This window comes from Capsicum annuum, chromosome 5, assembly GCF_002878395.1.
Source record: "Capsicum annuum cultivar UCD-10X-F1 chromosome 5, UCD10Xv1.1, whole genome shotgun sequence".
Classification (NCBI taxonomy): Eukaryota; Viridiplantae; Streptophyta; class Magnoliopsida; order Solanales; family Solanaceae; genus Capsicum; species Capsicum annuum.
The window spans coordinates 215,563,946-215,636,034 of record NC_061115.1 but is presented as its reverse complement, the minus strand read 5'-3'; the positions used below and the strand labels follow the sequence as shown (position 1 = coordinate 215,636,034).

The 72,089-nt window shown below is 33.6% G+C and overlaps 5 protein-coding genes across 5 annotated transcripts in view; 3 read left to right on the top strand and 2 right to left on the bottom strand.

Annotated features, from left to right (window-relative positions):
- The first annotated feature begins 29,307 nt into the window (after positions 1 to 29,307).
- On the top strand, positions 29,308 to 32,334 carry LOC107853679. The gene is made up of 2 exons (XM_016698651.2): positions 29,308 to 29,429; positions 30,407 to 32,334. The coding sequence occupies exons 1-2, from the start codon at positions 29,375 to 29,377 to the stop codon at positions 30,772 to 30,774; spliced, it is 423 nt and encodes a 140-aa protein (XP_016554137.2). The 5' UTR covers positions 29,308 to 29,374; the 3' UTR covers positions 30,775 to 32,334.
- A 121-nt stretch (positions 32,335 to 32,455) lies between these two features.
- Positions 32,456 to 37,523, bottom strand: LOC107853696 (60S ribosomal protein L6). Its single transcript, XM_016698671.2, has 2 exons — positions 36,904 to 37,523; positions 32,456 to 32,826 (listed from the first exon to the last, which is right to left on the bottom strand). Exons 1-2 carry the CDS (start codon positions 37,453 to 37,455, stop codon positions 32,671 to 32,673), a joined length of 708 nt encoding a protein of 235 aa, XP_016554157.1. The 5' UTR covers positions 37,456 to 37,523; the 3' UTR covers positions 32,456 to 32,670.
- Positions 37,524 to 45,384: 7,861 nt separating this feature from the next.
- On the top strand, positions 45,385 to 52,536 carry LOC107853722 (UTP--glucose-1-phosphate uridylyltransferase). Its single transcript, XM_016698703.2, has 21 exons — positions 45,385 to 45,558; positions 46,135 to 46,182; positions 46,452 to 46,543; positions 46,845 to 46,935; positions 47,930 to 47,990; positions 48,070 to 48,147; positions 48,246 to 48,296; positions 48,407 to 48,480; positions 49,070 to 49,142; positions 49,244 to 49,301; positions 49,443 to 49,489; positions 49,580 to 49,645; positions 50,225 to 50,257; positions 50,681 to 50,733; positions 50,834 to 50,909; positions 50,989 to 51,045; positions 51,172 to 51,255; positions 51,347 to 51,448; positions 51,539 to 51,643; positions 51,777 to 51,848; positions 52,283 to 52,536. The coding sequence occupies exons 1-21, from the start codon at positions 45,491 to 45,493 to the stop codon at positions 52,307 to 52,309; spliced, it is 1,416 nt and encodes a 471-aa protein (XP_016554189.1). The 5' UTR covers positions 45,385 to 45,490; the 3' UTR covers positions 52,310 to 52,536.
- A 3,855-nt stretch (positions 52,537 to 56,391) lies between these two features.
- On the top strand, positions 56,392 to 62,980 carry LOC107853724 (glutamate decarboxylase). The gene is made up of 7 exons (XM_016698704.2): positions 56,392 to 56,625; positions 57,354 to 57,558; positions 58,398 to 58,598; positions 59,489 to 59,703; positions 60,987 to 61,240; positions 62,155 to 62,207; positions 62,319 to 62,980. Exons 1-7 carry the CDS (start codon positions 56,540 to 56,542, stop codon positions 62,793 to 62,795), a joined length of 1,491 nt encoding a protein of 496 aa, XP_016554190.1. The 5' UTR covers positions 56,392 to 56,539; the 3' UTR covers positions 62,796 to 62,980.
- A 7,716-nt stretch (positions 62,981 to 70,696) lies between these two features.
- LOC107853668 (zinc finger protein SHOOT GRAVITROPISM 5) overlaps positions 70,697 to 72,089 on the bottom strand; it is a 3,749-nt gene continuing 2,356 nt past the window's right edge. Inside the window, exon 4 of the mRNA XM_016698646.2 lies at positions 70,697 to 71,444. Coding sequence (XP_016554132.2) covers positions 70,841 to 71,444 — 604 coding nt within the window. The 3' untranslated portion in view covers positions 70,697 to 70,840. The remainder of the gene's footprint in view (positions 71,445 to 72,089) is intronic.

The following is a 72,089-nucleotide window of genomic DNA, read 5'->3' as shown; positions in this document are numbered from 1 at the left end:
TGAATGAATTTACGAGCAACAAAGGACTTCATATCGTCACCTCTCGACTAAACTCAGTCAAACAACAATAATCCGACTCAATCAAAGACAAGACAATCAAATTGTATCGACAAAAAGGGAGACTTGATGATTGATTAAGCAAACGAAGTTAACACGAGGAATATCAGAAATACATCCTAAGACTCAACTACTATTAACAACTACTTGATTAATCAAATGCTAGGCTTCACCTAGAAACTACAAGCTTAAAAACTCTCAATTCATCATAAACACCATAAACTAAGGAAGAAAATGGATAAGGAAACTATTTATAGTTATTATCCTTGCTAGATCAACTGACCAATTGACATATTGATCACCTATGACCTTATGTCTTTATTGCTTCATGGCTTTCTTTGGGCTCCAAGTTATCATTTAGCACTTGATGTGGCCCCCTGCTGAGTCGGGCGACCTGCGAAAGCTAATGAGAAATTGGACTGGTACTGTTGACGATCACTTCTAACCCTTTGAGCTACCACCATATACTCCCGAACCCTACGGTCTGGCTTGCCATAATCAAAACACACATCACTACCAGCCTTACACTCACCCTGATGATTCTTACCGTATTTTTTGCAGAGAGGATTAGTACGATCACTGTTCATACTACCCTGGGACTTAGAACCTGGCGTTCTATCCCGATTGTCTTGCCTGAACTTAGGCACTGGCGCACTAGATGAAGATAGAGCTGGGGCTGACATTTTTTTACGGAACTGAGAATGATTACCACCTTCTGACCTTGGCTTAGAAAAGTTAAAACTACATATTCTGGCCATCCTGTTCTCTCTTTCCCTCTCCTTATGCTTCTTCTCATCAATCTGCTGAGCGTAAACTATGAGCCTAGATAGTTCCATCTCCTTAATCAATATGGCAGTCCTACACTCCTTAATCATACTATCAGATACACCAAACACAAACTTACTCATTCTAGACCTATTATCCGCCACCATAGAAGGAGCATACTTTATCAACTGAGTGAACTTAAGCGAGTACTCCTTTACACTCATATTATCCTACTTCAAATTGATAAACTCGTGAACCTTAGCTTCCCTCAACTCTAAGAGAAAAAATCTGTTTAAGAAAGTTGTGGCAAACTACTCCCACTCTACCGGCCCTGCATCAACACCACAGTTTTCTTTCCACTGCTTAAATTAGGTGTGAGCTACATCCTGCAATTGGTACGCATCTAACTCTGAACTCTCACTCGAAGTGACGCCCATGATATCAGTCACCTTTTGTACCATATACAGAAACTCCTGCCGATCCTCCTCTAACTTGAATCTAGAAAACAAAAGGGGATTAATTTTATAAATTAGATAAATATTAATAGACAAAGTAAGTAATAAAGTTTGTCGCGAGCTACTGCAAGCTTTTTGCTCGATCTTAAAATCGAAGAAAAGCATTGGAATAACTGTCTTTTGAAAATGTAAGATAAGATTATGTATAATAGCTATGTTTAATTGAAGGGTGTCGACTGACGTCTCTTCATCAAAAACTTTGCCTGGGATCAAAATTAGACAAAAAACCTTGAGCTACTAAATGCTTTTCATCGATTACTACTAGTATAAAATACTCAGATCAATCTGAAAATCAAAGTAGAGCGTTAGACTAATTGTTTTTTAAAAATATAAGGTAGGGTTGAGTATAATAAATCTTTATTTTTATTTCTATAATCATGATGTTTGAATTAACTTTCACATAGTGGTGAGGTAATGCTTAACTCAACTTAGGCTGAAAATTGAAGCGGAGTGTTGAAATAACTGTCTTTTAGAAATGTAAGATAAAGTTGTGTATATAGATCTTTATTTTATTTCTATAATTATGGTGTTTGGATTAACTTTCACGTAATGGCGAAACTACGTTTAATTGAGATATAAAATACTCAACTTGATCTGAAAATCAAAGTGGAGCGTTGGAATAATTCGTTTAGAAATATAAGGTAAGATTGTATATAATAATTTTTTTTCTTTCTATAATCATGATGTTTGGATTAATTTTCACATAGTGGTGAAGCTACATTTAATTCAAATATAAAGTACTCACTCGGTCTGAAAATCGAAGAGGAGCGTTGAAATAGTTATCTTTTAAAACTGTAAGGTAAGATTGTGTAAAATAAATCTTTATTTTTCTTTCTATAATTATGGTGCTTGGATTAAATTTTATGTAGTGGTGAAGTTACGTTTGATTGAGATATAAAATACTCAGTTCGGTCTGAAATTAAAGCGGAGCATTGAAATAACTGTCTTTTAGAATGTAAGATAAGATTACGTACAACAAATCTTTATTTTCTTTCTATAATTATGATATTTGGATTATCTTTTACTCGGTGAACCGGAAAAGTATGTTTAATTAAAGGGTGTCGATTGACATCTCTTCGTCAAAAAAATTTGTGATTAAAATTAGACAATCAAATTAAAATAAAGTGTATTAGTACTTTATTTTATTCTTAAGATAGCATATTCTACTCTAATGAACATAAATATCTTCTTTATTTTACTAAAGAAAAAGGTTTGAGCTAGTGACTAATGACCATATTTGGTAATTTTGTTATAAAATAAGAAAGAATAAAGAAGAAGAGTAGAGAGAATGGAGAGAGTGATTCTTATTTCTTCTCTTGAGGGATGAGAGATCATCAGATCATAAATACAATGAATAAAATCCCTCTATTTATAGGGAAAATTTACTCCTAGTCTGAGTAAAAGATGGATGCTTCAAATCCTAATAGATATCAAAGTAGATCTTGATAGATTTTGATAGACATTCACTATAATGTAAATACATTTATAACATTCCCCTTTGAATGTCTAATTGGTAGATAATGTGCCTCGTTAAAACCTTACTAGAAAAAATCCAGTAGGAAAAAAATCTAGTGAAGGAAAAATAGTACACATCTCTAATAATACGCATTTCGGTTGCCTCATTAAAAACCTTACAAGGGAAACCCAGTGGGACAAAACCTCATAAGGGAAAAAGAGTACAACGCGTATTAACTCCCCCTAATGAGAACATCCTTGACCTTTGCATCTCGATCTTGTGCAACATCTTCTTGAAAGTTGCAATTGGAGAAGATTTGGTGAATAAATCAATCACATTGTCAGTTGGATGAATCTGTTGCACGTTAATATCATCATTCTTTTGTAGCTCATGTATGTAGTAAAGCTTTGGCAAAATTTGCTTCGTTCGATCTCCATTTATGAATCCTCTCTTAAGATGTGCTATGTATGCTGAATTATCTCTGTATAAAATTGTGGGTAGATTGTCATATTTCACACCATATTTTTCTCGAATGAGATGTATCATGGACCTCAACCATACACATTCTCGGCTTGCTTCATGATAGCTATTATTTCAGCATGATTTGATGAAGTGGCTACGATAGACTGCTTTGTATATCTCCAAGATATGACAGTACCACCACATATGAACACATAGCCTATTTGAGACCGAGCTTTATGCGGGTCAGATAAGTACCCAACATCAACATGACCAATAAGATCGGGACTGCAATCTTTAGAATAAAACAAGCTCATGTGTTTTATCTTATTTTGATGTCTCATAGTAGGAGCAGAAATATACCTTGCTAACAAATTGACTGAAAAGGCTATAGGCCTTGTAGTATTTGCAAGGTACATGAGTGGATCAATTGCACTAAGATATGGTACTTCATAACCAATCTAATTCGATATATTTCAAATTTCAGCGAATAATCTATTGCTTTGAAAACTCTTCAAGAGTTCCAATAATGTTCAAGCAATAAGCTTATATAATATAAGGATTATAAATAAGTTTTCCAGAAACTTCTATATTCTTCAAGCAGTTTGAATCCTTAAAAGTTTTCACATAAGTTTTGTCAAGTGACAATATTCAACATTTCATGAGTGACATCTTCAAGTGTCTGGATTGCAAATCAAATAAGTTTTACGCTTACCAAAATGCATCCTTTCATATCACTTTATAAATGTTTCTACGTCAGCATGCTTAAATAAACGTAGAATTCAAATCCTCGTAATCTTTCACAATATTGCACCAATATTGTGTCAAAGATATTGATGATATATCATTTCGTATCGGGTCACAATGTGACATAACATTTTGAGATCTCATCACTTCATTATTTTCAGATACATGAACCTCTCTTAAGGTTTCATGAAGTGTTATGTCGTAGGCTCTTCAAGAGCTCATTACCTTCTTATTATGATTATTTGCTCCTTATTTTTCAAGGACCGTTTCATTTGGAACCGATCAGTCTACCATGCTTCACGCATGCATAGACTTTGTCCTTTAGGAATACAAAATAAGAGCACTTGCGCTTAATATGAGATGCTTTCAGCATTTGACTTGAATTATCTTTTGGATGAGGATATGGTGATAATTCCTAACATATTTCATAGAGCTTATAATCTCCCCCTTATGTTAGAAAAACTAACATACATCCTCTACTTCTTTGAGAAATCCATCGTTGTGTATTATGGTATATTTAGTAATCGTATACCGCACATCAAAATTATTAGATGGAATAATTGGTTTCCGACCTTGAACCAATTGAGAGGGAAGAAATAATCATAATTTATTGGTCTAATGCATACAAATGATATTGCAATATATCATATTTCAGACCAATAAATTAAGTTTTGTTCTCATTAACAATGGTTTAGATATTTATCGAAGACATTCAATGCTAAACCATTATCATCAAGATGAATTATCTTAATTACACAATCTGAAAATTATGCTCAATTTATATTGAACAAGTAACTTTATGAATGTCAAACGTAGGTTGACCATGAATGTACATGTGATCATCTTATTAATGCATCTTTTCAACATATCACATGATAGGTGAACGGGCCCTTATTCACTTTTTGTAATTTTTAGATTTGAAGGGATCCAATCCCAATATTAGTTGGTCCAACCAACTTGTCATGAGAACAAACGACATAAAAAATTCTTGAAGAATCTTCTAGTTCTTCAATACATGCACATCTTCAAGATGTCACAATCATTCATATTAATTTATGAACTTTTATTCTAGTAAACTCCAAGTTTACCATGACATGTACTTTTTCTTTAGTAAATTTCATATTTACTATTACATGAATAAATTTCAGATTTACTACTTCAGAAGTAGATTTCAAAATTATTCAACCTCTTTCGGAGGTGAGTTGTGATACAATCACAATCAAGTGCACATTTGAATTAATAAGTTTCTCATTCCCCAGGAATGAAATATAATCGTGCCTTAAGTCTATCAAATTATGATAGCTTATAACCTCTTTCAAGATTTTGCTACTTCAGAAGCAAATCAAGGCATAAATATAATGTAGAGAATGTTTCTCTAGCATATCTTATAATCATATAAGCATGTAAAAATGTCATCACTTTTAATGATCATTATCATATGGTCCCTCCATGCGTATATTCGTGCATTCAATCACTTGTCTTCTTTCAGACATATTATGCACTGCTACCACATACACCTCAAGAATGAAGTAAGTTGTCATATTTCAAACTAATCATATATTGCTACCACATTCAGTTCATGGAATGGAGCATATTCAATGGGTCGAATTTCATGACTTTTCATCAAATACTCATTATTTTGCCTTAGCCATCATAATATATCAATATGGTGCATTGATATTCAAACTCAACATCTTATCCATATAAAGACGTCTTAAGCATAAATTGATGGGACTTGAACCCAATGTCACCCCCCTTTTTTTACCGACAAAGATTAGATCTTAATTTCGAAAAGGGTTTTTATTATAAAATGACAAAAATAAAAATTCATTTCAAAAAGGGATTATTTACATTCTTTATTTAGAGTCGCCACTTGGCATAATCCGGTGTACCAAGTCACCATCAAAAAATTCTTTTCAAAACCATTTGACTCTTTAAACTGGTTTGAGAACAGAGATTCTGGCTAAGGAATTCTGCTAACCGAGGGAAAGGTGTTAGGAACCCCTCAATCCCGTGGTTTGACCACGGTTGTTTGGCGGAATGTATCAGCTAATTTGACGTTACAAGTGTATAAACACAAAAATACAAAACAAGCAAAATAAACAAATCAAACAAAACTCAGAAACTAAAATAATGTCCAGTCTGAATTATACAGTCCAAGAATAAATAGTGCGGAAATATAAACCTATTCTAACCCTACACTACGCTTTTATCCGACGCCTCGGGCCTTCATCACGATCATCCTCTTCCAACATAGTATGTCGGGGCATTCCCCGGTGAATAAATACAATGAACCTCGGGGCATTCCCCGGCTAAATAAGTACATTTTTCAATGCGAGAATATCAACATCATTCAGCAAATACTTCAAACATTAAACATTTCATGATCCTTAAGTTTGTCTACCCCAACCTATCATTTGCTTATCGATTCCGACCCTCAACATGGTACTATCACGTTTAGCATAACCGAAGGAGTCAAAATTAAACCGAAATCACTTTATCAATTAATCGGTTACTATTCCCAAGTCCATTCTCAACATGATTTAATCAATTCAATATGTAATCCATCAATCAAAAATTGCGACAATCATAGACATTCGAACACACTATCAAGATTATATTATCAAACAATACAAACCATGCAGCTTACGATATCAACACGCCACAGAAACATAAAAATAAGCGAAGAATAGGGTTAAAGAATTGGACCTAGATAGAGCGTCTTTTTTGTCGATAATAAAGAGAAATTTGAAGACCAAAATCTTGAACGGACAACCCCACAACAAAAAGAGCTCCAACACACGAATTGAAACTTTCTGGACTGTGAAAAATCCCCCCACAGCCCAATAACGAGGACGAATTATGAAAGTATAAGCACCCGAAGCCTTCTAAAATCTGATAAAAGAATAAAAAACTGATAGAAACTGAGCTCCGGTGAACTGATTGAGACAAACAGAACCCCCAAATCCCCCAAACCAGTGACGAAACTGATAAAACCAAAACAAAATTGTAACAGAATAAAACGAGACCTGTAGATGAGATTTCAAAATTTTGAGTTTGAATTCAATCAAAATACAATTTGTGAACCAATTGTTCGCCAGAAAAATAGTCAAAACGGAGGATTTCTATTGTTACCCTTTCTCCGTTCGTCTCTCAGGTCTCTCCTTAGATCTTAGTATCTCTCTTCTCGATCTCCTTCCTTCAATCTCTCTCGGTATGTTCCTCTCTCTCTCTCACCTTTCAGTTCTTTCTTCATTCCCCATCTCCCTCAACGGTGTTTTTTTTGTGTGTGTCGTGAGCTATGTGTGTGCTCTGTCAAAGGGAGAATCTGTAGGTATGCCTTTTTTTAATTTTAAATTCCCCTCTTCACTGGGTATGCTTTGTTTCTATCAAGAAAAAGAAAAATAAAAATGGATCCCTCCTTTATGGTTTCTCTGTATCATTAATTGATGAAGAAGAAACCCATCTCTCCCATTTTGATAGTCATCCTCTTTATCACCTTCCCGATCCTGTATATATGTTGTTGTCCTCTATATGTGTATTTATTTGTGGCCAAGAAAAAGGGAGGGGTCACGTGGGGTAGGGGTGAGGGTAGGGGTATGGGGTGGTTAGGAGAGGTGAGGTGTTGTTTTTTTTATTGGAGGGATAGAGGTTAGGTGTCAATTTTTTATTGGGTAGGTTGTTGGAATATTAGAATGAGACAAAGCTTGTTATGACTTGTTATTTGGATAAAATAAAACAAAAATAAATACATAAATAAGTAAAAGATGAGGTGGTTATTTATTTTCTTGGGAAAAATTATAAAAATGAAGTTAAATTGTGTGATATCGGAATAAGAAATATTTTTGACGGGACAAAAATTATGTGTCTACATCATGTCCCATTTAAATGTAAACACCAAGTGTTTTCATACAAAGAAGTAGACAACGACACAGAATTTTATCCCGATCATTATTTGAAGAAAGCAATAGAAGCAAGAAGGGCAACCGGGTCTTGATTTAGGACACCCTACCTACCCAATTTATGAGGGAGTCAAGTGACAGGTATCTCAAAAGATTGAAAGGAGATGGACTATACCAAGTTGGAGAGTCGAGTGAGGTTCTTTCGAGGTTCCGGTCCGCGGCTCTGTCATTACATCAAAATGAAAATTACAAGTTAGCATATAAATGAAATTAGAAAATCCTATATATGCAGCTTTCCTTGACTCTTGGCTCGAGTTTTATCACTCTATTCTTCAGGCGGGCTCCTGACTTGCAATTTCTTTCCACTCATTGCTTAGCTTTTAATTGCTTCGCTTTGTTGCTCGACTTTCATTTACTCGCCCTTTTCTTCAGGCGGGCTTCTGACTTGCCATTTTTGTCTTTCAATTTCATCACCCTGTTCTTCAGGCGGGTTCCTGTCTTGCAATTTCTTCAATTTCCCATTTCGTCACCCTGTTCTTCAGGCGGGCTCCTAACTTACAATTCTCTCACCCTGTTCTTCAGGCGGGCTCCTGAAACCAAAATCAAAACTAGAACGATAATTATCCCAAACAAGGATTATAATAAAGAGAGATTTCATTTTTCTGAAAGTAATGTCCCATTTTCCAGAAGGGTCCTGAACAAAAAGTAAAATTCTATTTTTCAGGAGGGTCCTGAACAGAAAGTAAAATCTCATTTTTCAGGAGGGTCCTGAACGAAAAGTAAAGTCCCATTTTTCAGGAGGATCCTGAACAGAAAGTAAAATCCCATTTTCAGTAGGGTCCTGAACGGAAAGTAAAGTCCCATTTTTCAGGAGGGTCCTGAACAGAAAGTAAAGTCTCATTTTTTAGGAGGGTCCTGAACAGAAAGTAAAATCCCATTTTTCAGGAGAGTCTTGAACAGAAATTAAAATCCCATTTTTTAGGAGGGTCCTGAACAGAAATTAAAATCTCATTTTTCAGGAGGGTCCTGAACAGAAAGTAAAATCCCATTTTTCAAGAGGGTCCTGAATAGAAATTAAAATTCCATTTTCAGGAGGGTCTTGAACAAAAAATAAAATCCCATTTTTTGGGAGGGTCCTGAACAAAAATTAAAATTCCATTTTTCAGGAAGGTCCTGAACAGAAAGTAAAATCCTATTTTTCAGGAGGGTCCTGAACAGAAAGTAAAATCCCATTTTTCAGGAGGGTCCTGAACAGAAATTAAAATCACATATTTCAGGAGGGTCTTAAATAGAAAGTAAAATCCCATTTTTCAGGAGGGTCCTGCACAGAAATTAAAATTCCATTTTTCAGGAGGGTCCTGAACAGAAAGTTAAATCTCATTTTTCAGGAGGGTCCTAAACATAAAGTAAAATTCCTTTGACATGCTTTCCAATGATAGAAAAACTTTGCCCCTATTTCATCAAAGAAAATTTTTTTAGTTAAAAACTTAGTGGTGGTTTGCAGCACTTGGCTTTCCAGGCATCTACTCCAGCAGTTGTTCCTTTCATCTTTGTTTTAAATTGCTGACACTTACCCCTGTCATGTTGTATCATTGACCCAAACCAGATCGAGGAAATGACTTTGACTCAAATACCGAGCCTCTATTTTACCATGCCTCTGAGATATATCTTTTGACATCTGATACTCCCATGAATCCAGCAACATGTCGGTTGATAGACTTACTTTGATTTGTGTTGAATTATGATCCTATTTCTTTCATGTGCTAATCCTTGGCTTTTCCTCATACAATTGAAAAGACTGGTAGCAAGTTTTGAAATCCTTTCTCGCTCGTTTCGACACGGACTTGACTTAAAGTGTAAAGAAATGATAGTGACTTTTATTTTGATAAGTGACATAAAATAGACAAAAATATGAACATGTAAACTAAAGAAAAGGGAAATGTCCCTTATTCAAAAAGGAAACAAAAACTTATCTGAATACGGCAACCAACTCCAATGACTATGACATGCATTTTGGATTAAGTTGCCTGATCTTCCTATCCAAACTTCCCATCTGTTGTTGAGTTCGTGCCTTTGCCGCTGGGCCGCTTCTTCAAACCCATTGGACTCATATGTCTCATTCAATCGACGCCATCTTAAAATACTTTTTCCAATAAATCTCTTTCCTTTTCACTTTTCTCTCGAACTCGCCATCGCCTTATGATGCCCATAAGGGTTTTTATCAATAAAACTCTCTCATTTTTATTTCTCTTTACTCCCCATCGCCTTATGGTGTCCGTGAGGGTTTTCACTAGTAAGACTCTCTCATTTTTATTTCTCTCGACTCACCATCGCCTTATGGTGCCCGCTAGGGTTTTCACTAATAAGACTCTCTCATTTTTTTATTTATTTTCTAATTTCTTATGCTGAGGAAGACAAGTAGTACCCCACAATGTATCGTCATATCCATTGCATGCTTAGCCTTGACATTATAAAAAATTGATTTGAAGGACTTTTTTTAGTTGTAACTTGTCTTTTGGATAAGGTTAGAAAAGGATGGCAAGAGGCTCAAACGACACTTGAAGTGGGGGTGGGACTTACAACTTTTGGAATCGACTCAAACAAGCATTAACTCATGCCCCAGTTTTTGTTAACTGGGTGACTCTAAAATCTTTATTTGGTTGGACCGAGCCCTGAATAGGTCAACCTACGTATCTCACTCCCAAGAGAGGAGAATCAAGTCGCACGTAGTTCCATCAGCTTGTTCTTTTCTTTGATTTGATTTTTTTCTTTTTTTTCTTTTATTTTCTAACTCTTTCTTTTATTCTTATTTTCCTGATATTTATCTTTGACTCTAATTTGATTCCAAAAGAGGGATATGAAATAGAAATAAAACTAAGCTCAAACGGGTAAACAAAGGATGACACAATGTTTGGATAGAAGAATAAAATGCCTTCATCATATCAATCTTAAAAAATGCAAGAACTAAACATGCAATAAAATCAACAAAGGATAAAATATCATACATAATATCATTTGACTGCATCAGCATTGATAACCATTTCTGCCATTTTGCCTTCAATATTTGTCAAATATAAGGCTCCATTGGAAAACACTTTTTTCAATATGAAAGGACCTTGCCAGTTTGGGGAGAACTTGCCTTTCGCTTCAACCTGGTGAGAAAGGATACGCTTCAATACCAACTGACCAACTTCAAAATACCTGGTTCGTACCTTCTTGTTATATGCTTGAGCCATTCTCTTCCGATACAATTGACCATGACATACCGATGTTAGCCTTTTTTCCTCAATCAAACTCAATTATTCCAATCGGGTTTTGCCCCACTCGTCATCATCAATCTCTGCTTCCACAATGACTCGAAGAGAGGGAATTTTAACTTCTGCAGGAATGACTACTTCTGTACCATACACCAATAAATATGGAGTTGCCTCTGTTGAAGTGCGAACATTAGTGCGATAACCTAGCAATGCAAACAACAACTTCTCATGCCATTGTATAGACCCTTGTACCATTTTCCGCAGTATCTTCTTGATATTCTTATTGGTGGCTTCCACCGCGCCATTAGCCTTTAGACGATATGGAGTGAAATTTCAGTGTGCAATCTTAAACTGTCTGTAATGATAATCTTTGGAATTCCAAACCTGCAAATGATGTTGGCATGAACAAAATCTACCACTGTTTTCTTTGTTACTGACTTGAAAGTTACTGCTTCTACCCACTTTATAAAGTAATCGATGTCCACAAAATGAATCTATGCCCATTTGATGCTTTTGGCTCAATCGACCCAATCACGTCCATCCTCCAAGCTACAAAAGGCCATGAAGTAGACATTGCGTGCAATTCAGCGGAAGGAGAATATATCAGATCACCGTGTACCTGATATTGATGACATTTCCGAACAAAATGAATATAATTCCGCTCCATAGTTAGCCAATAATAACCTGCTCGAAGTATCTTCTTAGACAAGACATAACTATTCATATGTGGGCCGCATACTCCAGAGTGTATTTCAACCATGATCGTCGAGGCTTCTCTTGCATCTACACACCTCAAAAGTCCCAAATCTGGGGTTTTCTTATATAAGATTCCCCCACTTAAGAAAAATCCACTAGCCAAACGCCTAATAGTCCTCTTTTGATCATTGGTGGCACGTGTTGGGTATTCTCCTGATTGAATGTATCGCTTGATATCAAAGAACCAAGGTTCTCCATCGAGCTCTTTTTCAACCACATTACAGTAAGCATGTTGATTACGACTCTGTATATGCACTGGATCGATGTAGGCTTTATCAGGATGTTGGAGCATTAAAGACAGAGTGGCTAAAGCATCAGTAATCTCATTATGAATCCTTGGAATATGCCTAAATTTTACTGACACAAACCGTTGACATAGCTCCTGCAAGTATTGTCGATACGGTACGAGCTTCAAATCTCGCGTCTCCCAATCGCCTTGAATTTGATGGACGAGCAAATCTGAATCCCCCAACACTAATAGCTCCTGGACTTCCATATCAACAGCTAACCTCAAACCAAGAATGCACGCTTCGTATTCCGCCATGTTATTGGTACAATAAAATCAAAGTTGCACTATTACCGGGAAATGTTGCTCCAGTTCAGAGATAAGAATCACACCTATTCTGACTTTTTTCATGTTGATAGCTCCATCAATGAACAACTTCCAACCTGGATCAACATCTATAACGACTTTATCGATACCCAACACTTCTTCATCAGGAAAATATGTCTTTAATGGCTCGTACTCTTCATCAATGAGATTCTCAGCAAGATGATCTTCCAAGGCTTGGGCTTTCATGGAAGTTCGAGTCACATACACAATGTCGAATTCGGTGAGCAATATTTGCCACTTTACCAATCGACCTGTCGGCATAGGCTTCTGAAAGATATACTTCAAAGGATCTATGAGGGAGATGAGATAAGTAGTGTAGGATGAGAGATAATGCTTCAACTTCTGTGCTACCCAAGTTAAGGCATAACACTTCCTTTCAAGAAGAGTGTACCTGACCTCATATGTTGTGAACTTCTTGCTAAGATAATAAATAGCCTGCTCCTTTTTGCCCGTGACATCATATTGACCCAGGACATAACCAAAAGAATTGTCCATGACTGATAAATATAAGAACAAAGGCCTACTAGGCTCTGGTGGTACCAGCACGGTCGGATTTGACAAGTATCTTTTGATTCTATCAACGCTTCCTGACATTCTTCAGTCCATTCTACCACAGCACTCTTTTTCAGTAACTTGAATATGAGCTCACAAGTGGTTGTGAGTTGAGCAATAAACCTGCTGATGTAGTTCAGTCTACCAAGTAAATTCATCACCTTTGTCCTATTCTTGGGCGGGGGCAAATCTTGAAAGGCTTTGATTTTCGAGGGATCCAATTCAATTTCCCGGCGGCTGACTACAAACGCCAACAGCTTTCCAGACGGAACCCCAAAGACTTAATAATCACATCATCTACATAGACCTCAATCTCCTTATGCATCATATCATGAAACATAGTGGTCATGGCTCTCATGTATGTTGCTCCAGCATTCTTCAAACCAAACGGCATTACTTGATAGCAATAATCCCCCATGGTGTGATAAAAGATGTCTTTTCCGCGTCTTCATCATCCATAATGATCTGGTAGTATACGACATAGCAATCCACAAAAGAGGCAAGCTCGTGTTTAGCATAATTGTCCAGCAAAATATGGATGTTGGGCGACGAAAAATCATCCTTCGAACTTGCTTTGTTCAAATCACGGTAATCAACACATACTTAAATTTTGCCATCTTTCTTTGGGACAGGAACAACATTGGATAACCACGTAGGATAACGAGCCACTAGAATGACTTTGGCTTCAAGTTGTTTTATGATTTCCTCTTTGATTTTGATACTTACATCAGTTTTAAACTTCCTTAACTTTTGTTTCACAGGGGAGAATGCAAGATCAGTTGGCAATTTATGGGCCACTAATTCGGTGCTTAGACCAGGCATATCATCATAAGACCATGCAAAAACATCCTTATAATTAATTAATGCTTGAATCATTCCATTTTTTAGCTGTGGCAAAGCATGTACACTGATTTTAGTTTCCCTAACATCTTCTTGATTCCCTAGATTAATTGGCTCAGCTTCATTCAAATTAGGATTCGGCTCGTCTTCAAACTGTTCCAACTCTTTGCTTATTTCCTCTAGTTCCTCTTTTTCATTATATTCCCCCTCTTGCTTCATTATATCTTGATTAGTTTGGATTTTAAGATCAGGCTGAAAATTCCGTATACATGTCATGTCATTAGAATCAGCATAAAGAGAACTGTATAAAGAAAAAAACAAAAACAAAATATATTAGACACGAAACAAAAAGAACATTGCATTTTATTAAAAGGAAAGATAGGAGGGTTTAAACATGAATGCCAACATAACATAAACAGACTAAAATACGAATTACAACCCTGAAATAACTCAGATAAACAGAAAGAAAAACAAAACAAACTACTAAAACTCTCTCCTGACAGGGAGAGGAGTGACTTTCCAATTGTTGAGTCAGACAACAGGACCTATGAATTGCACGTCTGCCTTACTGGTACCTTGTCCTTCTTTAACCATGTCAACTTCGATCAACAGGTTCTGGAAGTCATCAACCAATTCAGCTCCAAACTCTATAGGTGCCATGATATTGCTCTTGATGAATGATTTACTGAGTAGGGGCACTGGGTGAGGGAGTGACCATATTTCCTTTTTCCTTCCCTTGACCTTCTTCAGATCTTCAGCTATAGGTTCAAATCCCAAACTAAAAGTGCCCATGTTCTCGTTCGGACATATGGGATGAACCATACCGTTCAGAGACACTCCCAAATCCCTTTCTGACTCGAATCCATATTTTAACATTTCATTTATTATCATGACAGAAGCAGGAGACAATTGTGGCCCTGGAACAACCTGCCCTTCAATGATATAATTCACCGATACTGTATCAAAAGTTTGATAGACAAATGTCTCTTCTACATTATTTGCTTCAATAAGGGACAAGGAAGAATCTTCGTAGGCAGACAAATCTCCTTCACCATGAATAACCACTTCTTTTCTGTCATTCTCAAACTTGATCATTTGGTGCAATGTAGATGCAATTGCATTGGCCTTGTGGATCTATGGTCTTCCCAGTAACAGATTGTAAGAGGAGTCTATATTCAATACTTGAAACTCTATGGCGAACTCAAAAGGCCCTATAATCAAAATTAGTTCTATTTCGCCAATGGAGTTTGATTTTGCACCATCAAAAGCCCTGACACATACATTGTTGAGCCTGATTCTCTCAACACCAATATTCAACTTTTGCAAAGTAGAAATAGGGTTGATATTTGCTCCTGAACCTCCATCAATCATGACATGAGTGACGTAGAAATCTTTGCCCTTTACAATAATGTAAAGACCCCAGTTATGCCCCGTACCTTCAACAGACAATTCATCGTCAGCAAAGTTGATCCGATTGACCTCAAAGATTTTTTCAACTATTTTCTCAAGCTGATTTACTGTAATCTCCCTAGGAACATATGCTTCATTTAATACCTTCAATATAATATCACGATGTTCCTTGGAATGCAACAACAAAGATAAGAGGGAAATTTGAGCAGGGGTTTTCTTCAACTGATCTATTATTGAATACTCTGGCAACTTCATCTTTTTCAAAAATTCCTCGGCTTCTTCTTCGGTGATAGGCTTTTTGATAGATGAAGGTCCACTCACAATTGGCTTGGACTTCCTTAAACTTTCAGGCACGAAGTATCTTTCTGACTGAGTCAAACCCCCAACCTCATCTATATCTTCCACTACTTTCTTTCCCTGATAGGTCATCACAGTCTGCTTATAGTTCCAGGGAACCCTTTTCATATCAACTATCAGAGGTTGGATCACTGGTTTAATGTTAATAGGTGCTGCAAATACCCCTTTTACCATCAAGATAGGCTTACCCGGAGCTCCTACCACCGTCAAATTAGGTCTGTCCTAACTTAAATCGACATCTTTTCTGGTACTTTGTACTGTGATCACAGGTTTCTTTTCACTCTCTTGGACTTTATCTTCTCCCATTTCTTCCTGGATCAATGATATTGCTTTCAATGAGTCTGCAGCATTCACGAATTTATCCTCATTGGTCTGTATTCTGACAATAGGCTTATAACACCTTGACGACTCTTTTCCATCATATATCAATTCTAACATATTAATTTCAGCATGGGTTGGCAATAGATTCTGGTTAATGTTTGGACCTCCGAGGCCTGGACCAAAATCTGATTTGCATTGATTAAATCTTGGATGGCTCTCTTTAAATACCAGCATTTCTCGATATCATGGCCTGGCATTTTAGAACAATATGCACACCTTAAAGAATAATTGAGATTCCTAGGAGGTGGATTTAAAAGCCTTCCTTGAATCGGGCTTTAGACCTTCATCTTTCTCAACCTATTAAACAAGCTAACATATGTCTCCCCAAGAGGCGTAAACTGATTTTTGACCACCTTCTCTTTCTTGTACTTGGACCTGGATTGGAAACCGAGTCTGGAGGGGTTTTGGTAATTTGGTAGAGCTGATGGACAATTTTGTGAAGCTTGCATACGCCATTGCGGGTAAGAAAGGGTTTGGGCATATGGTTGTGCGCTATATACTAGGTAAAGAGGGGATGGAATGGCATATGGTGGGTTTTGCAGAGGGTAGTAATGGTGGAGAGGAATATATGGATCTTGGACATAGGCTTGGGCTTGGGATTGAGGATAGGGGCGAGATGGTCTTTTAGGATAGGAATGGGGTCCAGCAACAACGGTCGCCACATCTTCTTTCTTCGTTTTACCCCTAAACATGCCAAATCCATCTTGAATCGCTTGTGTGGTGGCTTTCAATGCGGCAAAACTCACTATTCGGCCGGTCTTAATTTCGTCCTCTATCATCTCTCCCATTTTGAGGACTTCAATAAAAGACTTTCCCATTGCCGGAAGTAAATGTTGAAAATAGGTCTCATCCTGTGCCTGAATGAAGACCTCTACCAGCTTACTCTCTTTCATTGGAGGCTTTACCCTAGCGGCCTGTTCACGCCACCTTATCGCGTATTCCCTAAAGCCTTCAGTGTTTTTCTTCTTCATGTTGACCAAGGATTTTTTGTTAGGAATCAAGTCGACATTATACTGAAAATATTGCACAAACTCGGAAGCTAAGTCATCCCAGCTGTTCCACTTGTCGATATCTTGATCAACAAACTATTCTGAAGCCAGATCGGAAAGACTCTCGCCAAAGAAAGCCATAAGAAACTTTTCCCTTCCCCCTGTAACCCTGAATTGGTTGCAATAACGTCTCAAGTGTGCCACGGGATCACCGTGCCCAGAATACTTCTCAAACTTGGGCATTTTAAAACCGAGGGGAAGGTTGACGTCTATGAACATGCAAAGATCTTTATAGAAAACACTTTTATAACCTTTGGTTCCTTGCAGATTCCTCATGGCTTGTTCTAAACTTTTCAATTTTCGTGCTATGACCTCTTGTTCCTCTGTTGTGACAGGTTTCTCCATATCAAATGGAAATGCAGGTGGCTGACCGTATCCATACGGTTCATTCATTCTCAAAGTAGGCTCCAGGGCATAATGCTGACTATTGAAACCTTCAATACTGGCTCACTGGCAGATCGAGAAAGTACTATTGTCGGACGCACAACATATGTGGGAGCTTCAGGTGGTGGCGGAGCCACGAACACAGGTGCTGCCGGTAGCGCCAGCTGAGTCACGGGCCTTGGTTGAGGAACTTCCATGGGAACACTAAAATTGCCAGGGTAATATTACCGCAGAGTGAATCCTGGTGCGTGCTCCGGTGACTCAATGGGAACAGAGAATTATGCCTAAGAGAGCGGTAGGCAATTAGGGATATTTCCAAGATCTTCAGGGAGTAGAAGAGGAGGCATGCCACTAGCCCATGCTCGGTGCAGATCTAGCAATTGTTGTCTAAGTCTCAATACCTCATTATTGCATTCTGAACTTTCTTCCCTAGGATCCTGATCTGGGTCAATGAGTGAATTTTCAATCTCCCTACTAGCCATGGAAAGCTTTGCTTTTGATCTAGTGAAGTATGGGTGACTAGCCAGAGTGCTGCAAACCAACCACTTATCTGAAAAAACATGCTCATCACAGACAAAACCCGTTAGGATTAGGTCACACAACAAGCGTGGGAATCACATTTGTAAAATTGTCCTAGATTCATGAGCATTTCTACCAAACTTTGAGGGTAGCAAGGTCATCTTAACATCATCCTGATCTTTTTCCTACACCCATTTGACTTTTTACTCCAATCACACCTCTTTTTTCTTTTTTTTTTTTGCTATCACTTCTCTCATCTCTCGCACCAGTCCCCTTTTTTTATCCTTTTTCCCTTCTCTCATTATTTTTCTTTCTTTTCCTCTCTTGTTGTCTCTCTTTTTATCATTCTTTATGGCTTTTGTTTTTCCTTAAAAATAAAAGAAAAATAATGGAAAAACCAAGAAACAAAATGATTAGATCGAACCCAAAAGTAGGTTGCCTACGTATCATGTTGTACATGAATCAGATCTTGCATAGTTCGGGGAATGTATGCATAAACACCACAAAGTTGAAGATTTTGATTCTTGATTTTTTTTGTACGAGGAACGCACAAAAGGAAACAATTCCGCAACATTACTACATTTCATAAAAGAGACAACTAAAATAAACTTTGAATTTAAGACAACTTAAAACTGATCAATAAAGACTAAACAACATTCTAGACCTATGAGATAACATGCGTAATACTCCTAGTAAAAACCCTTATCGTTTAAAACAAACATGACGCCTACTGAACAAAGATATAATAATACCATGACAGAAAAATAAAGGACTCAAACTAAATAAAAGATGAGAGTTGCTCCTTCAAATTGGTGCACTGTGGGATGACCCTGGCAGAGATGGACCTGCCTGTGAAGTTCTCTCTTTCTCGCTTAAATCATGAAACATACCTTGCAATGATACTTTGATATTAGGGAGAAAGCCTCTAGCCCGTGTACCTGCCTCCTAGGGAGTACACATGTAAAGACTATTCTGATATCCTTCTATAGCTGTGAGCAAACTTGATAATTAGACTCTCAATTCTTCCACTTTGGCCCCCGCATCTTTATCCTGGTGGTCATTAACTATGCATTCTTCTTGTACTCTCCCTCTAAGCTACATTGGTAATGGACTACTGACACCCCGAGGTATGGATTGAAGCCAGACTACATATCTTTGAGTGTACCCCAGATTATCCAGACCTATTTTGAAAGAATCTACACCCATTTTTGTTGCATTAAGCCAGAATTGCTCGTATCAGATTTCCCCTTTGGCTATATCTTTAAAGTACTCAATATCTTTTTGAAGGTCCAATGTCGGTAGGATATCTTGCTCCCTACCCAACGGACACATCACCCTACTCAGACTGTAAGGTCTAGTGCATTTGAGCCCTATCAGAACTAGAAGAGGTTGCATGTGATATCCAGAAAAAATTACCTTAGGATTGAGCCGCCGATAGGTCCAAAGGATATTGTCATGTGTTTTTGCTTCGAGAAATTCAACCCAAGCATTGACTCCCACAGGTAAAGAAAATTTATCAAAATGCATTCTCTCCCCCATGGCGTACACCCAATCATCCAGACAACAATCGACCACATCTGCTCTAACTAAAGAAGGTGCATGCAAATGCTCCATCATCCACAACTGTAATATTAAGTTACTCCCCTAAAAAAATTGAATCCCTCCTTTCACCCAGTCAAAGCCTTGTATATTTCAGTTAAGATCATTGGTACAATGGTAACTTGCTCCTTTTTCTTGACTAAAGCCATCACCACTGATTGTAAACGGGTATTGATACGCCTCTCATCTAATGGGAACACTAAGATACCCAGTAGAGCCAAATAGAAAACCTCGAGACGACGTTGTTCCCACTTCTCCTTGGTAGTACAAAATTTATCCCAAAAGCAGTCAAAACTTTCCGAGGACCCAAATCTAGCAAACAAATAGTTGAAGGAAATCCATGATTGTTTGAGGCACCCTAAATTCTTGTTATCTTTCAACCCACAAAGTCGAAGAAATCTCTTGCCCGTATGATTTCGGGCTAAAATCATCCGTTGACCCATATAGGCAATTGAAACAAATGAGACATTTCAGCCAGAGTAAGAGTCAATTCACAACTTCCGAACCTAAACACCAAATTGTTTGGATCCCCAAAGGTCAATACAACCTCTATTAGATCTGGACAGGGTGTGAGATCAAGAAGTGCTACCAGATTGCCTAAAACTTTCCTCACTTCATGTTTTTCAGAGTAATTGAATGTGCCCCACCACTTGATCAACTTTCTGGGTACCTTGACAACCATAAGAACTCTAAACTTTGTGGACAGATTCATCCTGTAATAACACATAAGATGTTACCTCAAAAATTCGATAAGAGCAAAATTCCCAAGCCTTGAGACTTTGACGTGGACATGTCGAGGGGACATGCCACTTTATGACTCCAAATCGTCGAACAGTACAACTGAATAAAATCAGCCTACTTGGCTAGGACAACTAACAACACTAGATCACGGGGAGAAAAACCTAGGCTAAGACCAAGACAAAGGCCAAAAATAAAGATTACCGGACCCACCGAGGATTGCCTACGTATCCCGCCCCAAGGGGCGAAAATCAGGTATGCGTAGTTTGTCCAGATTGGACAATTAAGGATTAAAGAACAAATTAAGACTTGACCTGAGAGACGCGATTACAAACAGACGATGAAAGATGTCAATAAAATCTTTTGAGTTTTTCAATTTGACACTTCACAAAAAACTGACACCAACGATTATGAAAGAAAAAAATATTTTTGGGTACTTCAGTTATATGATATGTACAAAACCTCTACCATCTTTTTTGCATTTTTCTTTTATAAAACGCTCCTATTAAAAGAATTTTTTTTTGAAATTTTCAAATTATGGACGCTTACTAAAGAAACAAAGAAAATTTTTTTTGATGTTTTTGTTTTTGACAAAATGAGTGCAAAAGGTAAAAAAATCTTTTTGAATTTTTGAATTATGAAAAACAAAAGCCATAAAGAACACTAAAAGCTACGAAACCCTTTTTGACTCATTTTTTTTTCAAGCACACCTTACTTCTAACATATGCTTTCCCCGAATTAGTCTGTCAAATGACCACATTACCCTCAAAGATGCAATATTTAGCACGTAGGGATGCTTTAAAGGTGAGTCTCCTACAAAGGACCGTGTAGGCCTCGCTAGGTATCAATATGATGCACATAAGAATGACCTAAAGGCTGACCTACGTTGTGGTTTACTAACAAGGCCGTTCAGGGGAGTATATGATCGATAGTGGCTGCTTTGCTTTCCACCCACTCCATACGTCCGACGGCTCCCCCTCCTAAAATAAGGGTGACTCAACTAGAGTTTGTGTGCACGACGTGCACTCCAGGACTTATTGCAGAAAGAATTGACTCGGGTTACGCACATGATGTCAGATGTAAAGCGGTAACACACAAGAGAAAAACTGTAAACACGTAGCACGTAAGCACTCAAGAATGATAAAATAAACACAAAAAATAACACAAACAATGTTTATACACTCATAATGTCAAACCAAACCGATACAACTCCAAAAATAAGCTCGAATTTTGAAAAGCTCCCCAGCAGAGTCGTCAGAGCTGTCACACCCTCTTTTTTTTTAACTGATAAAGATTAGATCTTAAGTTCGAAAAGAGTTTTATTATGAAATGACAAAAATAAAAATTCATTTCAAAAAGGGATTATTTACATTCTTTATTCAGAGTCTCCACTTGACATAATCCGGTGTACCAAGTCGCCATCGAAAAATCCTTTTCAAAACTATTTAGCTTTTTAAACTGGTTTATGAACAGAGATTCCGGCTAAGGAATTCTGTTGACCGAGGGGAAAGTGTTAGGCACCGCTCAATCTCGTGGTTTGACCACGGTCACTTGGCGGAATTTATCGACTAATTTGACGTTACAAATGTATAAACACAAAAACACAAAACAAGCAAAATAAGCAAATCAAACAAAACTCAGAAACCAAAATAATGTCCAGTCCAAATTATACAGTCCAAGAATAAATAGTGCGGAAATATAAACCTATTCTAACCCTACACTACGCTTTTACCCGACGCCTTGAGCCTTCATCACGATCATCCTCTTCCAACATAGTACGTCGAAGCATTCCCCGGTGAATAATTAAATGAACCCCGGGGCATTCCCCGGCTAAATAAGTACATTTTTCAATGTAAGAATATCAACATCATTCAGCAAATACTTCAAACACTCAACATTTCATGATCCTTAAGTTTGTCTACCCCGACCTATCGTTTGCTTATTGATTCCGACCCTCAACATGGTACTATCGCGTTTAGCATAATCGAAGGAGTCAAAATTAAACCAAAATCACTTTATCAATTAATCGGTTCCCATTCCCAAGTCCATTCTCAACATGATTTAATCAATTTAATATGCAATCCATCAATCAAAAATCTCAACAATCATAGACATTCGAACACACTATCAAGATTATATTATCAAACAATACAAACCATGCAGCTTACGACATCAACATGCCACAGGAACATAAAAATATGCAAAGAATAGGGTTAAAGAATTAGACCTCGATAGAGCGTCTTTTTTGTCGATAATAAAGAGAAATTCGAAGACCAAAATCTCGAACGGAGAACCCCACAACGAAAAGAGCTCCAACTCATGAATTGAAACTTTCTGGACTGTGAAAAATTCCCCCACATCCCAATAAAGAGGACGAGTTATGAAAATAGAAGCACCCGAAGCCTTCTAAAATTTGATAGAAGAATCAAAAACTGATAGAAACTGAGCTCCGGTGAACTGATTGAGACGAACAGAACCCCTAAATCCCTCAAGACAGTGACGAAACTGATAAACCCAAAACAAAATCGTAACAGACCAAAACAAGACCAGTAGACGAGATTTCAAAATTTTGAGTTTGAATTCAATCAAAAAATGATTTGTGAACCAATTGTTCGCCAGAAAAACAGTCAAAATGGAGGATTTCTATTGTTACCCTTTCTCCGTTCATCTCTCAGGTCTCTCCTTAGATCTTAGTCTCTCTCTTCTCGATCTCCCTTCTTCAATCTCTCTCGGTCTGTTCCTCTCTCTCTTACCTTCCTCTCTCTTCATTCCCCATCTCCCTCAATAGTGTTTTTTTTGTGTGTGTCGTGAGCTATGTGTGTGCTCTGTCAAAGGGAGAATCTGTGGGTATCCCTTTTTTTTTTTTAAATTCCCCTCTTCACTGGGTATGCTTTGTTTCTATCAAGAAAAAGAAAAGGAAAGAATGGACCCCTCCTTTATGGTTTCTCTGTATCCTTAATTGATGATGAAGAAGCCCCTCTCTCCCATTTTGATAGTCATCCCCTTTATCACCTCCCCGATCCTATATACATGTTGTTGTCCTCTATATGTGTATTTTTTTGTGGCCAAGAAAAAGGGAGAGGTCACGTGGGGTAGGGGTGAGGGTAGGGGTATGGGGTGGTTAGGTGAGAGGTGAGGTGTTGTTTTTTTTATTGGAGGGGTAGAGGTTAGGTGTCCATTTTTGTTTGGGTGGGTTGTTGGAATATTAGAATGAGACAAAGCTTGTTATGACTTGTTATTTGGATAAAACAAAACAAAAATAAATACATAAATAAGTAAAAGATGAGGTGGTTATTTATTTTCTTGGGAAAAATTATAAAAATGGGGTTAAATTGTGTGATATCGGAATTAAAAATATTTTTAACGGGACAAAAATTATGTGTCTACACCCAACATATTATCATCTCTTTTGATAATATTGTTCTTGAGAAATAAATTCAAAATATAAATGGTTCCAAACCAATTATTTTTCCTCAAATCCAATAACAATTATATCATTAATAGAAAAATACAAATAACATAAGGAATTACTAACCTTGACCTTTAGATTTATAATCTTACCTTATTTGGCAGGGTCTCGCGCGAACAGATCTCAATTGGTAAGAGACTTCGTGCTGATAACGTTTTATAAAACAAGAAAGAATAAAGAAGAAGAGTAGAGAGAATGGAGAGAGTGATTCTTATTTCTTCTCTTGAGGGATGAGAGATCATCAAATTGTAAACACAATGAACAAAACCCCTCTATTTATATGAAAAATTTACTCCTAGTCTGAGTTAAAGACGGATGCTTCAAATCCTAATAGATATCAAAGTAGATCTTGATAGATCTTGATAGACATTCACTATAATGTAAATACATTTATAACAAATTTGATATAATTAAGTTTCTGTATTAGGTTTTGTCACCAAATCTGCTAGTACTAATTTTGGATTTACAATATTTTGATCTTCATGTGATATCATTGGCCGCTCCCAATAGAATTTTTTATCACAATTTATGTTAATATTTATATGACCGTGTTGAAATTCTCTAAGAAACTGCGATTTCAGATCTCTTAATTGGCAAGAGAGAATTATTTGATTTTTCAGTCTTGGGTAGCTTAGATGATTGGGAATTGTTTCCCCTAACTGCATCAATTCGAATCAAATCAGCCTTTGTCACAGAAATAATTTTGTTTGCTCATTTCAACTCTACTTCAGAAATAGTCGTAGTTATTGCAAGACTACTTTGCGAATTCGTTGAGTTGTGAGATAAATTAGAAGATGATTTTTGATGGATTTTGTGCGCATCTAATGGAGCATTCGGTGGCAAGATAATCTCATCTGGCGATGTTGTGGCTATTCTGATGCTTTGTTGAGAGCAATTTTAGAGAGAGAAATTTAATATATTTGGTGTATTTAATGAACAAAATATAAAATAAAGAACAAATGCACTGCTAGGTGACACAATAGAGATAGATTTGTAGAGATTTATTATTTTGACGCTTACACGCTCAGTGCGCGTGTATTCACACTTACGTTCAATTATGCAAATAAATATCACTAAAATATACTAATAAATAATACAAAGGGGTCATAGGGCCTCCATATAAAATTCAAATGTGTGATCACAATTTTTGTCAAAGTTTGAGTATATTTTAGATGTGTGGCTCTTGACATCTTATATCTATTTTCTACTACAACTTTTGAAGTCTTTACCTTTACCAAAGTCTCTTTTTGTTGCCACCAAAGGATGTGGTGCATTGGATGAGACTGCTACTCCTTCAATCAGAGGTCTCGGATTCGATCCTTGGATATAACAAAATTCTTGGTAGAGAGCACTACCCCACGAATGGGCCCCTACCCGGCACGAATGGGTTCGAGCCTTGGATATGAAAAAATCCTTAGTAGGGAGCACTACCCCACGAATGGGGTCCTACCTAGCTCGAATGAGTTCGAGCCTTGGATATGAAATTTTTTTTGGTAGGGAGCACTACCCCACGAATAAAACCCTATCCGACATAAATCTGAATTAATCGAACTTCAATGTAGATACCAAATGAAAAACAAAAAAAAAACAAATCTCTTTGTTCAAGTGCATTTCTTCTTTACATTCACACTCAAAAGCCATAGATGAAAGTTAAAAAAATATCATTAAACAAATAAAGTCAACTAAAGCTTACAATAGAGTGGACCTACAATTCCAATTAAGTATTTGATAGGATATTAATTTTAATCAAATATTATATTTATATTAAGAGATTTGTTAAATATACATACAATTTATCAAAAGATAATAAATTATATTTTTTAAAATTTTAGAATCGTAAACTCAAAATTATGAATCCGCCTCAATTTGAGCTACAAAAACTATCAATAGTGTTTACGATAAAAATATTCATGCACAGATATTTGAAATAAGATAATATTACTAACTTACCATAATTAAGTAATTTAATATAGGGTTGGTTCGGTTTGATTTGACCTTTTTAATTTAACCAAATCAAATCAATTATAGTCTATTTTTTTTCTAACACCAAACCAAGTCAAATCAGATTATTTTTTAACGTTTGACTCAATTTGTGATTTAATTCGATTAGCGATTTGATTTTGTTCATCCCTAATGATAAGGCTTTATCTTTTACCCCTTAATTGGTAATTAGGCAAGGGAGAGAAGAGAAAGTATCAATAATAAGAATAAAATAGACTAAGATTATAGTGAGATAGATACAATCTCTCGTCCTTAATTAGAGATTTCACGGAATAAACTCATGTTCTTTTGATAAATAGCAAAACTAAGGCCATATTTTAGTCGATAATCCACACCATATAGGTATGGAAAAAAAAAACATGTTTAGGCACCACTTTTTGTTTAAATGAGTCTTATGTAGCACGAAATTAAATTAATCAATATTTTAATAGTAAATAGATCAATATAAATATCAAACACCGAGAAAAAAATATTTTTTTCTAACAGAGAGATATATTTTGCCTAAACTTTTTTTTGTCTTTATATTTATTCTCTTTATTTCCATAAATAAGGAAAAAGGAAATTATGTAATGCTATTTACACTTTCCTCCAACATTCCTAAATTAGAATTTTCTTTTTTCCTTTGTAACAAAGTCAAGTTTTCACACTTTGTTTATTCACTTTTTTGTCTTTTTATATCAACCATCATTCCACCAAAAAAGTTTAAAGAATCTCAATAAGTCATATTAAATTATCTAACGTGTAAAGTTTGTTCTTGCATTTCACAAGAAATTAAAGTTAAAATCTAATACAAGGACGAATCTAAAGGTTAGCTATAATTAATGTACGGAAAAGAGATAATTATATACCTTCTAACTATGTAGTGATATATATATATATATATATACTTCCGTCATACTTTGGTACACATATGTCTCTACCGTTAATGTAATGGTACGTATACGCCCCTCACATTAATTAGTGGTATGACATGTGTATACCTAAAGTATGACGGAGAGTATATACGTACCATTTATTATAGTTCAGGGGTATAATTGTCCATTTCTCGTTTTAATTATTTTATCCCAAATAATTAACCTAAACTCACTATCCAACCCAATAAACCCATTGAACCTTTGCAGACCAACTCAATCCAACCTATATTTTTTGTTCCAAACTCGATGCTCCCTTTATTTTTCTCTTAAACGTAAATTCCAATCATTGATTGTTGCTATTAGTTGGTGTTTACTGATTGGAGGGAGTGAAGATTAGGCCGAAGGTGGCCGGAGCTAGGAGTGCGTTGGTGGTTCGTCAGTGGGGTGTTTCTAGTTCGACGTAGACGGTGGTTGTGGAGTTGACCGGTGGTAGATAATGTTTTTCCAATGAAATTTCGGTAAAAATTGAAATGTGAGAGTAAACAACTCCCTATCAAAGATTACTCCAACTATATCCAGAGCTCGAACCTGAGACCTGATCTGATTAAGGATGAATGAATACTTACTATTCCGACACAAACTTTGATAGTGATATTCCATTTGATATTGATGTCATAGTGACATGTCACATAAATTGATTACTATATTTTGACTGATCTTTTGGCTAGTCAAGTAAGGAAAAGGTCTTAAGACTGGTACTTGAAACCCAAGTTACTTCAACATTAATAATATAGTACTAAATATACTAGAAATAGACTTTTTGAAAGTTATTGATTCAAAATTTTCTATTGCTAAAAAACTATTTCAAATGGTGAATTAGCTAGCTATTAACATAGCTAGTAAAGTTCTAATCGAGAGTGATCTCGGATTTGAGTTTTGAAAATCATCTTTAATAAGAAGCAACTCTCAAAATCAAACTTTCACGATTATAATACGTAATTTATTCGGATGGTTGATGGAAAAAACACCAAATATTATGTTAATACAAATGCATACATAGATGTTTGGGACTTGGGAGGACTTATGTTTTAAGACATATAATAGAAAATTATAAAGTACTTAATTATTACTAGTATTTAATCACTTTAGAAAGCTTTACGTATAAGGATTTTGAAGTTGGACAAGTTTGAGTTATCTCATTATAGTCTAATTCAAATCAATCCAAATAACTTGGAGTACTTATACAACAACAATAATATATTCATTCTATTCTCACAAAACGGGATCTGAAGAAAGTAAAGTGTATACAATTCATATTAATATATCTCAGATAAAGTAGAAAGATTATTTCTGATAGACCCCCGGCTCAGAACAGATGACACGTATAACAAACAAAAAACATAAACGCACACAACAAAAAGAAATAACATATTACTAGATAATAAAGGAAACAAGACACCCACAAGGTAATACTATGAACTATCTATTTGAAGTCATAGACATCACCGAAACACCACGAACAAGAAACTTCAGATGTAGATACAAACAAAGAACTCTTTCCTATTATTACATATGGACTCCTACCCACCAACCCTCTACCCTAATCCGCATCCTCCACATCTTCCTATCGAGGGTCATGAAAAGTTCTAACTATTATAGACGCGCATTAGGTTAGAGGACGATTAAAATTGGACGAAGGAAATACTTTCGTAATGTATCTCTTTAATTATTAAATAAATTGTGTGAGATAAGGATAACAATTTCGGAATAAAATTTGTGTATAAGATATCTCTTTAATTATTAAATAAATCTTGAAAAGTGTATTATTTAGTTACTCATTTAGGATCTTTTGTTACGTAAGGATTTTAATTTCGGATTGGAATAAAATTTGGGGTTAAGTTTGTTTCATATTTGGTTTGAGGTAGTAGATAATCCCGTAATAATTTTATCCCACCATTTGTATTAAAATAATGAAATTACTATTCTCGTCTCTTGATGGGATAAAATAATTCTACAAAATAATATCCAATCCATAAAATATCCTTACTTATCTTATCCCCGTACCGAACGAACTTAATAGGATAATATATATAAATAACCAAAACGAACTATGTACATATATTATGTCTAGATACATTAGGTCTTGTCATTCAAGCCATATATTAACCAAAATAATGCAATTATATCTATATCCTCTATATATGTAGCATATACTATATATATATGTGTATTTTCTAACACTATAGTTTCTTCATAAAGAAAGCCAAAAGGGGTTCATTTTCTATCGCATTTTCTGTCAGTGCATAAAAGTTAAACTTTCAGAACGTAAAAATGAGGTTTAAGAGGGTGGCCAAGGCGTTTGATGAGGTGGCAACAGCAAGATTTTGTGTAAGTAGTGGTAGCGAACATTCATCGATAGAGAGCATAACGGATTTATACGATCTTGTAAATTCTTTTATCGAAAATGGAAATTATGAAGAAGAGATTAATGTTATTAATGATAATTATGAGGAAAAATTAGAAGAAAATGGTGGATTAATTAACGTTAATTGTTTTGATAATGATTTGGAGATTATGGATAAGTTGAGGAAATTGTTATTAGGTTATGAAGAAAGTGATGTAGATTATGTGAAGAAAAATATTTAAAATGTTGTGGAAAATGCATTAGGTGATATCGACGATCTGAGTATCGCGATGGATTTTAAACGGAGGTTGATGAGTCGATTGCGAGATAGAGGTTTTGATGTTGGTAAGTTCTTTATGTTCGTTTAATTTCTCCTTAATTTTCTCCGTTTTTTGTTATGAAAATCAATTATGTTTCAAAGGTCGATCGTCTCAGAAAGACAATAATAAATACTGAATTAATTAGTATTATATGTAAGGACACTCCTTTTGTCCCATTTTAAATGTCTTTTTAACCTTACAAGATATTTCAAAATCGCGATCGCTTTGAAAGAATTGATCACTTCTTTCCTCATGTTTGATGGTACTATTTTTTTTTTCAATAGTAACACTTCCTAATAAGAAATAAATAAGGGAAATTTTGTATATTATAACATGCTAAAACCTTTTAAAAAACGTTAAAATAGGATGAAAAGAGTATAAGTGAAATACCAACAAAAAGTAAATCTTAATTAAAACTAGGTAAGTTCACTAATTCTATTGTTCTTCTTTTTTTCTTTTTATGAGTGAAAAAGAAATTAAAAATTTCTAAAGTTTTCATATCTCAAAATCCCAATTATATATGGTTCTTTGTCAATTGATACTACTCTCTCTGTCTCAGAATAACTGTCGATTTAGTAAAAAGAAGTTGTCTCAAAGTAAGTGTCGTCCTAAATATTTAGGGTTTTAGGGACTAGGCATGCCGAGGAACTGAGATGATTCATCTTAGTCTTAGTATGTTGGATATGTCTTTGGCCAAGCTCAGGGATCGACAAATCTATAGTGGCGAGTCTATCTTCTTCTAGGCGAGAATTTTTCTTTCATTCCATCCGTCTTGGTTGATTGGTTAAAAAGAGCGCTTTGATAAGACTGCTCCGCAAAAAGTGTAGCTAAACACTTCTTCACCTTTCGGCCTTCAAAGGAATGGTCGAAACTGTGATCTTGATTAGATGGTTGCATTCCGATTTAGTAAAAAAGAAATCATCTCGGTATAAGTGTCACTTTAAAAAATCATTTTCTTGATGATTGTCTAATTAATTTCTTGAATTCAATCTTCATATATAGGTATATGCAAATCAAAATGGGAGAGAAATGGCCATGTTCCATGTGGAAATTATGAGTATATCGACGTTAACATGATCGAAAATCGATACATAATCGAAATAAATCTTGCTAGAGAATTTGAAATTGCATGGCCAACAACATGTTACACATCATTGTTGGAGATTTTTCCATCAATATATGCAGGAAAAGTTGATGAATTGAAGCAAGTTTTGAGAATTATGAGTAGAGCTATGAGGAAATCAATGAAGAAAATGGATATTCATGTACCACCATGGAGACAAATTGGTTACATGCAAACTAAATGGTTTGATTCTTATAAAAGAACAATTAATAATAAAGAGTTGTTCGAGGAGGACGATTTCTTCTAAGTGTTTGGCTAAAAAGAGACTAGTAGGATTTGTGGCCATGCCAACAATTTCTTTGTATTGTAGAGAAAATTTTGGTTCTAAATTATGATGGTATAAAGATGATGGGAAACTTGGCTGCAACACTAAATGGATGATGTAATTGTTTTGAGTAACGGTAATTTTGAAATGTACTAGTTGTGTCTAACTTTTTGCGGAAGAGCAGAAGGAACAGTCTTACCGGGCCTTCGATACCACCCAAGTGAACTATTCTCTCTACGGAGTTTAAAAGAAAGATGGTATGTAATTAAGCCATAGTTGGGTAGATAGTAAAGGTTGATCACATTACCCTTTGTGGCAAAGTTTTTTTTGTTGGAATTTTAACCCATCATCTTTTGGAAGGTGTTGATGATCTAGTATATATTATGTAATATAGCCCTTTGTGGCAAAGGTTTCTTTGTTGGAATTTTAACCCATCATCTTTTGGAAGGTGTTGATGATCTAGTATATATTATGTAATATACAGGTTGGAAAGATATTTTATGAGAAAAAACTTCTTTCTGTTCATTTTAGAGTAAAACATCCGGTGTATCCTGAACTATAACCATATTTGTTATGACACACTCTAATTTTACGGGAATTCTATTATTTCCTGAACTCAATTTAGCATATTTTTGTCATCCTTTTTAACCGATGTAACACCTTTGACGTGGATCCCATTTTCATATAATAAAGATGTCATGTCAACACAAAAGAGTGATAAAAATACGCTAAAATCGAGTTTAGGGGTGTATCGTAGCAACTTTGACAATAGTTCAAGGGGGTACTGAATGATTATCTCTTCATTTTATATATTAAAAAGAAAAAGAAGTCATCGTGGAACTGGGCTTTTAGATATGAGGCGGTTTTTAGGCGAAACCAAGTTAGATATGAAAAGGTGAAATGGAGTAAAGGGAAGTGTGTGTGTATATTGTCACACTGTCACGTCGTCTTTTGTGACGACTAGCAACAGAGATCAATACAATGTATGCCGACTGGTTGTTGGGTCCACGAACTGAAACAGCCGCGGTTCAATTGACCTAACCCAAGACGGGTTTTGAATCTTCAGTCTTTTAGTCGTGAGCCTGATGAGTTTTGACTAATTACTCGATGAATAGGCAGGCGGTTGGAAAATTGTATAGTTTAAAGTGGTATGAAATTATTATTTTCTTTAAATTGTGGATTTTATGGTTCTTTCCTTTTGACTATTGCAACCCTTGCAATAGTACAGTGGTTTCAACTTTGTAGTCGTGTATGTACTAATCAGAATAGAGAGAAGCATCTGGTATCCCTCGAACTATGGCTAAAGTTGTTACTACACGCTCCAACTTCACAAGAATTTTATTACCCCTAAACTCAATTTTAGTATATTTTTATCACCCTTTTGTGCTGACGTTACCTCTTTATTACATAAAATGTGCCCCCCAATCAAAGGTGTCACGTTGGCTAAAAAGGTGCGACATCAGCTAAAAAGAATATCAAAAATACGCTAAAATTCAATTCAGGAGGGTAATAGGATCCCCATGAAGTTGAAGTATATCGTAACAAATTTTGTCATTCTTCGGGGGTACACTATTCTACTAGATGCTTTACCAGTCAGAATATGCAATCAACAACCAGAGAAAATCTTGACATGCTGCCAGTAAAGAACATCATTGAGCTCAGATTTGAACAAGGCAGTATATTAAAGAAAACAAATGGTGCATAATATCACAAGGATAAACAGGACACACGAAAATTCGCATACTGCAAATTCTAATTGAAGATGTTTATACTCACTCAATATGACCTCTAAACGCAAGTTCAAACCGAACAGCACAAGAAAAATAGTACTAACAAAAATCAGTTTCAAAAAAATGCCACCATAGGTGTGTTCTTCCTTTAAAAGACAAGCTCGTGTGGTTTCATCCCCGACTTGAGTGAAAACCTTGCAGCCAAATAAGCCTTCAATTCAGGAACTCCTTCGATGGCCTTGAGCAATGCTGTGTCCACAGCTTTCTGCTCGTCTTTCTTTTCTTGCGGAAGCACATTCTTCTCCTGCATACAACAAATGAATGAAAATCGTATTCTCAAATGTCTTCTTCAGCATCAGATCAGATCATTCAGAGCTGAAGAATTTCAACGATGTATGTTAAATAAAACGTAAAGTCACTGTTACAAGGGAGTAGTGAGTTCATCAGTTCTCGCATATATATATATATATATATACACATACATACCTAGTTAGCACTTTCCGGAAGTAAATCCACAAATTGTCTCTAACCAAGATCACAGCAGCACAACTCCATTTTGGTCTAAATGGCGAACTAAATGTGGTATTTCATTAGTTACTTTTCGGACGGCGTTGTCACATGAGTCTGAGTTTCATACTTCCGTATGTGAAAAGAACAATAAATATCTTCATATATCACACACTAGCTAATAAGTACTACATCATCAGAACTGTTTAACCATTCCCACATCAACGTCTTCACCTTCTTCACCTTCTTCTCCGCCTCCTTTGCGAAATACTTATCATCACTTTTCTCCACATCTACTTCACTTCCATCAACTTTCGTAGACGTCCCAATTACATAAGCCTAATTAACTCTCCTTAATGGAACCCCATTAACCTTAAATGGCACCGTAACAAGTAGAAGTCCCAAAAAAAGTAGTTGTTAAAAAACACAACTTTCTTTCCCTTAAATCTCCCAGCAAGGATAATCAGCACTGTTCCCGGTGTAATAGTTGATCTCAGCTCAGTGTGTTTTAGCTTATGTTTGCTAATAAAGGGTTAACATTTACGTGATTATTTCAATAATTGTACATCGACAAGACATATTATCAATCATAGATTTCATAGTACGGAAACAAAATATAAGCTAAAAACAAACAAACAAACAAACTTCATTCTCGTTTTCAAAAAACTCGCCTTCACCCTTCTTCACCTTCTTCTCCACTTGCTTCGCGAAATACTTATCATCAATCTTCTCCACATTTACTCCACTTACATCAACTTTCGTCGACGTGGCAATTACATAAGCTTGATTCACTCTCCTTAACGGAAACCCATTAACCTTAAACAGCCCACAAACAAGCAATACCCCAGACCCAACTAGTTGCTTCAAAAACACAACTCTTTCTCCGTTAAACCTCTAGCAAGTACAATCAACAGTGTTCCAAGTGTATTACTTGCTCGAAACTTCTTGTGTTTTGGACATTTCAGCGATTATTTCAATAAATGTATATCGACAATACATATTATCATCATAAAATCATAAATTTCATAATACGAAAAAACAAAATCTAAGCAAGAATTGAACAAACAAACAAACAAACAAACCTCTTTCTTCTCTTCAAAAAACTCTCCTTCTCCCTTCTCTTCACTGCTTCGCGAAATATCATCTATCTTCTCCACATTAAACCCACTTAAATCTACCTTCGTAGACATACCAATAACATACGCTTAATTAACTCTCCTTAATGGAACCCTATTAACCTTAAACGGCGCACTCACAAGCAACAACCCAGAACCAACGAGAGTTGCTTCAAAAACACTACTCTTTTTCCCTTACTTTCTCTAAGCTTCGTGTATTTTGGCTTATGTTTGTTAATTAGGGGTTCACATTTACGTGACTATTTCAATAAATGCATATCGGCAATACATAATATCAATGTAAAATCATAAATTTCATAATACGGGAAAAAAAATAAGCTAAAATCAAGCAAATAAACCTCTTTCTTCTCTTCAAAAAACTCACCTTCTCCCTTCTTCACCTTCTAATCCACTTGCTTCGCAAAATACTTGTCATCTATCTTCTCCACATTAACCCAAATTACATCTACCTTCGTAAACGTACCAATTACATAAGCCTAATTAACCCTCCTAAACGGAACCCCATTTACCTTAAACGGCCCACTAACAAGCAATAACCCCGAACCAACAAGTTGCTTCAAAAACACAACTTTTTCCCCTTAAACCTCCCAGCGAAACACTGTTCCCAGTTCGTGTGTTTTAGCTTATGTTTGTTAATTAAGGGTTAACATTACTCGATCATTTCAATAAATGTATATCGACAATATGCATTATTGACTTGAAATTATAAAACTCATAATGCAAAAACAAAATCTAACCACGAAATGAAACAATAAACAAAAATAAACCAAAAAAAAAAACCTCTTTCTTCTCTTCAAAAAACTCTCCTCCACCCTTCTTCACCTTCTTCTCCACCTCCTTCGTGAAGTACTTATCATCAATTTTCTCCACATTAACACCCAACACATCAACTTTCGTCGACGTCTCGATTACATAAGCCTGATTAATCCTCCTTAGCGGAACCCCATTAACCTTAAACAGCCCACTAACAAGCAACAACCCAGACCTAACAAGTTGCTTCAAAACACTGCTCTTTTCCCTTTCCTTGCACAAAGCTTCGTGTGTTTTAGTTTATGTTTGTTAATTAGGGTTAACATTTACGCGATTATTTCAATAAATGTCTATCGACAGTAAATATTATCAATGTAAAATCATAAATTTCATAATATGGAAACAAAATATAAGCTAAAAACAAACAAACAAACCTCTTTCTTCTCTTCAAAAAAACTCTCCTTCACCCTTCTTCTCTGCTTGCTTAGCGAAATACTTATCATCAATTTTCTCCACATTTACTCCACTCACATCAACTTCCGTCCACGTAGAAATTACATACGCTTGATTAACTCTCCTTAACGGAACCCCATTAACCTTAGACGGCCCACTAACAAGCAACAACCCCAAACCAACAAGTTGCTTCAAAAACAATATTCTTTTTCCCTTACTTGCTCAAAGCTTCGTGTGTTTTGGCTTATGTTTGTTAATTAGGGGTTAACATTATGCAATTATTACAATAAATGTATATCGACAATATATCATTGACTAAAAACTAATAAATTTCATAATGCAAAAACAAAGCCTAAGCAAGAATTGAACAAATAAACAAACAAACCTCTTTCTTCTCTTCAAAAATATCTCCTTCTCCCTTCTTCACCTTCTTCCCCGCCTCCTTCGCGAAATACCTGTCATCTATCTTCTCCACATTTACACCACTCACATCAACTTTCGTCGACGTAGCAATTACATAAGCTTGATTCACCCTTCTTAATGGAACCCCATTAACCTTAAATGGTCCCGTAACAAGCAACAACCCAAACCCTACAAGTTGCTTCAAAAACACTACTCTTTTTCCCTTAAACCTCCCAGCAGGTACAATCAACACTCAACACTGTTCCAGGTGCATTACGTGCGCTAAGCTTAGTGTGTTTTGGATTATGTTTGTTAATTAGGGGTTACCATTACGCGATCATTTCAATAAATGCACACCGACAATATGCATTATTGACTTAAAATTAATAAATTTCATAATGCGAAAACAAAATCTAAGCAAGAATAGAACAAACAAACCTCTTTCTTCTCTTCAAAAATCTCTCCTTCTCCCTGCTTCACCTTCTTCTCCACTTGTTTCGCGAAATACTTATCATCAATTTTCTCCACACTAATCCCACCTACATCAACTTTCGTAGACGTCCAAATTACATAAGCCTGATTAATTCTTCTTAACGGGACCCCATTGACCTTTAACGATCCACTAACAAGTAACAACCCAGACCCAACAAGTTGCTTCAAAAACACTACTCTTTTTCCCTTGCTCTAAGCGTGGTGTCTTTTGGCTTATGTTTGTTAATTAGGGGTTAACATTACGCGATCATTTCAATAAATGTATATCGACAATACACATTATCAACGTAAAATCATAAATTCCACAATAAGGAAACAGAATATAAGCATAAAATGCACACACAAGCGCCTTTGTTCCCTTCAAAAAACTCACCTTCACCCTTCTTCACCTTCTTCTCCACTTGCTTCCCGAAATACTTACCTATTTTCTCCACATTAACCACACTCACATGAACCCAGACCCAACAAGTTGCTTCAAAAACCTCTTTTTCCCTTACTTGCTCTAAGCTTCGTTTGTTTTAGCTTGAGTTTGTTAATTAGGGGTTAACATTACGCGATCATTTCAATAATGCAAATAATAAATTTCGTAATGCAAAAACAAAATCTAAGCAAGAAATGACCAAACAAATAAACAAACAAACCTCTTTCTTCTCTTCAAAAAACTCTCCTTCTCCCTTCTTCACCTTCTTCTCCACTTGCTTCGCGAAATACTTATCATCAATCTTCTCCACATTAACCCCACTCACATCAACTTTCGTCGATGTAGCAATTACATAAGCCTGATTAACTCTCCTCAATGGAACCCCATTAACCTTAAATGGACCCGTAACAAGCAACAGTCCCGAACCAACAAGTTGCTTCAAAAACACTACTCTTTTTCCCTTAAACCTCCCAGCAAGGATAATCAACACTGTTCCAGGTGTGATAGTTGATCGGAGCTTCGTGGGTTTCGGCTTGTGTTTGTTGATGAGAGGTTTTGCCACGTCATCAGATGGGTAGAACTTTGGGGGTTTTACAACGGCGGCGTTGACGGCGACGGCGGCTGAGGGTTTTTTAGGGTGGATTGGGAGTTTGCCGCCGTTTTTCTTCTTGATTGCCCATAGGCCCTTTTTGTGGTACATTTTTGAACGGGAGAATTTTCCGATGCCGTTGATTAGGTTAGGGTTACGAGGGGATTTCTTCGGCGCCGCCATTGGAGGAGGAGGAGTGGGAAGTGAAAAACCCTAGATTTGGGAAATTGGGGTTTAAAGAAGGCATTGGGGTTCTTTTGACTCTAATTTATGGAAATGGATAATGGATGTGAGGCCCATATGGATTTGGGTTGGGCCTAAGGTGATTTTCTTCATGTTTGGGCTGGTCACATATAATGAATGGAGGGACAAACAACTTAAATCTCGAAAGTTTGAAGCTTAATTATAGAAAATCTTAATATTTTGCATAATTAATGACAATTTCGAATTTGGGTTTATCGAGATACATAATTACCTCTCTATGCATCCAACGAATATACATTTTTTTTCTTAGTAAAGATACATAATTAGCTCTCTATACATTTTTTTTTCGATTTTCGATCTGTCGAGTTACATAATACATACAAAGGAGATACATTTTTTTCTTTATAAGGATATACATAATTAGCTTTCGATATTTTTTAATTTTTTTTTTTTAGATTGGCATTATTGAATCAAAAGCGAATAGAAAGGATCTCCCCCAATTAAGAGTGTTTTTGCCACTGCCAACAACTCTATAGTTTGACCATGTGCTCATGTTACTTAATAAAACAATATGAAATAATGACCTGCAGTGGAAATCAAATGGATTTAATATTTGCTTTTAAGAAATCAAATGGAACTCGATTAGTTTCTGTACATAACTTTTGATCACCAATGAATTGAGTTTGATAGCGTGATAAAGATTTCATCTTTAAATAGAATTTAAATGTTCAAGCTCTAAAAATGAATAATTTTTATAGTGCAAATCTAAATATTGAATTGATCACACACAAAGTGAATCTTTTTGGTACAAATCTAAGTTGAGTATATCAGTATGCCTAAACATAGTTTATTTTTAAAAAATTCCATTTAATTATCTGCTTTAAGATGTACCATATTTCTAAAACTAACTTGTCAAAGCTTTGATTTCAACTATAAACAATAAAGGAAAATTTACATAAATCTAATATTTAATACACCATATTACCTAATATCCCTTAATATTTTAAAAATTACATAAAATTCCTATTTGCATATTTTGGTGATACATATGTTATAACTTGCACACCCTATTTTTTCTCCACTTTCCACTCCCATCTCTCTCATCCTTTTACGCATCATCCCCTTTGTTCCCACAAATTACTCCTCTAAAATCTCTCTCATTTTAGTAGATTATGAGTCAACTTCATTCTCTAATATTTCAACTGATTTCAACCGTAATCGTTCATCCTTTAATTTCAAAAATTGACAACTTCTTCAAAGAGGTTAGCTTTTGGTTTATGCTTTAAAATACTTTTGTGTTAATTTGTTTTATGTTCAATGGATAATGAAGATTCACCCTCATTCAGCTTGGGATTTCACAAATTGAAACTCCAAAAGCTGTTCATTATAGTAATCAAGTCCTGAATTTTACTTCGGGCAATTTTGATTACACCAAATTAGGTTTTAGAAAAAATCGACCAAAGCAGCAGAACAACCCTAAATAATTGAAGATTTTAAGAGAAGCTTTAGCTGCTAAAAATCAAGTTTCCGACATGCAAATGGAAGATCAGGATGAAATTGAACAAATCCCCATCGGATCAGGTATTATTTTCGCAACTAATTCATAAATGGTGATTCATATAACTGGTTCTTTTAACTAGTGATTCATATGGGCGATTCATATAATTACATATTAACAGATTAACTGGTTACTTGGTGATTCATATTTTTTTTTATGATTCATACGGGTGATTCATATGGGTGAAATACTAAAATGATATTTTAATTGGTGATACATATATTGTGCTGGTGATTCATGGATAGTGATTTATTTGACTGATTTTTTTAATTGTAATTATTTGACGCAATCAAGTAATTGTTGGAATGATGAGGTATGCCTCAGAGAAATATATATATAGCAATTAACCTTTTTATTATTTTTTATTATTTAAGCACAAGCTGATTTTTACAACATGATCCAAAAAATTTAATGTTTGCAATATGAATATAGCTTTTCTGGTAGCAGATGTATCATAGTGATACATCTGGGTCCCATATGTATCACTGTAATACATATGTTATCTAACTTGAATTTAAATTGAAAATTTAATAAGGAAGCATGGCTTAGTGTTATTATTTGAACAACTGATTATTATTATTTGTTGATGATTGAAGAAAATGAATGTTGATGATTTGTACTAGCGAACCCCGACTAATCTGGTTGAAGTATAAATTTCATCAGATAACATTGTGATCTTTATTCCTTTGGCCGTGATGATTGTGTTTGGTTATTCTTGCACAAGATTTGATCTTCATATCCAATGCTTAAAACTTTTGAACTGCATCCTGCTGCATTTTTTTATGAGCAAGATTTAATTTCTATGTTGCATCCTATTATAAGCGATGTGCAACTCGATACATTTGTTGTGGATTTAGCGTGTCTCTACGTTTCATGTGAAGTTGTGATTACTATATCTGTCTTTATAGTAATTAATATTTCAAGTCTTGTGTATGCCTTATATGAATCACCTGTTCTTACGCATCTTAGTTTTATATAAGAGCATATTGATGTGGTATTCTACTATCTTAGAAAGAAAGCAAAACTGGATACAACCAGTGAATATAGATATACCATTGTGAATTGCGTGTTCATGAACTACATCCATGATACATACACTCATTATCACCGAAGTCATTCCGAGATTGATCTTAGCTCGCATGACAAAAACGTTAGCTCAATGAAAGTGGTTTCAGTGGAGAGATCAATTTGTGAGATTATGCAAGGACTATGCATTCCAGCTGGTATTCCATGATATTTGATTGACAAGGTGTATGTGCCAATAAATTGTAAAAGATCGTTTCACTAGGTGTTGGTAGTCGTAGTACTCAAGAAAAGATGCATTCGTATGTACGACTCGTTGAAAGGTCATAGTGGTCATGCTGATGAGATAAAGTAGCTTGCTGAAATATTGTCAACTTATTTGACAATATCTGATTTTTTTGAGAAAAAAAATTGCACAGACTGCTCACTTCTAGATGTATACAAGAAAAAGACGGACCAGCATGCATTCGATGTTCACATTGTTGATGGAATTGTGCAACAATCAAGCGATACGTTGTAAGTATCATTTATTCTTTTGAATATATTATTTTAAGTAAGAGCTCACGACAACACATAAAATACTTACTTTTCTATTTTTCAGGAATTATGGCTTATTTGTTGCAGGATATGTTGAATTTTTAAGTGACCGGCATCAAATACCATCTTCAGAGTTTGATCCGAAAAAGCATCGTACAAGATACTTATCCTTGTTATGGGACTATTGTGTGCACAAGGCATGCACTGAATATGTTTGTGACAACCAGGATCTGCCTAGGCCTAAACACACCTTCATTCGATCTGAGGATACAAAGATGATTGATGTTGACCCGTAGTTGTCTAGCATTTATTGTGTGACAAAAGGATATTGATTTCTTATGTTTGTGGAATTCTGGTTTTTCAATTTTCCTATGTTTGGGAATTTCTGAATATATCATGACAACGTGGTTTTTGGTATAGATTTTATCTTAGAAGCAGATCTGGTCTTAGTACTTTTGTGGGCAGTTTAACTTACATAATCTATCACTAATTTTTAATTTTATCTATTGATATGTAGCATCATTATTTTGTTAACAATCACAAGTGATCTAATATGTATCACCAAATACCATATGAATCACCATTTATATTACTAACCAATTTTTATATGAATCACCAAATACAACTTAATATGTTAAGTTGTATTCTGTTATCACCATTTATATTCTGTAATCATATGAATCTCCACTTTCATGAATAACCAGTTAAATAAATCACTAATTATATGAATCTTCATTTTTTAAATGATTAAAATGAATCACCAGTTAAAAATGATTAAACCTGAATAAACTGTAACCAACACGCTGAAAATGGATCACCATGTTAATTTTAATTTCTAATGTGAATCAATTAATTTTACACGAATGGTTTATATGAATCACATAACAGTATTAAGTTTTTTAATATGTATCACCAAATACTATATGAATCACCATTTATATTATTAACTAGTTTTTATATGAATCACCAAATACAACTTAATATGTTAAGTTGTATTTTGTTATCGCCATTTATATTCTGTAATCATATGAATCTCCAGTTTCATGAATAACCAGTTACATAAATCACCATTTTTTAAATGGTTAAAATGAATCACCAGCTAAAAATGATTAAAATTGAATAAACTGTAACCAATATGTTGAAAATGAATCACCAATTAACATGTTAATTTTAATTTATAATATGAATCAACTAATTTTACACAAATGGTTTATATGAATCACATAACAATATTAAGTTTTTTAATATGTATCAATTAAAAATAATATGATTAAAATGTGTCACCAATTAACCTGTTGAGATTAAATAGTAATATGTATCACTTTATAATTTCGTTTAGGAAATGTATCAGTAGCATTCCTCATGAACTCCAACATATCTGCATAAGATAATAATACTAATGAATTATAAACAATGATTTTAAAAATACATATCTCTTTCAATTGTAAATAGAATATATCAAGCAAGGAACTTTTGAGTAATCAACTCAAATTATTGAATTCAAAACTTTGAACTAAGTAAACATGTCTAATTAAACTTTAAAGAGAAAATGTCACATCTTTGTTGGAAAGTAGTTGCAAGTACGTCTGTTTTGTTGGAAAGTAGTTGCAAATACGTCTGTTGTAACCTTCATACCCACACTTGCCACAACGATTTGATGGTGATAAAAACTTTTCACTACTTTTATTTTTTCTACCTTTTGTAGGTCTTCCTGGCGGGCGTTTATATTTTGGAGGCAAAATCACATCTTCTAACACCTCCGGTGGTACATGTCAATCTCGTTTATCGAGCATTAAACAAAGCGGTATTTCATAAGTTTTCACCAGTGCCTCCTTCTTATAGTAATCTGAGGAGTATGGCTTCATTTCATTTACATGTTTGCTTTTCAAAACAATAATAGCGTGCGCGCATGGTATCTCATCAAGCTGAAATCTGCCACAGTTGCAAGTTCTATTATCCAACCGAATAATGCATTTTCTTCCTTCTTCATACACACCATATATGTAGTTAGTTGATTCCCTAATCTGAAAATATTATTCCAAATTTTTTTATGTAAGTCAACATAATATATTAACTATAAAGACCTAGATTAATTAAATATAAAGAACAAAAATTCAACAGGAGGCATATTTCAACAGATGTATCAAAATGATACATATGACTCCCAGATGTATCATCTATTATCAGAATGTTAAAAAAAATCTGCAAATCAACTTAGTTAAAGTATAATGATTATTATTTTAACTTACCATTATACGCGATGACTTTGCCTCGTTCAATGGAAGAATTTGTTGAAACCGACCTATAAATGTTTCAGTACCAAGCTTACAGGAGGACTTGAATACCCAACTACATTCCGGTGATTTGCACAACAATACATAACTAAAATATACGTCAAAATAATATATCGCCAATATGAAGTTACGTTAATCTGTTTATATATGAATCACCATATACCATATGAATCACAAATTCAATAAAAAAAATGAACCAATTAACCAATGAATAAACAATTAATATGTATCACAAATCTGAACTTAATCAGTTATTCTTTTTTATTATAGGACTCGCCAGTTATATGAATCACCAGACATATGAAAAAAATGTAACTGTATCTTTATTGTTGTAGGTGTCGTCTGCTTCTGATGTATGTGCATATTTCATCTAATGCAATTTTTTTTACGACATATCAAAACAGAGAATGGAGCATCAGTGTTAGCAAATTAGAATTGAGAGGGACAAGCAATAAAAGACCTCCTACACATAAAATCACACACCTGTCGTCGCACTAGGTGGTTTATGTCTACCTCTCCCTTAGCACCAGATTGTGCAAGTCCAATCATCACAGCTTTGCCTCTATCGCAAACGCTTTGCACACACTGCAAGAATGTTTGTGGTTTCCCCAAAGCTTCAACAGCTACGTCAACACAGTCACGAGTTTCATTGAAAAAAATTCAGAAATTTTAGATGAGAGATCGATTTTTTTGTTCCAAAATTGAAAAACTTTGAACTTCTAATTTGGTTTGCTTCAATTTTGAACTTTTGTCAAATGGAATTGCGTTTTTAACGCTTGCAACAATTTTGACGAGATTTGCGTTGTCAAAATCAGAAAAAATCAATTGCTTCCTTAAATAAATACCAAATCTATTTCATATGTATTACTATTTAATATGTATCACCTCTTAGTAAATGTATCACTTTTTCAAATTTTTGAGATAAGATGTAATTAGCAAAAAAATGAAATTTTATATAATATTACTTAAAGTATCAAGGATTTATGTAAGTTTCTCAACAATAAACTTATCCAACGAATTAACAATAATTTTATTTAGAGTGTGAAATCCATATAAACCTTTTTAGTTATTCTCATTTCTTTTCTTTAATAACAAAAAACAATTTTTTCTTGAAATTTTTTTTGACAAAACCAACTTTCTAGAAACTTTGCAACTTTCTAGAGATTCATTCATAACTATGTCATCATCAAAAATCAAAATCCATAAGTTTGCCCATAGAATCCATTATATACATTTTTGAAAAAGGATATTTTGTCCTCTTATTAGTTATAATTTAAAATTAAAAGTGACCTTTTTTATATCTTTTATATGTAAAACTATCACTGTATGTAAAAATTAAGATTTCTAATAAAAGAGACTTAAAATTTTGAAAATTGTAAAAAGAAAATGTTGCCTCATGTTACAGTCGATGATTGTGGTGAAGTGGTAAGTACTCTTCTATCTTTAATCAAATTTACGATTCGAGTTTGGGATACAAACTTTTCGGCTTGAATTAGTCAGGTCTCAATGTTGGATGTGCAAACAAAATTCCCAAATTAGTAGCTGAAAGGACTAGAAAGCTACTTATATTAGGTGTAGGATATCTGTGTGAAGCTTTTTAGGAAAAATCCTACGAGATTGGTCTAAAATGGATAATATCACACTATGTAGGAGTATTTTTGAGCCGATTGAGCCCAACATCAAATGAATATTGAACACCGAGTGAAAAATAAAAATAAAATCTAAACATTACACAAATACATAACTTATGTTTTCAATAATACAAAAAATCCTCCCTAAACATATTACAAAAATTCCAACATATACACAGAATGCTATGTATATGTCGGCTATGTTATGTATATTAATTGGGAGAGAGTAAATTAATTAAAAAAAATGAAAGAGAGTGTAATTACTTCCAGAATGATTGGTATTTATGTTATTTATACAAATAAAATTGCCTCCTGTTTTAGATTTTAGGCCACAGTTTTAATTGTTGACCCATAATCCATTGATTTCATAGGCTGCTTTAGACTTTTGTTTGAAACAATTAACAAGACTAGTTAAAAATTGTGACTTTTCTGGTAACCATAGAAGAAAACATTTTTTCTGGAAGATTGGAATTGCAGAGAATAGTTTTACTTTGATTTAACATTATTATTTTCGATGTATCTCAATTTTGATATTAATCTGAATAATCGAAACTCAATATAAGTATATAACAATTCATATTTTCTCTTCCGAGAATCTTCAATAACAAACCTATTGCAAGTGTCTCCTCAAAACAAGTCAAAATAACAATAACAAGATCCATTTTAATCTAAATAATCAAATCCCAATACGAGTATATGACAATTCAAAATTTCTCTTCGGACTCTCTACTAACAAACTCATTACAAGTGTCTCCTCGAAACAAGTCAAAATAACAATTTTCACCACAAAATTTTATACTACTTTTTTTTTTTTTTTTTCCTAAACACATATTTCCACATTTTTTACCTACCACTAATTCACATTCCTCTCACTCTATAAATACTCCTCCACTCTTCACTTCTTCACCCCCATCTCTCACACACACTTTTCTCTTCATCATAATACTTAACCACTCAAATTTTCTTCTACCATGTCTCCTGATGATTCCGCAAAACTCGAAAATCTCAAATCTGCTGTTGCAACTCTTAATCAAATCAGGCAATTTTTTTAATTACTATATTTTTTTTTTGGTGAATTTTACGTAGTTTTGCTATACAATAGCAGCATTGCAATTTGCATTTTCTATTTAGTCTCGATTTATCGCCGTCTCGTTCATTTATTTTTATTTTTTTATATTTTCAGTTATTATTATGAGAAATCTGGATTTATTACGTGTTGTGTGTGGATATGTGTAGTTTTGCTGTTGCTAGCCTTAGTCAAATCAAGCATTTTTTTATTTTTGGTGAATTTTACGCAGTTTTGCTTAGATTTGACATTATCATTTTCAGGAAATTGATACATGATAGCAGCATTGCAGTTTGCATTTACTATTTTGTCTTGATTTATCGCTGTCTTGTTCATTTTTTGATCCGGATTGAGCTGAATTTTTTTGATTTTCTGTTTTCGTGCTCTGCATGATTGCATCATTTTTCATGTATCTCAGTTTCTCCATTTCTGGATCCTTTACTCATTTAATACGGTATTGCTAGATTTTGCTTGCTGCATTATAGCGTCATTTGCTTTTGAATTGTTCGTTCTGATCCGGACCTGATATTTGTTTTTGCTCTTTTGCAGTGATAATGAGAAATCTGGATTTCTTAACCTTGTCACTCGCTATCTAAGGTACAATTTGAGTAAATTCTCTGATTACTGATTATTATAGTACTACTCATTTTAATTTACTGAGCTTTAGAATGTGGTTAATCTAATGCTCAATTTCTTAAGTAGATTTGTGATAGTGTTAGGTGATTTAAGGTAGTAATGTATTAGTGTCTATTGATTTTGATTATCTCGAATATCGTATAAGTTTTGATGGACAAGGGTAGTTTTTAGCAAGCGAAACTTAAACAAGAGAAGATCACTCATGATCTATTGTGACATTTGAATTGTAGTGGTGAGGCACAACATGTCGAGTGGAGTAAGATCCAGACGCCAACTGATGATGTGGTGGTGCCTTATGACAACTTAGCACCTCTCTCCGAAGGTAATATGATTTTGCCAAATTGCTTTTCTTGAATTAATTTGCTACTCTATTGAGGAGTGTGAACTAGTGGCGGATGTGTATATAAATTGATATTTATTTGTTTGTGCATGTGCATGTGTGCGTGCGAGCATTTCTAAAACTATTTTTATATTTGTATACATGGTAAGAGCCTAACACAATGAGTCTAGTTGAATCTGTACTGAGGAGCTAGATCTGCCTTTGGTATGAGGATGATTTTCTTAAGAAAATCAGATCCAATTAGAACTGTTTCTGAAGAAGCTTCACTATCTTGATTATGCAGATCCCGCGGAAACGAAGAAGCTCTTAGATAAACTTGTTGTCCTGAAGCTCAATGGAGGCTTGGGAACGACAATGGGGTGCACCGGTCCAAAGTACGTATTTGCTACAAATGTAGCTGTTATTTTGTCTAAAGATTATGTTTAACAGGGTTATGCCATACATATGTTGCTTATACTTTTGTTTTCTCTAGTGAACGTAAGCTCATGTTTGTCAGCTCATATTGTTCCAAGTTTCTTTCTGTTCTATTACATGTCACTAAAGAGTGAACAATGTTCTTGGATCCAGAATAGTGTGCTGAATCTTCTATCTTTTTCTTAGAAACATTATTTTACTGATTCATCAGTAAGGTTCCAAGAAACTTTCTGAATGGTGTTCTGAATCTTGTTTAGGAGTAATATTTTATTTTACCTTCACATGATACCCTGCTTTCAGTTTTTTTTTTTTCTTTCCTTCTAGACTATTACTTTTGCCTTCAGTGAAGGATATAAAGTGATAAAACTTGGTTATTGGTTTCATTTTCTACTCTGTGTTTGATAGTTTTTCAATGCTTTGAGTCATTAAACGTGAATAGCAACTACTAATTTGGTTGATTTGATGACATTTCCTACCGCTGCTTGCATCATTTGGATGTGAAACAGTTCAAATGCTGCCTGCAACCAGATAGAATTTGGCAGACTTATAATACTGAAAGATCAATACTATGCCACTTTTCTGCCCGTGACACATTTTCAAGAAATAGATAGGACTCTTAGGATAAATATGATGATTAATTTATAAGTAGATTAGATTTACTTTTGTTGGCAGCCGAGGTACTACCTCCCTTCAATGCTCTGAAGGTATCCACCGTTAGATATGTCTCTGATCAAGTAGTTTACATTTTACCTTTGTGGTGTATATGATGATGATTGGATTCTTGAGAAGTTTGTCTAGAAATGTTAAGAACCTCTTATTCAGTACGTCAGAGTTATTTTCAATTTTGACCACATTCTGTAATGACATTCTCATTGGATAATGGAAGTTTTAGCTGGGTTATTTATCAATCTTTGTATCTTCTAAGAATCTTAAGTTTGTATTTCTTACGTGCAGATCAGTTATTGAAGTTCGCAATGGTTTGACATTCCTCGACTTGATTGTCAAACAAATTGAGGTATCTATTATTTTATTGATTAATTTAATTCACCATGATGTTTCGTATATGTTCACCAACCAATGGATGATGTATGTAGGCTCTCAATACCAAGTATGGATGCACTGTTCCTCTGCTCTTGATGAATTCATTCAACACACATGATGATACATCAAAGGTGAAATAATATCAGTGTGATGCATAGTAATCCGTGATTTTCCTCCAGTGTTTGAATTTGATTCAACTGCTGATTTTACCTCTGCATTCTCTATGTAGATTGTAGAAAAATATTCAAACTCAAACATTGAGATTCACACATTCAATCAGGTTAGTGGGCCTTAACATCAATGTTATCAAGCATTGGCTAGCTTGTTTTTTCACCCAAATATTTGGATTTGAATAGGTTTGCTTATTCTTTCATCTTTGAATTTTTGTAGAGCCAGTATCCTCGTCTGGTTATTGAAGACTTTGCTCCACTTCCTTGCAAAGGCAATGCTGGCAAAGATGGATGGTATTTTAACTGTTTACTGTGTGGACTTTGTGGTTATGATTAAAAATTTGAATCAACTCACCATTTAAAACATTTACAAAAAAATTCTTTTGGGGGTGTTGTACTGAATTATAACGACAAATCTGCATCTTAATCATCATCTTTTCAGTGATGATTCAGTTAATCTATGTTGTACTTCCTTAAGTTATAAATTTGCATGCTCTTTTCTGGTTACTTTAGTTAAACCTGTAACTGATGATGAAGTTTTCCTCTCTTTGAGCTGTATCTACACTTGTTCTTGTAGTTGCTAGAATTAAAAAAAAACAAACTGAACTCGTGTTGTCTTTGTGGCCAATTATACTACTGTGTTTTCTTTTACAAGAACGAGAGTGCAAAACTGCAAATGCTGATTCATTTGGATTTTCTTTGACATAAATCATTCTTCATAGAACAATCCATTTCAAATATAGGCTAAGATTATCAAATTCTTAATTCTTCATACTGCTTTTCAACTGGAGCAGATTGCACATTGGTTCTGATCATCTGGTCCTGTTCTTGTACTCCCTTTTATTTGTTGGTTTTGCAGCTAATGCAGTGTTCACATGTACAGGAACCCCCCAGGTCATGGTGACGTTTTTCCTTCTTTGATGAATAGTGGCAAGCTTGATGCCCTTTTAGCAAAGGTTCTGGCTCTTCATGCTACTGCTTCTTTGCATTGGGCTGGTCTTTTCTATATTTTCTGTTTGTATAACAATGGCTAATTTTCTTTTTCAATCTGAAACAGGGAAAGGAATATGTCTTTGTTGCCAATTCAGATAACTTGGGCGCTGTGGTTGATTTGAGTATCCTTGCTATGATTGTTCAATGTGTTTGAGAGCCTGAGTTCATTTATTAATATCTCAATCATAAAATGCTTCCAATAGTGATAATTTTTTCTCAATCACCGCAAAGTGCAATTTAGTTTCCTTTACTCGACATTTCAGAAATCCTAAATCATTTGGTCCAGAACAATAACGAGTACTGCATGGAGGTAATGACTGTAATGCCTTTCAAGGCTGTGTTTTGGTAGGTAACAACTGTTTCTAGTTTCTGTAGTATTAAATCTTGACAACTATTGCAGGTGACACCAAAAACATTAGCTGATGTCAAAGGTGGCACCCTAATTTCATACGACGGAAAAGTACAAGTATGTGGTCTACCGCATGGTTTAGCTTTTTTTCTCAAGGCTCATAAGTAGTTGCTGGCGTAGTCATATGTTCCTTTCCCATAAAAAGTTGTAGATGTGGATGTTTTTTGCTATAGTATTGCCTCCCTTGTTGCTGGAGTATTGCCAGGGAACCTGGAATACTACAGGCTGCTAGCAACAGGAACCTAACGGAAGATATTTGGACATGCTTCATTTTCCCTTTGGAAGGATTTTAATCTGAAAAAACAAGTCGGTCCGGGAGAAAATAGAAGAAAATTTAACAGATTCGAGTCCTGGTCTTGGCTGTTTCCACACCTGCTAGCACCTATTTGCTCATTTTTCCACCTCTATCCAGAATTCAGTCTAATTTAGTCTTGACACGTAGCTAGCAATAGCAGATGAACACATATCAGTTTGAGTTGCACCTAGATAAGCTCATACTTCAAGTGTGATGTCAGTCTTTTTTGGTTCTATTTTTTCTGTGAGAGCTTAGGGTAACTGTTTTGCTACATTAAAGCTATCAATTTATGAGTTGCTTCCACACGACTGTCTTATCTTCTGTTTTTTGTGGTGGTGCAGCTTTTGGAAATAGCTCAAGTTCCTGATCAACATGTGAGTCATGCCTCTTCTATTTCTTCTATAGCCTTATTTTTCACAAGTAACTGTTATGAATGCACATGAATATTGCCGGATGTTTTAAAACATGCTTTTCACTCAAGTTATCTAATTGGAAAGCTCAAGTTACCTGAACAATCCAGTTTCCTCTGTAATACCTTTCCATCAAGTTGTTTCTTTCAAATGAAATAGCGTATTCTGTTGCATGTATTTTATATGTAAATGCTGAAGTTGTGAGCTGCTCAATGTTCCTAGGTTAGTATTTGCTGCTATTATTCAAACAAAGATTAGTCTGAGTGCACATTTTTCTTGTAGTCGTATCCAATTCCGGGTTTCCTTTAAAACATACTGTGTACATGATTCTTTCTATTCCATCTCGGAGGTGGCACATCTGATGTATAAGAAACTTGTTTGATACAGGTCAATGAATTTAAGTCAATAGAAAAGTTCAAGATTTTTAACACCAACAACTTGTAAGTTGAGACGAGTTTTTGGCCTACTCTAAGCTTTATGCTTTTACTTCCTTTTCCTTTGTAACGTGCACTGATTGAACCCCCTTGACTGTACAAACAGGTGGGTGAATCTAAAAGCTGTTAAGAGACTTGTAGAAGCTGATGCACTCAAGATGGAGATAATTCCAAACCCCAAGGTATCACTTTCTGCTGGTTGAGGCTGAAGTTCAATATTTCCTTACTTGGTAATCACGATGTGGCTAATTTCATTTGCAGGAAGTAGACGGGACTAAGGTTCTTCAACTTGAAACTGCTGCTGGTGCTGCCATTAGGGTACTGAAACCTTAACCTTATGCCTTTAAGTCACTAATGCCATCCCTTTCTTGATATTTATGTCATGCTGATTCCTCTTTCTGATGAATTTAGGCTAAGCATTACCTTCCTTCTTTTTTTTACCAGTTCTTTGATCGGGCTATTGGAGCTAATGTTCCTCGATCTCGTTTCCTTCCAGTGAAAGCATCTTCAGATCTACTTCTTGTCCAGGTTCATTTCTGTGTTTGTCACGATTAACAAAATTCTTGCCCTTTTAATGAATGTTCTTTAGTATGTTAACTCACCTGTGTAATTTTTACAGTCTGATCTTTACACCTTGACTGATGATGGCTATGTCATTCGCAATCCAGCCAGGGCTAATCCTTCTAACCCTTCTATTGAGTTGGGGCCTGAATTCAAGAAGGTTGAGATTACTTCCTAAAATTAGATTTAACTTGGTAGATTCATCGATCTTTTGTTGAATGCAAGCTAATTAGTCTACTTATCTTTTCAGGTTGCTAGCTTCTTAAGTCGTTTTAATTCGATTCCCAGCATTATTGAGCTGGATAGCTTGAAGGTTACTGGTGATGTATATTTTGGAGCTGGCATTACTCTGAAGGTAATTGATAAAGTTTGTTTCCATCTACCTTGACCTTACGTGTTCTTAGACGATGTTCAGATCCGTTAGTTCATGGCATTTTCATTTTGATTTAATCGTTTCTAATTTTCTTTTCTGTTTTCATACCTTTTAGGGGAACGTGACTATCAATGCTAAATCCGGAGAGAAGTTAGAAATTCCAGATGGAGCTGTCATTGCAAATAAGGTAATTCCATGGCTCTAAATGCACGCAAGCTTTTCGATTTAGTTGATATTGCTTTCAATCGAGTTATACATTGTGTCAATTTTTCACTCCAAACTTAGTGTGTCCAAATACCATTTTTTCAAGTTAAAAGAAAAAATCCCCTTCCCTTTTGAGGCCAGTTGTGGGTGAAGAGGGATTCAAATCCTCGACACTGTGGTTCATAGCCACGTGCGCTAGTCCTCTGAGCTTACGGGCCCCTCCCCATCTCCACCGGACTATAAAAAGGAACCTTTCCTCTCCCAAGCCATTTCGGGTTAAGGAGATGTATAGGTCCAAACAAAACTTCAACATCCAGATATCCTTTTTCAACTTAACGTCAATTACTACTTTTTTTAAAAAAAATATCGCTCGATTCAAGTCCAAACGCTTACTAAGTGTATTACAATGATTTCCAGGATGTCAATGGTCCTGCGGACATATAGGAGAGTTGCTGGTGTTAAACAACATAGTATGTTTCAACAGAAGCAAAGAGTAATTTTTGTTTGCAGTATATGGAGGATTGTCACATTAAGGAAAATAAATGAATTTTTGGTTGCAGTTCATTTTTTTCTATAGTTTGTTTGTTTCTTCACGGAAAATTAATGTGTAGAATTCATAATCAATGAGTTGATATCTTTCTTAAACAAGTTACTTCAATTTTGTTCTTGAATCATGTCACTATATTTTCAAGATTTTCTTCTTTTTTGGCCCCCACAAAAAAAGAAAAGAAAAACACCCCTCTCTCTTGAGATTGTCTTTGGAAAAGCGGAGCTAAAATTTGAATTTTATGAGTTCAAATTCGAAATTCTATCACTCCCATTTAATATATTGGGTTTGAAATGTATTAGGTCTATGTCTTATTTCTTAGCATGCTTTAAGCACGTACAGGGCTTAAGCTGAATATATGGGGTTCAGTGTCCGTTTATCCTTATTAGATTCGATTAATTTGAATTTACGCCACATAGGTTTCATTTGAGACAATCGCTCCCTATGAAGGATTTTTCTATACTCAAAGTTTGAATCTAAAACCTTTGATTACGAGAGAAGCAGACTCACATCCTTAAGTGGTGTCACATCACGCTATACTTATGAACCTAAACAATCTTTGTACAACTATCTAGTGTGAATTGATTGAATTATCCTTAATGCATGACTTTTGATGAAAGTATGCAATCAATAAGACCCAACTATAATCCTTGGAAAATGCCATTTTCGCTTTTGTTTTCTACTTTTTATTCACAAATAGCTGGTGCATCATTGCAAATTTTTGCCGAAAGGTGTGTGGTTGAGTGATTGGGAGGTGGGTCTCCTCTGTGGGAGATCTGAGATCGAATTCAATTTCCTTTTGTCGCTCAGTAATGAGCTCATTGTATGGATCTTGCCTAGTACAGTGTACATTTCTTGTGTGATTTGCGATATATTGCACAATGAGCAGATTACGACAAAGTATTCATCACGGAGTGCTCACCCGGACAAAGGTTGTGGATTTCCTTGGGAGTTCAAATTAAAAAAAAATTGCAATTTCGTCTAAATCTAAGTACTTTTCATTTGAAGAAAAATTATGCATAGAAATTTTTATAATTGTGTCACATATATTAGAACGAATAAAGTACTCAGTTAAAAATTTTAAGTTCACCTTTAACAATAACATATTCAGTATATTACCTCGAGTGAGGTATGAGGAGGGTAGAGTGTAGATATACCTTATACCTATTTTGGGAGGCAAAGAAGTTATTTTCGGTATGTAGACTCTCGGTTCAAGGTAAAGCACATAAAAACAAATAAAAAAGAAAATAACAAAAGTGAAGAAATCATGGCAAAATACTCTGCGAAGCATTCTATAGAAACGAAACACTGATTACAAAATATTAAAATATTGCGATTATCAAAATACAAGAGAAAAAAAATAGTATAGTAGAGATTGAAGGACAAGAAGTGCTACGACTTCCAGAAGGGAAGGATAAGCAAGACAACTATCTACGAACCTTCTACTCTAATACATGTTCTCCACAACCTCTTATCTAAAATCATATCTTCAGTAAGCTATAATTGCTCATGTCTTATTTAATCATCTTTCTCTAATATTTCTTTGGTCCATCTGTACCTCTTTTTCAATCATCCATAGTCAACCTCTCACACCTTCGCACTGGGACATTTGTGCATCTTTTCTTCACACGCCCGAACCATCTCAGTCTCATTCCCGCATCTTGTCCTCCACCGAGGTCATTCCTACCTTGTCCTGAATATTTTTATTTCTAATCCTATCTTTCCTAGTATGTCCATACATCCACTGCAATTTTCCTCTTCTGAACCTGAGAGTTCTTGGCTGATCGATACACCATTGCATACAACATATTTGGTCAAACCACTACTTTATCAAACTTACCTTTAAATTTTGGTGACAACTTCTTATTAAACAATACTCCGGATGCAAGCCTTTTTATCTTTAATATTTCAAAATCATTAGAAAAATTAGCTCAAGATTAATGGAGATCCCAAGTTAGTTTACACGGTATATAAATATAAGTCGATTTCTCAGATGGTTACTCAATTAAGTTATTATTGAAAAATTTCTTTTTTGTTGATTTTGATTTTCTTCAATAAACTAAATAATTTTTTATGATTATAATTATTATTAATTGAATGATGATACGAGAAATCAAACTTCTCATTAGGTTAGTGGTATTAAATTTTTAAAACTTTTAACTTCAACTGCCAAAAACTTTCGAGAATAAGTCTGCATTATCTTGTTGAGTGATTAGTAGTTGGATTATAATGTATCTAATAATTAATTGAAGAATATTCTGTGGAAAATAAAATATTTTGACTCGACCTTAACATGACATATATGTAATAACAAAGTTGCGTGTCTATACATTATTTCATTTATCATGAATCGTTCAAACTAATTACTATTTTCGTTTGGTACTCCAAATCATAAAGAACTTAAGTTGACTTTTATTTCCTTCGTTTCTAAATAATTGGTTGTTTAACATTTTTTATTTTGTTCTTAAATAAATATTGTTATAGATAATTACAAATATATTAATTATGTTCTTCTAGTTTTATCCTTCTTTAAATAAAGAAAATTTTACAAAATTAAGAAAATACAGTACTAAAAAATTACATTTTTGATGAAAGTATTTATTAATGGCAAGTTAGTAAAAATACTCTCTGTTTTTTAATAATGAGTAGAGAACTACTAATTTACGTTAAATTACGAAGCTTCCTACCAATAAAAGTCCAATATTAATTTTCATTGGTTGGATCAATTGCTTCTAGTACTTGATTAATTATAATTATTTTTACATGCCTCTACGTGGTTGTAATTAATTTAAACGTTTGAATAGGTAATGTCAAAATTTAAAATGGTTGGTAATAATGAAAGTCAGTATATAAAATTGTTCAAGCAAGTTATTGGACCAAACTAGATAAATTTAATTTATTTAATTGTATATTTTTCAAAAGCATTATGAAGAACGTGTTAAGAGTATTCAAGTGAGTGGTCCAGCACTTAATTAAAATATATATTATGGACATTAGGATTTACATTAAGCAAAGATTGAAATATTATTAGTAGTATTAACTCGATGAAAGTTAATAAATACGTTGTTAAATTAGCGCACGACATAAATTATTTCATGGTAAAAAAATTTGAAGAACGTGTTGACTTTTAAAATCACTATATTGTGAGAAAATCGATTATACAACTCTAGAAATATAGTTAAATAGCTCTTTTATCAGAAGATAGATAAAAATAATACAAAAATATATATAAATTACGAAGGTTAGGGTTCAAATTAAGCAAAGAGAAAAATATTATAGCAGTATTAAGTCGATAGAAGTTAATAAACGCCTTGTGAAATCAGAGAAATGCGTAAATTATTTCATGGTAAAAAAATTTGAAGAACGTGTCGACTTTTAAAAATCACCTTATTGTGAGAAAATCGATTATACAACCCTAGAAATATAGTTAAATAGCTCTTTAAGGTTTAAAGGTTCGCCTGTGAGGTTCGAACACATATTGACGTCCAAAGTTTTAAGGTTTCACTCGGAATCAAAGCATCTGACTATATTCTTAATTTTTTGGGTACTTTTGATGACTCTTATACCAATTTTATATATTTCTCAGATAATTATACTTAATTTGCGTTGAATTTAACGGGTATCGAAGCACCACACCACTGTTCATAAGAGGAAAAAGGTATATACAATTAAATATTTTATTACTAGGAAAATAAATATAAATTTTGAATAAAAATAATTTATTGACCTAAATTATGTATATGGAACTATTTAAAATCATAGAGAAAGAAAAAGAAGGTACAAGTTTTTTTTTTTTTTAAAGCAAATAAATTTTTTAACTTAAATAATAAACCAAAATAAATACATGTAGAGAGAATCTCATGCTACTTCACTAGTAAATTGCTACACCATTCTTCACTATTTTACTAAAGTCTCTCTACCCCTTTAAAAATAATAATAAATTCCTATAAATATGCATATCCTTTCCATTATCTTTATTTTTTTGTTTATAAATGACAACTTCTTAACTATCATTTAAGAAATTAATTCTCTCCATTTTGCTCCTTCTAAAAAAAAAAAAAAAAAAAAAAAAAAAAAAACACTCTCTCTCTTTCTCTCGCCTCCGTCCTCCACCGTGCATCGCTACCATGGTTCTATCTAAGGCCGCCTCGGAGTTTGATCTCTCCGTCCATTCCACCTTTGCTTCGCGTTATGTCAGAGTTTCTCTCCCTCGGTAAATTTTATTGTGCAATATTTTTTTTATCATATTATGACTATATAGATATATACATGTATATTTATATACTAGTATTACTTGTTTTTTGGTGTAAAGAATTAGCTATTCGTCACTTTTTTCTTTTTGATATTGTATCTTAGTATACGTACATTTACCTAATCTTGAATGTTAAAAGTTAGATTTTCTTTTTTTCAATCAGACAAGTGGCTTCTTGTTTTAGTGACATGCATGCTTTCTCCAGTATTACTAGGTTTGCTAGCTTCATATATATATATATATATTTATATATATACCTTTAAATCTCGAACATCTTTAACAAAATTCTCATAAGACTCGATAACTTTAGTTATTAACTCGAGATTATATTATTATAAATGACTTTATCTTTATTTTCCCAATCCATGGCTAACGATGACAATAATCCACCCCTACCCTTCCCTCCCTCGATTGTTCGACCCTCCAAACATGTCTTATTATATTGTGTTCTTCAAGGAGCAACTTTTCTCAAAATTTCACTCAGATCTATTGCTTGTGCAATTTGTGTGAATTTCAGATCCTTTTAGTCAACTAATCGTGGGAAGATCATGAACATTTATAGAGGAATTCTTAGTTTCGTCACTGATTCAACAATCATTTCTTTTATTGTAATTTAAGATATTCTTGAAAATGTTTAAAACTCAATTATTTTTTGCTAATTTATTTATAATTATTATTATTTTTATTAGGTTTAAGATACCAGATAATTCAATACCAAAGGATGCAGCATATCAAATAATAAATGATGAATTAATGTTGGATGGAAATCCAAGGTTAAATTTAGCATCATTTGTGACAACATGGATGGAACCAGAGTGTGATAAGCTAATTATGGATTCAATTAACAAGAACTATGTTGACATGGATGAATATCCTGTCACCACTGAGCTTCAGGTCAGCTTGTACACACATCAATTATTTTATTGACTATATGTATGTGATTTCTCACGTTGCTATTTCAAAATATTGTGTTTGATCGAGTCAATTTGAGAATGCCTCATGAATTATTTCATCGAGCATCTATCTTTCACGATCATTTTGTGCTCCCCCGCACCCAGAATATTGTGTTTGATCTAGTCAGTTTGTGCTCATGTTGATTATTTCATCGACTATATGTGATCCTCCCACATTGTCTTTTCAAAGTACCTGTGTTTGATCAAGTCAATTTATGCACGCATTAAAAATTATTCATTAAATATCTACTTCAAAATTCAAAATATTGTGTTTGATCTAGTTAATTTGGGCATTCATCATGAATTATTTCATCTAGCATCTACCTTTCACGATTATTTTGTGCCCCCACACTCAGAATATTGTGTTTGATCTAGTGAGTTTGTACTCACGTTGATTATTTCATCGACTATATGTGATCTTCCACATTGTCTTAATCAAAGTACTTGTGTTTGATCAGGTCAATTTATGTACACCTTATAAATTATTTCATTATATATCTACCTCGCACAATTTTTTGTTTTGTTTCAAGATATTGTATTTGATCAAGTCGATTTGTGTGCATTTCAATTATTTCTACCTCACACAGTATTATTAGGCCAGTTTGTACACAAGTCAGTTATTTTACCGAGTATATGTGATGAGATCATCTCTCATATTGTTTTTTCTTGTATTTGATTGAGTCAATCTACACACACATCTCGATTATTTCATCGAATATCTGCTACCTTGACTACCACATTATTATTAATTTTTCATTTTTTTTTATTATTAAAATACAGAATAGATGTGTAAACATGATAGCACATTTGTTTAATGCACCACTGGGTGAGGGTGAAGCGGCTGTTGGTGTTGGAACAGTTGGATCCTCAGAAGCCATTATGCTTGCTGGATTAGCCTTTAAGAGAAAATGGCAAAACAAAATGAAGGCCCAAGGGAAACCCCATGACAAACCCAATATTGTTACTGGGGCCAATGTCCAGGTATGTGCCCCCCACCCCCCACTTTTTTTCTATTTTTTTTTTTGGGTTGAAATCGGTGAAAAATAAGTGCAAACAACATAATTCCGCCAGTTCGGAGTTTAATTACAGAATATTTCAATATTTTGCATAATTACCGAAATCTCGATTTTGGATTTGTTGAGATACATAATTAGCTCCAGATACATTCAATGAAGATACACTTCCCAACACTTTGCATAATTACTAAAAATATCGATTTTCGCTCTGTCGAGATACATAATTGACTCCCTGATACATCCAATGAAGATATATTTTATCTTTTGTAAAGATACATAATTAGCTTCGATACATTTTTTTTTCTGATTTTGGGTTTGGCGAGACACATAATACATCCAATGAATATACATTTTTTTTCCTTTGTAAAGATGCATAATTAGCTCCCGATATATTTTTTTTGATAATACATTCAACGAAGATACATTTTTTCTTGTAAAGATACATAATTACTTTCCGACATATTTTTTTTTTTGGGGGTCTGTTGTGATACATAATTAGCTCCCAATATATCCAACGAAGATACATAATTAGTTGAGAATTTTGTAATTACTTTTAAGAGTGAGGATTTGTGTAAATGTGATAAATTAAGATATATATATATATTTATGTTATTAATAATATATAGTTTCGATACACCACCATGTTAAGTAACTTGTAATAATTATATCATCGACTATACATGATCTCCCACGTTATCTTAGCTTTTAAAAATATCATGTTTAATTGAGTCAGTTTATGCACACCTCATATCTAAATAACTGGCTAAAAATTGCACTGATAATATATACATTTTTTTTATTATTTTTTTTTATGTTTTTAGTGTATATAACTCATAATAATTATTAATTTTATAGGTATGTTGGGAGAAATTTGCAAGGTATTTTGAAGTAGAATTAAAAGAAGTGAAATTAGAGGATGGATATTATGTGATGGACCCTGAGAAAGCTGTGGAAATGGTTGATGAAAATACTATTTGTGTAGCTGCTATTTTGGGTTCAACACTTAATGGAGAATTTGAAGATGTTAAACGTTTGAATGATCTCTTGGTTGAGAAGAATAATGAAACTGGGTAAATCATCTAATCTTCTATGTTCTAATATCGTATATAAGTAATTTTTTGATGAAGAAAGTTCAGATAGACTTACGGCCGCACACCGATTTGGCCTGAAAACAGCCAGTTCGCGCCGTTTGACAACCCAAATGGCCCCGCCGACCCCAACGGCCCTCACTCCCCTACTCAACAGCCGGCCTTGACACGCCCCGGTCGATTTTCGGTCCAAAACACGCCCGGGCACCGGGCACACCCCCGGAACCATGGGCGGTCGCACACTGATTTGGACAGAAAATGGCCAGTTCGCGCCGTTTCACCCGTTTGACCATCCAAACGGCCCCGTCGACCCCAACGGCCCACACTCTCCCACTCCACAGCCGGCCTGGCATGCTCAGATCGATTTTCGGTCCAAGATACACTCGGACCTCGGGCACACACCCGGACATATACGTACCATTTATTATAGTTCGAGGCAGATGTAGTAGCTAAAAGTTATATTATCCATTTAAACTCAATAACTTTGATTCGAATTCTAATAAGTATGCACAATAGATTTTGAACTCAGTGAATCAAATAGATTGTGATAGAATTTCAAATTTAAATTCATAGGGTTGAAATCTTGAATTGCACGAAATTCATTTAGTTCTAGAAAACAAATAAGTATCTCCTAGTGGATAAAGCTATATTTTTAAGATTATAAATACCATATATAAATATATAGTGGATGATCTGATAGTGTAAATAGTTATTTATAGTAACTAGGTATATAACTTAAAACTCTTCATATAATTGCACATATTTTTAAAGTCATGCTCATGACTAGTTTATATAACTTAAAACTCTTCATATAATAGCACATATTTTTACATTCATGCTCATGACAAGTTTTTGAGTCTAAGGGTCTATCTAAAACAATCTCTCTACTTCACAAAAACTGCAGTAATGTCTGCGTATATCCTACTTTCTCCTAGTGACGGATCCAGAATTTAGGAATCATGGGTGTTCCGGAAGTTCAAACACATATATTGATACCCAAAACTTTAAGATTTCGCATGAAAATCAAAGAACTCATCTATCTTTTTGATTTCACGGGTGCTTTATTCCATCTTATACCAATTTTTATACATCTCTTATATAATTATACCTATTCTGCGTCGAATTTAACGGGTGTAGGAACATCAATATTTTCAACTTAGATCTCTCTCCAGATCCTACTTCTGAAATTTCACCGAGTATGCTATTGTTGTTTTTCATGACTAATTCATTAGGACTAAGTACTTGATAATTGTTTAATTTAACAGGTGGGACACACCAATTCATGTTGATGCAGCAAGTGGTGGATTCATTGCCCCATTTATTTATCCAGAAATTGAATGGGATTTTAGATTACCATTAGTGAAAAGTATTAATGTAAGTGGTCATAAATATGGTCTTGTTTATGCTGGTATTGGTTGGGTTATTTGGAGAAACAAAGAAGATTTGCCTGAAGAACTTATTTTCCACATCAATTATCTTGGTGCTGATCAACCTACTTTCACTCTTAACTTCTCTAAAGGTAATTAAATTAAATTATGTTGATCTTTATGAAAATATTCTCAATTCATATCATAAAAAAGCTTAAAGATCATGAATATATTACAGTAATATAACATAACATGCCCCGTCGGCATGGTCGAGTGGTGGGGAGGTGGGTCTCTCATGTAGGAGACGCGGTCGAATTTAGCCTCCATATGCCGCTCAACCATGAGCTCACCGCATGGGGTTTGCGTAGTGTGGTTTACATCTTCTGTGTGATTTTACGAGTTATTGCACAGTGTGCAAGTTACCACAAAGCACTCACACGAACGGAGCAAAGACCGTGATAGAGGTTGTTGGTTTCAAAAAAATATAAAATAACTTGAAAAAACAATTCCACAAAAAATATGATTGTTATAATAAAATATTGTCATAAAAAATGACTGTTTTAGAGAAATCTGATGCTATATACCTTTTTATTCAAGGGTTAATATCATTTTTTATTCCTTCGTTATTAATAAATTCTACTTTTAGTCCTTATGATATTCTATATTAAAGCACATTTAACCTTTAGATGCAATTGAAATTTGCAGTTTGGATCCCATTTTATATATGAATCTTCATAAATTTCCAAAATTATTAACCGTTCCACTATTTTATTGTCATGTATTATCTTAAATTAACTTGTACTTTTGCTCTAAATTTGAAGTTTCTGAAATAGTTTAAATATAACATGTTGTTTACATAAAAGAACTAAAAATTGTATATTTTAATAAAATTGAAGGGAGTCATATATATACGTCACAGTTATGATACTTCATATATTTTACTACGTTACTTAATTACCCTTTACTCGAAATTATCATTATTTATTTATTTATTTACAAATTGATAGCATAGGAGTTCTTCGTCCGTATATAAAAGTTAAACTCTTGATTTTCTCTTGACTCGCAGGTTCTAGCCAAGTAATTGCACAATATTATCAACTTATTCGCTTAGGTTATGAGGTAAGCTCAATATTATGAACAATAATCATAATTTTTTTTTTATGTTTTTAACATCAAGATATTATTCTAATTAACTACAATTATCATTATGAATTATATGTTATTAACTAGGGATACAAGAATGTTATGGAGAATTGTGAAGAAAATGCAAGGGTACTAAGAGAAGGACTTGAAAAGACAGGAAAATTCAACATAGTTTCCAAAGAAATTGGTGTCCCATTGGTAGCATTCTCACTAAAAGACAATAGTAGACACAATGAATTCGAGATTTCAGATCACCTTAGAAGGTTTGGGTGGATCGTGCCAGCTTACACGATGCCACCCAATGCTGAGCACATGACCGTACTCAGAGTTGTGATCCGGGAAGACTTTTCCCGGACATTGGCTGAGAGGCTCGTGAATGACATTGTAAAAGTCCTTAATGATATAGACGCTCTCCCGGCTAGGGTCTCGGCTAAGTTAGCCGCGGCGACCGAGGAGCGTGAAGGTGTGCAAAAGAAAACAGCAATGGAAGTGCAATTGGAAATCACCAATATATGGAAGAAATTTGTTGCTGATAAAAAGAAAACCAAAAATGTAATTTGTTAAAAAAAAAAGAGTTTAATTAAGAAGAATTAGATTGTTCATTGAGTTGTTAATTATTTTTTTTTAAATTTTGTGTGTTGTTTTAGTACTAAGGTATTTTGAAGGTCCAATGGGAGTTGTTTGGACTTCTTTTGGTGTAACCTTTTGGGAAAAAATTAAAGAAAAATTCTGATGTGTTATTTCTAGAATTGCTTTTCTTTTACATTTAATGAGGATTCGAAGTTTTTGAGTTTTAAAAATAATTTCAAGTATGAATATATTGAATTTGTTATAATTAGTTATTACTATATAATGACTGTTAGTCACTTCTATTAGTGATTATCATCTACGTATTCTACTATTATCAATTATTATCATCCACTTTTATTATTCATAGACAGAACTACCACTATTGTCGGTCACTATAATTGATCATCCATTACTACTAGCAACTATTTATAACAATGACTGTGATCACCAATTACTATCGGTAATTATCACCATCAATCACCATCATACATCATCAATCACCTTAATCATTCACTACCGCTAAGCTATCACTATTATAAATCATTTATCGATCATCACCATCAACTATCTTTATCAATCAGTATTAATAATCACCATTAGATACTCCCGCCACACCACCATAGCCAATACCATCCTAACTAAGACCTTCAACCACCACCATTAGCTATCAATCACCATATAATTTTTAAAAATATTTTGTTCATATAATAGTAGATTGATTAAATATTTCTTAAATTTTAATTATTATTCTTAAATAAAGGTAATTCTATTCATTCAAATATTACAAATAATAGTCTTAATCATTTAATCAATCATAATACAAAATTTGAATACACATTTGAAATCATAAATCGAATAATTATTCGCGGCCTATATAAGTAGTGTTTTTCCATTGACATCTCTTAGTATTAATAAAAATAAATGATGCATATAGTAATATAAATACCATGGGGTATTTTAGATCATAAAATTTATTTTTAATTTTTTTTTAATTGAGTCAAACTATGATAAACAACGTAAAACAAAGTGTGCATACAATATTACGTAATATTTTTTTATTTTTCATTTCATATATAGTATCGGTATTAAAGCTCGATTGGCTCTAAATTCAAGCATTGCAAATTTCATTTCTAAAAACAACACTCCCAACTAAATTTTTCCAATCATCCTAATACAATCCATGCATATTGATATGTTTGTGTAATGATTGTCTCTTAATAGTGAAAAATCGATATCCACATTATAATTTAATTAAATCTGAATGCAAGCATAGCAGAGAACTCATTTTTAAAAACAACGCCCTAACAAAAATTTTCCAATCATCCTACCAATACAAACCATGCATGTTGGTTTGTTTTTGTAATGATTATTTCTTGTTAGTAAAAATTTAATATTCATAATAAAGCTCGATTAAATCTGAATGCAAGCATTGCAAAATCCATTTCCAGAAACAAAACAGCAAACAAAATTTTTCCAACCAACTTACCAATACAACCCATGCATGTTGGCTTGTTTTGTAATGATTGTATTGTATCTTGCTGGTGAAAATTTAATATCCGTATTACAGCTGGATTAAATTTGAAAGCTCATTTCAAGAGACAACACTCCGAAAAAAAATTTTCCAACCAACCTACCAATACAACCCATGCATGTTGGCTTGTTTTGTAATGATTGTCTCTTGCTGGTGAAAATTTTATATCCATATTATAACTCGATTAAATCTGAATTAAGCATTACAAAGCTCATTTCAAGAGACAACTCCGAAGAAAACTTTTCCAACCAACCTACCAATACAACCATGGATGTTGGCTTGTTTTGTAATGATTGTCTCTTGCTGGTTAGCAAATTAAAATTCACATTAAAACTCAATTAAATCTGAATTCAAGCATTACAAAGCTCGTTGACTTATTTTGTACTGATTATCTCTTGCTAGTGAAAATTTAATATTCATATTATTAAAATTTGATTAAATTCGAATTCAAATATTATAAAGTCCATTGACTTATTTTGTAATGATTATCTCTTGTTAGTAAAAATTTAATATCCATATTAGAGCTTGATTAAATCTAAATTCAACTATTACAAACCCCATTTCAAGAGACAACACTCCCAAGAAAATTATTCCAACCAACATACGTATACAAGTATACAACACATGCATGTTGGCATGTTTTGTAATGATTGTCTCTTGCTAGTAAAAAAAAAATAAATCCAAACTTTTTTCAACTACAAACATTAATGGATTCCATGCTAAAATGTTAAGGCTGTATTCACATTAATTAAATATCTGCATCACAATAAGTACTTATAAGAAAATTTAAGAAGGAAATGTACAAAGATAATACAAATAAATATGGGGCAGAAATTTTTTACCTTTTGGTGTGCAGCTTTTAAAGATTTGTCTCTGTAATAATAAACTTGCAGGTGGTGTAGAACTTATCACTTTACACCTTTTCATTTACTGTAAATTAAATAAGGAGTACTTTTTATTTATATTGCATAATTTAATCATTTTTAAGAGGATATATGTTGTTTGAACTCGTTAAAAATATCAATAAATATAAATTTAATTTTTTAAAAGTAATATATTTTTAAAAAATTCGATACGAATGCAAAATTTTGAGGTTCACATACAATAATGATTATGTAAATATTTAATTACTTTTAATTATACTAGACAAAATTTATTGAGTTTACTAAAAGTCATAAATTTATCTATTGAACTGTAAATCTGGCCTACTATTACTATAAACGAAAAAACGCCAAAAATATTTTTGGACTATTGCAAAAGGTTTAAACATGCCCCTCATTTACCTATTTTTCTAAAACATTATTACCCCTTTTCTTATGTGCTTGATATCCATATTAGAGCCGATTAAATTTAAATTCGCATAAAAAAGTCTCTAATTTGAAGGTAAAATGCTTCTTAATAAAAGAGCGCAATTCCAAATATATCTAATGGGATTTGAATTCGAAAGTTCTAATTAATAATGGAGAAGTACATATTGTTCTGTATCCTACTAGCACCCTAAGGGGTTGTTTAGTTGGACAACAAGTTATTCCTGAATTATTAATCTCGAGATAGTTTATTTCGGGATTAGTTATCTCAACTTCAAGGAGGAATAAGAAAAACATTATAATCTCAGGATAACTAATTTCGGGATGAGTTATCCCATGTATTTTATCCTAACCAAACATGAGTTAACTCAGAGAGGGAGCCAAGATTTCAACTAAGGGGATTCAATATTTGAAGAAAACCTAGTCGAAAGGGGTTCAATATTTGGAAAAAATCTAGTCGAAGGGAGTTCAACACCTATTATATAGATACATAAAAATAATTTTAATTATATATAAATGATATATTTTTTCGTGGAAAAAGATTCAAATGAACGCCCTAGCAAAGAATTAACTCCGCCCCTAATAAGCTTATCTTTTAAATTAATCTCTGAATTAGTTATCTTTATTCCTCCGACCAAACCACCCGCAAACTCTTTATTTTTATCTAATAACTATTCATTGTCAAGTTGTTGTGACCAACCATCAAGATCTCACTATTCTGCTAGGAGATTGGACTGGTGACTGAGTGGATTGTTTTTTTCACAAGATAAAACTGAATAAGCCAAAAGATACAAAAGGATTTGCACCTCAAATAAATAGTAAATGTTTCTAGAATAGTACAACTCATATATTTTCACATGTTGGACCAAAGAAAATTCAACTCAAACTAGTAATTACAACTTGGACATAAAATATACTATGAATCATGATATTTAACACCAAAAAAAAGTATTTTAAAAAAGTTGAATAAGACATTTGAGTCAAAGTTATGTCGGGATATACATTTATTAGCGTGCAGAGAAAAATTCAAATTACTTCTTTACTTTCGAATATTATTTATATTCATTCTTCGTTATACTATATGATCAAATTTACCTTACATTGGTATTCAATATTATAAGGCTTTGAAAACGGCATTCCTAATATAATTTTTTCTATTCTTAAAAATTCGGACTTGAGATTTAATTAAGGGTGAAGTTGTTCTAAACATTCCACCACAATCGATGTTGATTTCTTTATGATTTCTAATTCTTCCTCAATTCCATTTAGAAGTATTTTCTTTCATATCTTATTACATCTTCCATCCTTCCCTCTCATATAGTAATTATGTATAATTAAGTAAATAAAAATACATTCTCTTATAATTTAAAATTTTAAATTAGATGATCATATATTTTAATATGATTTTAGAGCAAATAAAGGTCTTAGATTCAAATTTCATCTCCATCAATTATTAACAAAAATTTTCATGTGCATTGACTCGTGAAAAAAAAAAAATCAAGCTTGTAAATAAGTCAACATGTTTGACAATACAATTTAAATAAATATAAGTGTAGCATCTTTAATAACTTAAATTTTTAAATGAAATTGTCACAAGCTTCAACATCTAAATATTATATAACTAAAGACACTGCTGAAAGTATGCGAAATTTCAACAGAGTTTTTATCGGAAATCGCTCACCAATTATACGTTTTTGATGAGCTTTCTTTTGACAATATAACGCATGACGAAAGAATCTAAATCATTTCACTACTATATGTTCATAACCTTCAAAGGAGATAAACTATGGCAAGTCTTATATAGTTAGGTCAATAATAACAATATCAACATACCAAGCATATACCATAGAGTGTGATATGAAAAAATTAGAGTGTACACAAATCTTATCTCTCTTTTTGAAAGGAAAAAAGATTATTTTCAAAGTTATAAAGTTAGGTCAATAATAACAATGTACCAAGTATATAGTTTCATAAGAAAAGTCTAGAGATAAGCATCCAGTACCTTCTCGAACTATGGTCAAAGCAGCTATGACATACTCTAACTTCACAGGGATCCTATTATCCGCTGAACTTAATTTTAGCATATTTTTGTCATCTTTTTCTGTTGATGTCACACCTTACCTTTATTACATAAAATGAGATCTACATCAAAAGTGTCACGTCAGTTAAAAAAGTTGATAAAAGATGTATCATGTTAGATAAAAAGATTGATAAAAATACAGTAGCAAATTTGATTGTCATTGAGAAGTACTAGATGTTTTACTCTAAGGGGTTGTTTGGTTTAGAAATTGTTATTCCGGGATAAAATTAAAGAACACATTTTTCTTTGTTTGGTTGGAGGGATTAATCCAATCCAGGATAACTTATCCCACCATTTTCTCCTTAGTTTCGGGATAACTTATCTCATATATATGGTGGGATAAGTTATCCCGAATAATTTCGAAATAACTAATCCCGATATTAATTATCCCGGAATAACAATTTTCAAACCAAACGACCCTCTAAGGAAAATAACTTGTATTACATTATAAACACACTTTACCTCTAACAAAAGAATCTACTTATCCCATATGTAATAGAGGCAAAATTACATCCCTATCACTCTTTTATTTATCACTTACAAATTATACTCAATATATTAATGCATGTCAGGTCACATGGTTAGTTCACATGAACTCAAACATCATCAAACAAACTAGCAATGAAATGGAAGTAGTGAGTAGTTAGTCCACACATTTAAAGATCCAAAATGCCTTTATATTAAAAGCACACAAAAAGTTCTTCTACCACAATTTTATACTATACAGTGAGAGTTGTTATGACATATTCTAATTTTACAAGGATTTAATTATTTTTTTAACTTAATTTTAACATATTTTTATCATTTTTTTATATTGACATGATATTTTTATTATATAAAAATAAAGCTCACGTTAAAAGTGCTACGTTATCTAAAAAAATGCCACGTCAACTAAAAAAACGATAAATTGAATTCAGAAGGATAATATAACTCTTGTAAAGTTGAAACGTGTTGTAGCAAATTTGATTATAGTTTAGAACATACTACTCCCTCTATTTAAAAAAAAAAGACTTACTTTTTTTTTAATCCGTTTAAAAAAGAATAATTTTTTTTTTATTAATTTTTTAATTTTAACTTTTCACGTGATATATTTAAGACCACAAGATTGAAAGACATTTTGATATATCAAGCATATTTTTAATTTAAGATCATAAAATTTAAATTTTATTTTATTTTTTTAAATTTTATACCAAATTAAAATAGATTATTTTTTTTGAAACGGAGGGAGTAAATGCTTTACTCTCTCTATATACGATAATGATGAGAGTTTTCAGAAGTGTGGGGGGTCATATACTGTGTGTCTTGTCTAGGGTTGAAAATGACTAAAGCTTCTGCATACACTTACAAATCATGGCACTGAAAAACATGGCATTTTAATGAGCATTAAAATGCCAATAGTACTATTGAAAAAGACACTAGAGAAAAGTAATATGCAAAAAATAAAATAAAAAGAAAAAAAACATTAGCTTTTTAGTTCTATTTTCCAACCTTTTCTTAATACTTATTGGCCCACCAAATTAATGGGACCTATCATATTCTTTATATTATATGAATTATGAATGTATGAAATAGACTTGATGGAAAACATAGCTTTAATACTATTTCCAGCCTTTTTCTTGTACTCATCATTTGGTCCACCAATCAATACCATATAGTAGCCACGTGGCTTCTTATTCTTTTACATGAAATTGACATGTCGACAGTCGCGGAATCAGGATTTTTATTGAATGAATTCAGAGGCATATATATGAACTAGTCAAAGGGAGGTTCAACATCTATAATATATGCATAAAAATATTTTTAATCATATAAAAATAGTATAATATTTTATCGAAAAAGATTTGAGTGACCTCCTGAAATAAAGGTGGCTCCATCACTAATTTTGAATATTGAATCGAGGGTTCATCAGAAACTGCCTATCCATCTCAGAGAAATAGAAATAAAATTTATATACAATTTATCTTTTATGTTGTTCTTTGAATATATTGCGACCAACATAATTGTGATGATGCATATATATATGATTTCTTCATCTTTATAAGGTTTGTATTCAAATTTTGAATATTAAAAAATCTTGTTGAAAAGTATTTTTCTATTAATAAGTCTTACGCGACGCACACTTGAAATAAATATTGCAAGAGATTTTTAGACGTCTCGAAAAAGATATTATCATAGAATTTATTCTGAATTTACTAACTATAAACTTTAAACTCCCCATCAATGAATTGTTCCTCATTGGAAAATTTTAAAATCATAACATCTTTCAAGAAATGATGTAATAAAGATCCGATTAATTCAGATTAATATTTTTGTACACAGGTAAAATTTATTGAGTCAAATTCATATAAAATTTGAATTTGATTCATATTTTATTAGGACTAAAATTAGTTTGGGCTGTTAAAAAATGATAAGTCCATTTTATTCTTCATCAAGGACTTCAAAGTCCATTACACTTGGAAGCCCAAACTCATCAAGTGATGTGCCACCCTAGTCAAATTCAAGACCAATGAGACGCCGCCACATGTATAAATGATGTGGAAATCTCATTCAAATTCAAGAATCAGTCAAAAGTCGCCAAGTGTCAATCAATTAGTTCCTCCCTTGATTGATCTCTCATGATTTTCTCCATAATTCGAGGACCGTTAGTGGCTTATTCTCGAATATAGGATGATCTCTTTATGAATATCCCATGATTTTATGGGATATTGGAGATCCCGATTTTTTTACAAATATCCATCAGCTTATGGGATATTCAAGATGCCTGTTTCAGGGATGTCTACAATTTTTTACACGAAAAGTAAATATATATGCGAAAAATTCCTAAAATCTTAACAAATATTAGATTCTGAACCACAAACTCAGGAGTATAATGGATTCAGTTATAAGAACCAAAAGTAAAACCTATTAAATTAAAATTCAAAATTCACATTTGCATTTGACTTAAAACAAAAATAAAAAGAGCACATGTAGACCAAGATAAAAAAAATTCTACAATAATAATAAAACCAACTTTATATATAGTCTTACAACAACAGATAGTAGTTTACATTGTTCAATAGTATTTCATCATGGCAACCAAAAGTAATTAATTAATTCAACTACTACTAAAACTATTTTTTTTTCATCTTCTATAAATTGAAGATGACAAATAATTACTTAAATTAGTACAAGAGCTACATTTTATTATCTTCATGACATGTGATGATGATGATGAGCCAATAATACTTTGTGTAATTTCTCTTGCCTTTGCCATTTCAAGATTGGCTAATTCAATCAAACATTTTGCTTCTTGTCTTTTTTCTTCAGCCATTGCTTTTTCTTCCATTACTATTTTGAGTATTTCATTTGCTTCACTTTTCAATCTTGACACTTGTGTTGTTGCTTCTTCAATGATGTTTTTGGCTTCATTGTTTTGGACTATGTAATTGTCATGACTTTGACCAACAAATGATGACATATTTGATTGTGGGGTATGTTCATTTTGTTGTTCAAAGGGAGAATAATAGTTTGTGTTTTGGTTGTTGTAATTTGGAGAAGTGAAAAGTTCAAGATCAAGATTAGGCAATATTCTTGAATATTGGTCATGTGGATGATGAGTAGTAGTAGTTGTTGTAGGCAAGAAAATTGGATTTGTTGTTTGTACATCATGACATTCTTTAGTGGTTGTAGTAGTAGTACTACTTTGTGGTTTGCATGAATCTTGATGTTCAATAAATGTTTCAACTCTGAAAAAATCAATAAAAATTGGAGAAAAAAACTAGATTAATTAGAAGGCATATATACATATATAGAAAATCATATTTTAACTCAAACATATAGTTCATTCGCTACCAGAAAATCACTAATTTACGAGAATTTCTAGTGGAATCCGCCGGAAAACATATGTTTCTAATGGATATTTCATCAGATCCCCTTATCGATGAGCTAAATTCTGACTGAGACATTCATTGAGAATTAAAATTTTAATTTTCTGATATTAATTTCACAATAGTAATATTTTTTCACTAAGAGATAGTGGCTTTATAAAAATAATGAAGAGATTTTCAAGACATTCATTAGGTTTAAACACTAAATTAAAGGATGTTAAATACCAATTCAAGCAACATGGTGATCTCATGTTATATATGTATATAAAATGTAGAATATACACGTAATTTTTTACACTATTAGCGATGACCAACTTCTATCGCTAAACAATAAAAATTTGTTGCGCGCTAATCTTATCTAACGACATATTATAAAAAAATCTTGTTAGCTACGGGTCTGTTTAGTGATAGATTATTTAGCTACAAATTTCATAGCTAATTCTTATATTTATTTTAGTAGTATGTATAATAACCTAGAAGATAAGACATGTTTACAACTAATTA

Coding starts and splice junctions, on each gene's coding strand:
- LOC107853679 (XM_016698651.2), top strand. CDS start 29,375: ATGGATTTTAAACGGAGGTTGATGAGTCGATTGCGAGATAGAGGTTTT. Junction 29,430..30,406: donor AGATAGAGGTTTTGATGTTG/GTAAGTTCTTTA, acceptor CTTCATATATAG/GTATATGCAAATCAAAATGG.
- LOC107853696 (XM_016698671.2), bottom strand. CDS start 37,455: ATGGCGGCGCCGAAGAAATCCCCTCGTAACCCTAACCTAATCAACGGC. Junction 32,827..36,903: donor TTTTTGAAGAGAAGAAAGAG/GTTTGTTTGTTT, acceptor TGTTGTATGCAG/GAGAAGAATGTGCTTCCGCA.
- LOC107853722 (XM_016698703.2), top strand. CDS start 45,491: ATGTCTCCTGATGATTCCGCAAAACTCGAAAATCTCAAATCTGCTGTT. Junction 51,256..51,346: donor CAGATCTACTTCTTGTCCAG/GTTCATTTCTGT, acceptor TAATTTTTACAG/TCTGATCTTTACACCTTGAC. Junction 51,449..51,538: donor TGGGGCCTGAATTCAAGAAG/GTTGAGATTACT, acceptor TTATCTTTTCAG/GTTGCTAGCTTCTTAAGTCG.
- LOC107853724 (XM_016698704.2), top strand. CDS start 56,540: ATGGTTCTATCTAAGGCCGCCTCGGAGTTTGATCTCTCCGTCCATTCC. Junction 57,559..58,397: donor CTGTCACCACTGAGCTTCAG/GTCAGCTTGTAC, acceptor ATTAAAATACAG/AATAGATGTGTAAACATGAT. Junction 61,241..62,154: donor CACTCTTAACTTCTCTAAAG/GTAATTAAATTA, acceptor CTTGACTCGCAG/GTTCTAGCCAAGTAATTGCA.